Source organism: Pristiophorus japonicus, chromosome 16, assembly GCF_044704955.1.
Source record: "Pristiophorus japonicus isolate sPriJap1 chromosome 16, sPriJap1.hap1, whole genome shotgun sequence".
Taxonomy (NCBI): Eukaryota; Metazoa; Chordata; class Chondrichthyes; family Pristiophoridae; genus Pristiophorus; species Pristiophorus japonicus.
Genome location: NC_091992.1, coordinates 63,280,382 through 63,352,470, shown reverse-complemented (window position 1 = coordinate 63,352,470; position 72,089 = coordinate 63,280,382). Strand labels below are relative to the sequence as shown.

General features: G+C 46.1%; 2 protein-coding genes and 1 pseudogene across 2 annotated transcripts; 1 reads left to right on the top strand and 2 right to left on the bottom strand.

Moving 5' to 3' along the window:
* Positions 1-14,140: 14,140 nt before the first annotated feature.
* On the bottom strand, positions 14,141-14,474 carry LOC139227058 (small nuclear ribonucleoprotein E-like). The gene has a single exon (XM_070858137.1). The coding sequence runs from the start codon at positions 14,440-14,442 to the stop codon at positions 14,164-14,166; it is 279 nt and encodes a 92-aa protein (XP_070714238.1). The 5' UTR covers positions 14,443-14,474; the 3' UTR covers positions 14,141-14,163.
* A 5,064-nt stretch (positions 14,475-19,538) lies between these two features.
* On the top strand, positions 19,539-41,916 carry LOC139226174 (cholinesterase-like). The gene is given in 7 exon segments (XM_070856811.1): positions 19,539-19,674; positions 22,066-22,115; positions 22,452-23,986; positions 26,407-26,542; positions 26,544-26,574; positions 31,139-31,251; positions 41,725-41,916. Coding segments are annotated over 7 exon segments (2,193 nt in total).
* A 20,094-nt stretch (positions 41,917-62,010) lies between these two features.
* Positions 62,011-62,248, bottom strand: LOC139227261 (U2 spliceosomal RNA; annotated as a pseudogene).
* Positions 62,249-72,089: the final 9,841 nt, after the last annotated feature.

Sequence of the window (72,089 nt, the reverse complement as noted above, 5' to 3'; positions counted from 1 at the left end):
GGGACACCGCCCACTCCGACCCCAGGAAGAACACGGCCTTCCCAGACATCTTGGAGGCTGCGACAATGGCCGAGGGGCCGACTACCCCAGCCATCACCCGCACGCACTCCTCAATGCTCATTGTGGGGTGAGTGTAGCTCTTGACTCCGTGTTTCTTTGTTATTAATGTAAAAGGTGGCAGGGCAGCGGGTGGCGCAGGAGGTGCCGTGGAAGCGGTTGCCACCTGCGCATATGTCTTCGCTGGCCCTGCCACCGGCGTGGATGGGGTCGCCATCACGGGGTCCCTTTAAGGGCTACACCCACCCCAAAGTCACAGGCCTTAATGGTCTTAATGAGGCCTCGTTTGATAAGACTGAGCAGAGGAGCTCTTAACGAGGCACACCTCTCCCCTAGTTGGCAATTGGGGAGGGGCCTTGCTCCCTCTGCTCAGTTGTCTTAATTGTTTTATAGTTTTTTAAATTAGGAGGAAGGGGTCTCAGAGAGGGAGGGGAGAAACAGAGAAAGAGAGAGGGGGGTGGGAAGGGGGGTGAACTGCGAGGGCAGGTCTCCCCTCGCAGCTGTGGGTGGGTGCAATCCCCAGATGGCAAAACACAAAATAGTCTTTGGGGTGGTCTTCGGGTGGGGGGAGAAGATGTCTTCACCTGGGGCAGCTAGAGCCAACCAGGCACACACTCCCGACGATGTTTAAAGGATACTTAAAGAATCTTCAGCCTGGTAGCTCCAGCTATCCCAGGCTAGGCAATGGGGGGGGGGGGCGGTGCTTCAATTGTGTGTGGGGCCTAGTTGTAAGCAAGGCCCCCACACACACTTCCACACACACACACCCCCTGCGATGTTCCGGCCCTCGAGTAGTCTTCTTTCCTCCCCCCACCAATACAACAAAGTCTTTTAGGGGGAATGCACCAAAACACACACACCTTTGGTTGTTGAAATTTCTCCCTCCTTCCACACTGGATGGTGTTCTTTTTCCTCTCTCTCCAACTCTCTGTCGCAGTAATAAGATGGTTGAATTTGCAGCTCTCCTCCTCTCTCTCTGGATGGATTATAATTGTAGAAAGCCCCTTCCTTCCTTCTCTTCCTGGGCTGTTCTCAGGGCTCTCCAGGCCTTCCTAGGCAGGAGCTAAAGTTGATAGCTGCTCCTCTCTCAGCAGCTCAGCTCCAACTGTGCAGGACACGCCTCCACTGCTCCACAATTGGTCCTTGTGCATGAAACTCTTTTTGATCCTCAATTTAAGTTCCCCAGCTGCGGTGGTGGAATTTGAACCTGGGTCGCTGGATCATGTCCAGGCCTCCGGATTACTAGTAACATAACCACTAGGCTACTGTAGTTAGTTTGCAGGTGCAGCAGGTAATCGGGAAGGCGAATGGAATGTTGGCCTTCATTGCGAGAGGGATGGAGTACAAAAGCAGGGAGGTCCTACTGCAACTGTATAGGGTATTGGTAAGGCCGCACCTAGAGTACTGCGTGCAGTTTTGGTCACCTTAAGGAAGGATATACTGGCTTTGGAGGGGGTACAGAGACGATTCACTAGGCTGATTCCAGAGATGAGGGGGTTACCTTATGATGATAGATTGAGTAGACTGGGTCTTTACTCGTTGGAGTTCAGAAGGATGAGGAGTGATCTTATAGAAACATTTAAAATCATGAAAGGGATAGACAAGATAGAGGCAGAGAGCTTGTTTCCACTGGTAGGGGAGACTAGAACTAGGGGGCACAGCCTCAAAATATGGGGGAGCCAATTTAAAACCGAGTTGAGAAGGAATTTCTTCTCCCAGAGGGTTGTGAATCTGTGGAATTCTCTGCCCGAGGAAGCAGTTGAGGCTAGCTCATTGAATGTATTCAAGTCACAGATAGATAGATTTTTAACCAATAAGGGAATTAAGGGTTACGGGGAGCGGGCGGGTAAGTGGAGCTGAGTCCACGGCCAGATCAGCCATGATTTTATTGAATGGCGGAGCAGGCTCGAGGGGCTAGATGGCCTACTCCTGTTCCTAATTCTTATGTTCTTATGTTCTTATGAGATGCAAATGCTTTCCTTCTCTTTAAAACTAAGAAAACAAAACATACTCTCTTTTTCTCCTCAGACAGAAACCGTCTTCTTATTTCGTATGGTAGTAGCAAAGCAAATCAAATGTCAATATCTAAGTCAGATATCCAGACAAAAGCTTCCGGTGTAACAGCGTGGCTATCTTGTAGGCTGCCTGCGAACTTGCTCGGAGGGCAGTGGTCAATGATGTGCTCCTGGGTCTGATTAGGAGCTTCACAGTCGCATGATGGGGATGCTTTAATCTTCCATCTATAGAGAAGGCGGTAGCACCTACTATGACAAGTTCTGAGGTAGTTGATGGTTGTCCACTGTTTGGGAGGAAGGTTTGATCCTACAGGTTGTACTATGTGGTCCTCGAAAAGGAATCCACATTGCGGTTCTTCCAAGCATTTTGCCGTTGATCATCAAAGCTGAAGGGAGATCGCTGAAGGGCTTCGGCAATGGGTCAAAATAGCCTTTTAGATTTGAGATGGTCGTAGATTGCTGGTGTAGTAATTGTATTCTCTGGAGACTGAATATTCGTGGCGTAGGTGTGGTGGTCTGATGTTTGCAAGCACGACCAGTCAAGCTGTTGATATTGATGAAAGCATGCCGGTGATAATTCTCATAGTAGAATTTATTTAGCTGGACATCAACAGATTTGACATGTGGACTTGATAGCCATGCCAGACAGTCTTACTCCGCTGTAGAGTACACCAGGGCGAGTGCTGCCATATGGAGAGTTTGAGTGTCTGCTCCCCATGTGGATCCAGTGAGTTTCTGGATCAAGTTGACCATACTCTTCCCAAGATTCTGGAGATGTTGGCTATATGACGGGTTGCGATGAAACGTGACTCCTAAAATAGGGTTTTTTGGCATGGTTTACCTCTGCGCTGCAAAAGGAGACTTTCAAAGCTCGGTTTGCTTGATGGGTGTTGAGGTGGAATTGCTTCTCCATTATAGTTGGCATCTGCATAGCCCCACATTGTGTGGTGGCTGTTAAAGTCTCCAAGATTAATGGGCTGATGTTAACTAGGAGGGAGCGATGGGTCAGGCCGCTGTACGAGTGGCGGTGTGTAGACATTGGAGATCGTTAGCTCTCCAACGTGTATTGCTGTAGTGAAAACTCCGGCAATTATCATCATAGGCTGTCCCTTGAACGAGGATGACTTGCTTCCACATGAGTTCACAGATGTTTCAATGAAGGAAACATCTCCGGCAATACTAGTATGCTCAAGTTCAGTGCAGCCTTCAATGCCTTGTTTGACATAACTTGCCAGGCCATATTTGGGATGGTTATTGCAAGCGATTAGGTCAAAACCAGTGATACGTCTTGTGTTGAACTGGTTGATGCGTTCGATGTGTGTTTCTTCAAGAACCAGGACATCGACTTGAGTAACCTTTCGAGGTACTTGCATTTTGAATGAGAGATGCCTTCGATGTTAAGTTGGCATTTTCGGATGGCTGGGCCTAAATATATTTTTCTTTGACCCTGGACAGGACCGTTGGATTTGTTTGGTTTGCTACTGTCACCGGGCGGTCGATTTAATGACAAGTTCGGTGTCCTTTGAAACCACATTAGTTGTGATCTAAGATAACATAACTGGGTGGGCCGCGAGAAGGCTGTCATCATCCACCCACAGAAACAGTAATCTAAGTGGGTTGGAAATTCGAGTATCTATGTGAAGAACACAGTACCGTTTCCATTTGCAACACTCCATATATGTTTGCACTTCAGCTCATTGCATCTGGATACTTTCCAGCTCAACTAAAAATCCATCTAACTGTAAAAAAGTGTTAGCAAGTTGCCTTTTTCTTTGAGTACTGCTTCTTCATTTAGTGCTCTATAAGAATGATGTTGAAATGAATGGGGAGAGCCCCATTATACAATATAACTCCTCTCTTTTGTTCCCCCCCCCCCTCCCCAGCATGTATTTTAAGAACTGTGTTCATACCATAGTGAATATGCAACAATAAAATCAAATTTAAAAATTGCTTGTGCTGAGAGTTAAATAAAGCTAGTCTTAAAACTGAGCTAGAACACTAAGTATAAGAGCTGTATGTTCTCCAGGGACTTGAGCACATAAATCTAGGCTGACACTCCAGTGCAGCACTGAGGGACTGCTGCATTGTCAGAGATGCCGTCTTTCGGATGAGACGTTAAACCGAGGCCCCATCTGCGCTGTCAGATGGGATGTAAAAGATCACATGGCATTATTTTTAAGAAGAGCATGGGAGTTACCGCCGGTGTCCTGCGCAAATTGGCTGCCGCGTTTCCCACATTACAACAGTGACTACACTCCAAAAGTATTTAATTGGCTGTAAAGTGCTTTGAGACGTCCGGAAGTCGTAAAAGGTGCTATAGAAATGCAAGTCTTGTATATTTCATGTTCTAGTAGCTCATGTACTTCACTATCTGTAACTAATATAATGCTATAGCTGCGTACTTACTGTATTCTGAAATAGTAAATTAATTCCTGTTATAATAGAGTGGAATCCTCTTGTATTAAACCCTTCTACACTAAAGTTCTTATCGAGGAAAAAGACAAATTCTCGCATGTGATGCAACTGTCAGTGAAATTACTAACCGATGACGGTGAAAAAGGCAAAGGAACTCAGAAATTACCTTAACATTAATCTATTTATAAGTCGTCTAGCAAATAGCAGCTTATGGGGCACAGAATTTGTGTTCAGATGCTAGAACAGCATGAAACCATCACTGGTTTAATTTCTGTTGGCTCCAAGCTTCAAACAACTAGTGACTGTTAGACTGCACTTTTGGGACTGTATTTCACAAGATGCTTGGACACCACTGCTTCCAAAATGAATATAATGAATAACAGGAGTCCATTATCATTCTTGCACTTTTATGGTTGGCTGTTCCACGATCATTATCTTCGAAGTGGTGAGTCAGTAATGCTCATTTGGCTGAAGTTAAAACATGACATTCTTTGAATCCATATTAAGAATTCAGCAGCTTCAGGTTGAATGGACTCTTTACTGTAACCAAACTTGCTGATTTCGCTTTAGTGTGCAATGCTTAATCAGCCAACTTCTGATATAGCAAAGATTTTTTTTTGTTGAGGGGAGGGGAAACAAAAGGCCTGATATTGGTGGCCTTACCACCCACTGCCGCTTGCTGCCGGCGAGTTTTGCCTCCGGTTTCCTCTCTCTCGCCCAGTTTCCACTTGGCCTGGAGCGGGCGGGAGGGGAATACCGCCGGGAACCACCCGCTGATGTCCTCTGGCGGCCAAGTAGCGCACATAGCCTCCCCCCCCCCGCTGAGCTGCCAGATTGGTGCAGGCGGGAGTCTGCACAGCTGAGTGGAGGCTGTTCTAACCCCGACGGTAGGTACGAAGAAGGGGGAAAAAAAGTTTTGTGCACATATTTAAATGTTTTTTTTGCAGCTTACCTGGATGAGGTCCCCTGAAGGTGTTCAGGTGTTTTTTTTGTTTCCTATGATTTTTATTTGCAGGTCTTCCACCCTCCCTGGGTCCGACTCCATCCTCAGCAGCACTTGGGTGGCCAGACTGAAGGCGTAAGCCATTGTTTGTCCGCTGGGCGGTACTGCCACCTCTTTTAGAGGAATCTTCCAGGCAATGCACCGCCCAGTCTCTCGGCGGCCGTCAGTGGTCCTTTAGGTGGGCCTTGGCCCTCATCAATTTTGGCCCCAAAGACTTTAAAATAATTTCACTATCCAGTTCTGGTTACAATATGGGGGTTTTCCCTGGTCCTAATACATTGCATAAAACAGAATGTTACTGTAGATGCAATTCTGCAAAAGCTAATGTAAGTACATAACAAATCACTCATCGTTAGAGCTCTAATTTTTTTCTGAGATTTGGAATGTTGCTTGTAAGTTATTCCTGCAACAGTTGACACTATTTAACATCAAGCTGTTTCCCTGTATAAAGGTGAAATAAACTCTTTCTGTATCACCTGACCAACACTATTGTGCAGGACCAACTGTTAGGCCAAGACTGTAGCATGTTCCTCAGAGTTGTGAAGGCTAGGTTTGGACTTGTTAGCTTTACAAGATTAATGTTTTTACTTTGTCTCTGTCTATGTTGCAATTTAACCAAATATATAATTTGTTTAGTACATTCGATTTATTTGTAAAGTTATGCTTATGTTGGATTTGAGGAGTTGTGTTGTGTCATTTCTTTTGCTTGGTTACATTGGTGAAATGCTTTAATTTTTCTAACATAGTAATTCCAAAATGCAAATTTAAATTACATGTGAAACTTTTATGGAATGGCTATGATAGCAATTATCATATGGAAAGTGCTTCAATTTGCATTGGAAAGTGTTCAAAATCCAGATTAAAGGATCTTTGCACACCAAATGCCAATAACCCATCTCCCCTATCCTCACTGACCTACATTGGCTCCGAGTTAAGCAATGCCTCAATTTGAAAATTATCATCCTTGTTTTCAAATCCCTCCAATGACCCGCCCCTCCTTCTCTCTGTAATCCCTTCCAGCCCTATAATCTCCCTAGACCTCTGCGCTCTGCCTATTCTGGTTTTTGAACATCCCCGATTTTAAATGTTGCACCATTGACGGTCCTGCCTTCAGCTGCCGAGGTCCTTAGCTCTCTAAATTCCCTCTCTAAATCACTCCGTCTCTCCACATCTATTTCTTCCTTTTAAGACGCTCCTTAAAACTTATCTCTTTGACCAAGCTTTTAGAAACAGTAATCAGGGACAAAATTATCAATCACTTGGATAGGGGTGGATTAATTAGTGAAAGCCAGCATGGATTTGTTAAAGGCAAATCATGTTTAACCAACTTGATCGAGTTCTTTGATGTAACAGAGAGGGTTGATGAGTGTAATGTGGTTGACGTAGTGTATTTGAATTTCCAAAAGACGTTCGACAAAGTGCCACATAATAGGCTTGCCAGAAAAATTGAAGCCCATGGAATAAAAGGGACAATGGAAGCATGGAAAAGAAATTGGCCAAGTGACAGGAAACAGAGAGTAGTGGTGAACAATTGTTTTTCAGACTGGAGGGAGGTTTACAGTGGTGTTTGCCAGGGGTCAGTTCTAAGTCCACTGCTTTTCTTAATATATTAATAATTTGGATTAACACCTGTCATTGGGAAAATGCTGGATTCCATCATTAAGGAAGTAGTAGCAGGACATTTAGAAAATAAAAATGCAGTCAAGCAGAATCAGCATGATTTTATGAAAGGGAAATCATGTTTGACAAATTTGCTAGATTTCTTTGAGGATGTAACGAGCAGAGTGGATAAAGGGGAACCAGTAGGTCGTTTATTTGGATTTCCAGAAAGCATTCAGTAAGGTGCCACATAAAAGGTTACTGCACAAGATAAGATCTCACGGGGTTGGGGGTAATATATTAGCATGGATAGAAGATTGGCTAACTAACAGTCAGGATAAATGGGTCACTTTCAGGTTGGCAAACTGTGCCACAGGGATCAGTGCTGAGGCCTCAACTATTTCCAATTTATATTAATGACTTGGATGATGGGACCGAGTGTAATGTAGCCAAGTTTGCTGATACAAAGATAGGTGGGAAAGCAAATTGTGAGGAGGATGCAAAGAATCTACAAAGGATATAGATAGGCTCAGTGAGTGGGCAAAAATTTGGCACTTGGAGTTATAATGTGGGAAAATCCACTTTGGTAGGAAAAATAAAAAAGCAAATGACTATTAAAATTGGGAGAGATTACAAAATGCCGCAATACAGCAGGACCTGGGGGTCCTTGTATATGAAACACCAAAGTTAGTATGCAGGTGCAGCAAGTAATCAGGAAGGCAAATGGAATATTGGCCTTTATTGCAAAGGGGATAGTGTATAAAAGCAGAGAAGTCCTGCTACAGCTGTTCAGGGTATTGGTGAGGCCACACCTAGAGTACTGTGTAGAGTTTTGGTCTCCTTATTTGAGGAAGGATATACTTGCATTGGAGGCAGTTCCGAGAAGGTACACGAGATTGATTCCTGAGTTGAAGGGGTTGTTATATGAAGTGAGGTTGAGCAAGTTGGGCCTATATTCATTGGAGTTTAGAAGAATGAGAGGTGATCTTATTGAATCATAAGATTCTGAGGGGCCTTGACAGGGTAGATGCAGAGAGGATGTTTCCCCTCATGAGGGAATCTAGAACTAGGGCGCATAGTTTCAGAATAAGGGGTCGCCCATTTAAAATGGAAATGAGGAAGAATTTCTTCTCTCGGGTAGAGTGAATCAAATTTTTTAAAAGACTGGCTTCTGTGACGGTGAGGACCTTAGGAGAAGGCCGAGGTGGATCATCCAATTGGCACTTCTGGCTGAAGATGGTTGCAAACACTTCAGCCTTGTCTTTTGCACTCGAGTGCTGGGCTCCGCCATCATTGAGGATAGGGATATTCATGGAGCCTCCTCCTGTTAGTTGTCCACCAGCTTTCATGACTGGATGTGGCAGGACTGCAGAGCTTTGATTTGATCCAATGATAGAGCTAAGCGATCGCGCAGTCTATAGCATGCTATTTCTGCTGTTTAGCATGCATATAGTCCCATGTTCCAGCTTCCCCAGGTTGGCACCTCATTTTTAGGTATGCCTGGTGCTGCTTCTGGCATACTCTTCTGCACTTCTCATTGAACCAGGGTTGGTCCCCTAGCTTGATGGTAATGGTAGAGTGAGGAATATGCCGGGCCATGAGATTACAGATTGTGGTGGAACGGTTCTGCTGTTGCTGATGGCCCATAATGCCTCATGGATGCTCAGTTTTGAGCTGCTAAATCTGTCTGAATCTATCCCATTTAACACAGTGGTAGTGCCACACAACATGATGGAGGATGTCTTTAGTTTGAAGATGGGACTTTGTTTCCACAAGGACTGTGCGGTGTTCACTTCAACCAATACTTTCATGGACAGATGCATCTGCGACAGGTAGATTGGTAAGGACAAGGTCACTTAGGTTTTTTCCCTTGTATTGGTCCTCTGTCAACATGTCGCAGGCCCAGTCTGGCAGCTATGTCCTTCAGGACTCCGCCAGCTCAGTCAGTATTGCTACTGAACCACCCAGACTACGCTCTGTGCCCTTATTTCCCTCGGTGCTTCTTCCAAGAGGTGTTCAACATGGAATACTGATTCTTCAGCTGAGTGAGGGCAGTAGGTGATAATCAGCAGGAGGTTCTTTGCCCACGAGTGACCTGAAACTATGAGACTTCATGGGGTCCAGAGTCAACGTTGAGGACTCCCAGGGCCACTCCCTCCCAACTATATACCAATTTGCTACCACCTCTGGTTTGTCTTTCCTTCCGGTAGGACAGGACGTACTCAGGGATGGTGATGGAGAACTCTGAAAGGTATGACGATGTCAGGTTGTTTCTTGACTATTCTGTGGGACAGTTTTAGCTAGCTTTTATTCCATATTTATTTAATTAACAATTTAAATTCCCCAGCTGCCGTAGTGGGATTTGAACTCTGGATTACTAGTCCAGTAATATAGCCACTATGCTACCAATCTGCTTCCACAAGGCACCCTCAAATTTCATGTGCAGCCCACCACCCTCACGGCTTGTTCATTCAAAGGCATCTCTGTGAACCCCCTAGATTAAAGGCTAAACTTACGAATATTATTTTCCTGAGCTTGCCAACTAGAGTATCATATTATATCTGCCCCACACTAGCCTCCTTAAAGTGTGTCTCCTTAAACAATCCCACCATGTGAGCAACAGTGTCACTCCGCACACTTCTACCAACCTCCCTGCCACCAGCCACTGACCAAAAATGTGACTTCCCTTCCACTGCCTGATGTGAGCAATATAGCGACTCTGCATTTACCCCCCCCACACACACACAACCCCATTGAACAACATTGCAGCCCCCTTGCTCCCTGACCCCATACTTAGCCAGCAATATTGATGCTCCCCAATATTTCCATCTGTTCCCTGACTCAGCAGCAATCCAGATCTTTCCCTTTCCTTCTAATCCTGAGTAGCAATATCCTCCGGCCCCAATGATCAACATTTGGATTTGCCTTCCTTCACTGAGCACTTGTAAGGCTCCTTTGCCCCGACTCCAGAGGAGAAAAGTGGCCTCAGCTCGTCTTATCTATGACCCGTGCTTGCATTTATCTCAGCTCCATGTCGGCAGACTGCCTTCACATGATTTGATTAGAGATATCTTGGCCTGGAACTGGCAACATTGACCATCTTTTTGCCTTTGAAACTGACCATAACCAGGATTTAGCTCATGTGCAGCCTAACGCGGAAATCCCAAAGTTGCGGTCTGTCATTCACCGTTCCTCCACAGGCTGCGCTGTGCGCCACCCCTCCCCCACAGAGCTGGCACCAGTGTCATTGGTCAAATCCTGGAACCTGCAAACCTTTCGGCTCTTCCACGCTTTAAATAGCCAATTAAAAGTTGGACCTTTTTGGATTAGGTGCAGCTGGGATTTTAACAGCGTATTTTTTTAACATTTGTTCATCTTTATTTCAGGTTTGCCTTTTCCCCATGTGAGATCCTCTCTCAACATTTTTAAAAGTTAGAAGCAAAGGAGCTTACCCACTTCCTGGTTTGCTGTCTGAGAATTCTGCAGTTTGATTGGCTGCTTAGGCAGCTTGTTGAAGTCACAGAAGCTCGTGTTAAGGATTTCCCATTAACTTGCTTTGATTTCAATTAAGCGTCGGAAAATCCAAACTTCTCAGGACAGAGATTTTGAGATCTTTGTCGGAAGCTTACTTCAGGGCCAGTGGCGAACAGCTTTGCTTCTATGGGCCGTAGTGTTCATAATTCCTGAAAATGCATTGAAAAGTTATGTAACAAATATAAAAGAGAAGGATAACAATATTTACATTAGTTCCCAAGATCTTGTTTGCTGCTGAGCATGCTGATCAACAATTTGTCAAAACAGACTTTTGTTTACATTTTGCACTACCCTGTACTTGTAACCCTTTGATAACTCTGTCAAATATAAGGTGGCATTTTTATTGGCTAAAATTAAGGCACTTAAACCTGATTATCCTGTTGTCCTTGATTTGATTTACCACATAGTGCTTGAGGCAGTGAGGGAGATTGTTAGTCACGGACTTATCTATTCAATAACTCCGAGCTCTTGGCTGGCTGCCATTAAATGTGGGGAGGCTCCTATGCTTCCATTAATTAAGAATTGGAAAAATTATACCCGGAGAATTTAAAGTGTATCAGTCATAGAAAAGCTACTGTAAATGATTAACTTAACATAAGAACATAAGAAATAGGAAAAGGAGTGGCCCCTTGAGCCTGCTCTGCCATTCAATAAGATCATGGCTGATCTGATCATGGACTCAGCTCCACTTCCCCGCCCGCTCCCCATAACCCCTTATCCCCTTATTGTTTAAGAAACTATATTTCTGTCTTAAATTTATTCAATGTCCCAGTTTCCACAGCTCTCTGAGGCAGCGAATTCCACAGATTTACAACCCTAAGAGGAAATTTCTCCATCTCTGTTTTAAATGAGCGGCCCCTTATTCTAAGATCGTACCCTCTAGTTCTAGTCTCCCCCCATCAGTGGAAACATCCTCTCTGCATCCACCTTGTCAAGCCCCCTCATAATCTTATACATTTCGATAAGATCACCTCTCATTCTTCTGAATTCCAATGAATAGAGGCCCAACCTACTCAAACTTTCCTCATAAGTCAATCCCCTCATCCCCGGAATCAACCTAGTGACACTTCTCTGAACTGCCTCCAAAGCAAGTATATCCTTTCGTAAATATGGAAACCAAAACTGCACGTAGTATTCCAGGTGTGGCCTCACCAATAACTTATATAGCTGTAGTAAGCCTTCCCTGCTTTTATACGCCATCCCCTTTGCAATAAAGGCCAAGATACCATTGGCCTTCCTGATCACTTGCTGTACCTTCATATTATCCTTTTGTGTTTCATGCACAAGTACCCCAAGGTCCAGCTGCACTGCAGCATTTTGCAATCTTTCTCCATTTAAATAATAGCTTGCTCTTTGATTTTTTTTTCTGCCAAAGTGCATGACTTCACATTTTCCAACATTATACTCCATCTGCCAAATTTTTGCCCACTCACTTAACCTGTCTATGTCCTTTTGCATATTTATTGTGTCCTCCTCACACATTGCTTTTCCTCCCATCTTTGTACCGTCAGCAAACTTGGCTACGTTACACTCGGTCCCTTCTTCCAAGTCGTTAATATAGCTTGTAAATAGTTGGGGTCCCAGCACTGATCCCTGCGGCACCCCACTAGTTACTGGTTACCAACCAGAGAATGAACCATTTATCCCGACTCTCTGTTCTGTTAATTAGCCAATCCTCTATCCACGCTAATATACTACCCCCCAACCCCGTGAACTTTATCTTGTGCAGTAATCTTTTATGTGGCACCTTGTCAAATGCCTTCTGGAAGTCCAAAACTAATTAAGTTTTTTGAGGAAGTGAAACAGAATTGTGAATGATGGTAGTTTTCTTGGTGCTCTGAAATTTGATTTCCAAAAATCCTTTGATCAAGTTCTGCATCGAAGGTTGGAAAGATTAGATCAAATGATAATGAAACAGATGGGTATTTGGTTGAACTCTCATAAGTAGACAGTTGCCATTAATGGGAATGGATCTGATTGGAACCTGGTCATGAGCAAAGTTCCATATGGCTCTATATTGGGACCATTGCTGTTCATCATTTTTATTAAAGAATTGGATGAGGGCTGTTAGATCTCTTAATTTCGAATGAAATACGAACTCCTTTAATGTCACTTTATTTTTGGCAGACAGCAACAAGCTCTTGGCTTTAAGCCAGGTCTTTGTCCTTCTGAGACCACATGGTCAAAATGGCTGTACTTATACCTGGATCAATTTACAGAAAAGAACTCGCCTTCTTTGACCTTATTGGCTCAATTAATAGTCTTTTAACCTTTTAATTGGCTCGCTACCCAAGGTCCTAAAATGTCAAGTTGATTGATGACTTAATGCAACATGCTCCCACTCACGTAGCATCTCTGACTTGTTGTCTGTGAATTTTCACAGCCTGTCTAAATGCAGCCTGTTTGAATTCTCTATCAAGGGCATTAAAAGAACCATTAGTAAATTAACAGATTACACAAAATTAAAAGGTTGCATGCCAATTTAGATACATAGAAACAGAAAATAGGTGCAGGAGTAGGCCATTCGGCCCTTCGAGCCTGCACCACCATTCAATAAGATCATGGCTGATCATTCACCTCACTACCCCTTTCCTGCTTTCTCTCCATACCCCTTGATCCCTTTAGCCGTAAGGGCCATATCTAACTTCCTCTTGAATATAGCTGACAAACTGGCATCAACAACTCTCTGCGGTAGAGAATTCCACAGGTTAACAACTCTGAGTGAAGAAGTTTCTCTTCATCTCGGTCCTAAATAGCTTACCCCTTATCCGTAGACTGTGTTCCCTGGTTCTGGACTCCCCCAACATCAGGAACATTCTTGCTGCATCTAACCTGTCCAGTCAGGTCAGAATTTTATGTTTCTATGAGATCCCCTCTCATTCTTCTAAACTCCAGTGAATACAGGCCCAGTTGAACCAGTCTCTCCTCATATGACAGTCCCGGGAATCAGTCTGGTGAACCTTCGCTGTACTCCCTCAATAGCAAGAACGTCCTTCTTCAGATTAGGAGACCAAAACTGAACACAGTATTCCAGGTAAGGCCTAACCATGGCTCTGTACAGCTGCAGTAAGACCTCCCTGCTCCTACACTTAAATCCCCTAGCTAGGAAGGGCAACATGCCATTTGCCGCTTTCACTGCCTGCTGTACCTGCATGCCAACCTTCAATGACTGATGTACCATGACACCCAGGTCTCGTTGCACCTCCCCTTTTCCTAATCTGCCGCCATTCAGGTAATATTCTGCCTTCATGTTTTTGCCACCAAAGTGGATAACCTCACATTTATGCACTTTATACTGTATTTGCCCACTCATCTAACCTGCCCAAGTCACCCTGCAGCCTCTTTTTTTTTTCATCTTCAACTGTGACCAATACGAAAGGATTGTTGGTTATGATTTTATTTCAGAAAATCATTACTTAGGTACAAAAAGTCACAATGTAATATGTTTAGCCACGAGACCGACAACCAGTATTCAAAATGCTACCAAAACAGTTGGAAGTTATTTGCAATATAGAAAATGAAATTCCAGTGATGCCACTCCTAGGTGTGAACGCTCTGTAGTAAGGTGATGTTATCCCCTTTCAGCATAACGCGACCCAGCGGTTTTCTTGCTTTTGATTTCATGTGAATTTCCTCTGCATCATCCAATACAAGGTCCATATGTTCACCAAACCCAATTATACAGCCTTCTATCCTCATGCTGACTTGCTCATATAACCAGACTTGGATTCTGGATCGGTTCTGAAGGTATCTGAACATAAGATTGATAGGTTGCACCGTCACTTTCTGCACTTTCGGCGCCTGCCCGCGGTACGCCATGGCTGCTCCCCTCGGTGCCGCTCTCCACACGGGCAGCCTCTTAGCATCCTCCTCACACCGCCACCCAGCTTAGTGTCATCTGCAAATTTGGAGATATTACACTCAATCGCTTCATCTAAATCCTTGATGTATATTGTAAATAGCTGGGGTCCCAGCACTGAACCCTGCGGCACCCCGCTAGTCACTGCCTGCCATTCTGAAAAGGATCCGTTTATCCCGACTCTCTGCTTCCTGTCTGCCAACCAGTTCTCTATCCATGTCTGTACATTACCCCCAATACCATGTGCTTTGATTTTGCACACTAATCTCTTGTGCGGGACCCTGTCAAAAGCCTTTTGAAAGTCTAAATACACCACATCCACTGGTTCTCCCTTGTCCACTCTACTAGTTACATCCTCAAAAAATTCTAGAAGATTGTCGAACATGATTTCCCTTTCATAAATCCATGCTGACTTGGACCGATCCTGTCACTGCTTTCAAAATGCGCTGCTATTTCATCTTTAATAATTGATTCCAACATTTTCCCCACTACTGATGTCAGGCTAACCGGTCTATAATTCCCCGTTTTCTCTCTCCCTCCTTTCTTAAAAAGTGGTGTTACATTAGCTACCCTCCAGTCCATAGGAACTGATCCAGAGTCGATAGACTGTTGGAAAATGATCACCAATGCACCACTATTTCTAAGTCTGCATCCCAGAGTACTTAAGAAAGTGGCCCATCAGGCCCCAGGGATTTATCGGCTTTCAATCCTATCAATTTCCTGACGAATAAGGATTTCCTTCAGTTCCTCCTTCTCGCTAGACCCTCTGTCCCCTAGTATTTCTGGAAGGTTATTGGTTCTGTCTTCACGAAGGAAGACACAAAAGTATTTGTTCAATTAGTCTGCCATTTCTTTATTCCCCATTATAAATTCACCTGATTCCGACTGCAAGGGACCTACATTTGTCTTCACTAATCTTTTTCTCTTCACATATCTGTAGAAGTTTTTGGAGTCAGTTTTTATGTTCCTAGCAAGCTTCCTCTCATACTCTATTTTCCCTCTCCTAATAAAACCTTTTGTCCTCCTCTGCTGACTTCTAAATTTCTCCCAGTCCTCAGGTTTGCTGCTTTTTCTGGCCAATTTATATGCCTCTTCCTTGGATTTAACACTATCCCTAATTTCCCTTGTTAGCCATCGTTGAGCCACCTTCCCTGTTTTATTTTTACTCCAGACAGGGATGTACAATTGTTGAAGTTCATGCATGTGATCTTTAAATGTTTGCCATTGCCTATCCACCGTCAAGCCTTTAAGTATCATTCGCCAGTCTATTCTAGCCAATTCATGTCTCATACCATCGAAGTTACCTTTCCTTAATTCAGAGACTAGGGACCTGAACTTAACTGTCACTCTCCATTTTAATAAAGAATTCTACCATATTATGGTCACTCTTCCCCAAGGTGCCTGGCACAACAAGATTGCTAATTAGTCCTCTCTCGTTACACATCACTCAGTCTAGAATAGCCAGCCCTTTAGTTGGTTCCTCGACATATTGGTCTAGAAAACCATCCCAAACCCACTCCAGGAAATCCTTCTCCACCGCATTGCTACCAGTTAGGTTAGCTTAATCTATATGTAGATTAAAGTTGCCCATGATAACTGCTGTACCTTTATTGCACGCATCCCTAATTTCTTGTTTGATGCTGTCCCCAACCTCACTACTACTGTTTGGTGGTCTGTACACAACTAGCGTTTTCTACCCTTTGGTATTCCGCAGCTCTACCCATACAGATTTCACATCATCCAAGCTAATGTCCTTCCTTACTATTGTGTTAATCACCTCTTTAACCAGCAATGCTACCGCACCTCCATTTCCTTTCTGTCTATCCTTCCTGAATATTGAATATCCCTGGATGTTGAGTTCCCAGCCTTGGTCCCCCTGGAGCCATGTCTCCATAATCCCCATTATACCATATCCGTTAATAGCTGCCTGCACAGTTAATTTGTCCACCTTATTACGAATACTCCTCGCATTGAAGCACAGCGCCTTCAGGCTTGTCTTTTTAACACACTTTGTCCCTTTAGACATTTGCTGTAATGTGGCCCTTTTTGATTTTTGCCTTGGGTTTCTCTGCCCTCCACTTTTACTTTTCTTCTTTCTATCTTTTGCTTCTGCCCCCATTTTACTTCCCTCTGTCTCCCTGAATAGGTTCCCATCCCCCTGCCTTATTAGTTTAACCCCTCCCCAACAGCACTACCAAACGCTCCCCCTAGGACATCGGTTCTGGTCCTGCCCAGCTGCCGACTGTCCAGTTTGCACTGGTCCCACCTTCCCAGAACCGGTTCCAATGTCCTGGGAATTTGAATCCCTCCCTCCTGCACCACTCCTCAAGCCACGTATTTATCTTAGCTATCCTGCAATTCCTACTCTGACGAGCACATGACACTGGTAGCAATCCTGAGTTTACTAACTTTTGAGTTCCTGCTTTTTAATTTAACTCCTAGCTCCCTAAATTCAGCTAATAGGACCTCATCCCGTTTTTTACCTATATTGTTGGTACCTGTATGCACCACGACAACTGGCTGTTCACCCTCCCCCTCCAAAATGTCCTGCAGCCACTCCGAGACATCCTTCACCCTTGCACCCGTCCTGGAATCTCGATTGCGGCTGCAGAAACATCTATCTATTCCCCTTACAATAGAATCCCCTATCACTATTGCTCTCCCACTCTTTTTCCTATCCTCCTGTGCAGCAGAGCCACCCATGGTGCCATGAACTTGGCGGCTGCTGCTGCCATCCCCTGATGAGTCATCCCACCCCCCCCAACAGCACCCAAGGCAGTGTATCTGTTTTGGAGGGGGATGACCACAGGGGACCCCTGCACTACCTTCCTTCCACTGCTCTGCCTGATGGTCACCCATTCCTTATCTGCCTGAGTAACCTTTACCTGCAGTGTGACCAACTCACTAAACGTGCTATTCACGACATCCTCAGCATCGTGAATGCTCCAGAGTGAATCCATGCGCAGCTCCAGTGCCGCAATGTAGTCTGTCAGGAGCTGCAGCAGGATGCACTAACTGCACATGTAGTCGTCAGGGACACTGGAAGCGTCCCTGGCTTCCCACATAGTATAGGAGAAGCATGACATGGGTCTGGGCTCTCCTGCCATGACTTAACCCTTAGATTAACTTAATTTGGCAACACTGTCGAAGGTTAGCGACTGATAAGGAAATTTAAAAAAAGAAAAAATTAAATACTCACCAATCCACCGGCCAATCATTTATCCACTTGGCTGTGACGTCACCCTTCGATTTCTTTCTACTTCTTTGTTTTACCTTCGGCCCCTGCACCTGAACCATTCTGCCGCTACTCCCAGTCGCTGCCGCTGCCCTGTGTGCTCCCGCATCGCTCCTCTCGCGATGCTAGCCTCCGATGTTCTGCCGCTGCTCCCAGTCACTGCCGCCACCCTGTGCACTCCCATGCCGCTCCTCTCGCGATGTTAGCCTCTGATGTTCATTAGGAGAATGGGCCTATGTGGCAGATGTCCTTCAAACTGGACAAGTGCAGTGTAATACATTTAGGTTTGGGAAACTCCAAGCATATTTATACTCTGCAGAAGTGTCTGTTAAAGGTAAAGGAATAAGAAAGAGACCTGTAGGCAATAGCTCATTGAAAGAACAAAAGCAGCATTAGGTGGCTGCAGGGAAGGGGAATGGCACATTAGATCGTATTGCTAGGACCATTAAGTATAAAACACAGAGTACTATATTTAAGCTATTTGAGGTTTGGTATGTCTATACTTGGAATTTTTGCGCACTGGGCTCAAGTTTCGGCCTGCGTTGCTCCTATTTTTTTGGAGCAACTAGTTTAGAATGGAGCATCTTAGAAATTGCAATTCTCGGCATTTAGTTTGCTCTAGTTTTAGTCAGTTAGAATAGTTTCATTTTAGAACAGTTTCCAGCCACTTGCGCCTGTTTTGCAAGTTTAGACAGTGAAAACTTACTCCAAACTAACTTTGAATGGAGTAAGTGTAGATTTTTGTATGCTCAGAAAAACCTTGCCTACACTTATAAATCAGGCGTAGGGAATCTAGAGATGGGGGGAAAGAGGGAAGTTTACAAACATTAAACATTTCACTTTTACAAATAAAGAGCCATCATCAATAATAAATTATAAATAAATCAATCAAAAAAATTAAAAGGTAAAAAATCAATCAATAAATAAAAAATTAAGTTTCTACTCACCTACTACAGCACTAGGAGCCCTCCAATACCCCCCCCCCCCCCCACCCCCCAGTGTCTCTCTCTCTCTCCTTTTTCTTTCTCTCTCTCTCTCTCTCTGGCTCTGCCGGTATCTCTCTCTCTCTCTGTCAGTGTCAGTATCTCTGTTTCTGACAGCGAGAGTGAGGGGGAGGAGAGGAGAGAAGGGAGGGGGAGAGGATCAGAGAAGGAGGGGGAGAAGAGAAGGAGGGGGGGAGGAGAGAAGGGTAGAGGAGGGGAAGAGAGGAGGGTGGGGGGCGAGGAGTGAGGGGGGTGGAGGGTGTGGGGGGTAGGAGGGTAGAGGGAGGGGAATGGGGGCGAGGAACGGGGCGGGGGGGAGGGGAAGGTGGGGGAGAGGAAGGGGGGCAGAGGGAGAGGAGGGGGGAGGCTGAGTGGGCCCCGCCGCCGCCGCCGACAACGCAGATGCTGCCGAAGACTTTGGGCGGGGCCCGACCCCTGCAAGATGCCGGGCAAGTGGGCCCCGCCGATATTGTGGAGGGAGGGCAGGAGAGGAGAGGAGCGGGAACGGCTGAACGGGAGGGGGAAGGGGAGCGGGAGCTGAACTGGAGCGGGGCGGGGGGAGGAGTTGAGCGGGAAGGAGGGTGGGGGGGGCGGGAGCTGACCGGGAGGGAGGGGTAGCGGGAGCTGAATGGGAGGGGGGAGGGGCAGGAGCTGACCGGGAGGGAGGGGTAGCGGGAGCTGAATGGGAGGGGGGAGTGGGGGGGGGCGGGAGCTGAACGGGAGGAAGTGTGCGAGGCCCGAGTCCCGATCTTCACCCGAGGACCTCATTCAGCCAGGGCTAGGGCCGGCGTGCTTTGGGCACCTCCCACGCAGCCTCGGGGGCGAGGAGCTACTGCACATGCGCGCGCACTCTAGCGCGCACGTGCAGAGGTCCCGGTACTGTTTTCAGTGCCGGGACCTGGCTCCGCCCACGACCCCTTGTGTTGCGCCACGCCGAGCACGAAGACGTCCTGAGGAGCTCACAGAATCACAAGGTAAGTTTTCGGAGCTGTTTTTATTCTCGAAAGTCATCGCACCTTTATGGAGGTGTACTGTTCTTATAGAGGGTGGAAACTTGGGCCCATGATTTCTGCACATCATGATGAATATTGAGGGTCTGCAGAAGGTGCAGAAGAGGTTAAGCAGAATGATAGCCTCGCCTTAGGGCTCGAGCCCTATCAGGATAGACTCCAACAAGGTCCCAATATTAACACGGGTGTGGGGGAGCGTGGTAGCATGGGGAAAACCCAGCAAGGCCAGGGTCGTGGAGGCTTAATGGCAGTGCCTCATCTGGTGGGGTGGGTAGAGTGAGGACATAAGTGCTGGGTGAGGCCAAAGGCTTTCTTGTGAGGCCTGGATGGAGCACTCTTGCTCCTCTTGGCCCACAAAGAATGCTAAAAGGAGCTGATCTCCAGCACTTACCTTGACCAGTCGGCAACTCCCATCGAGGATCTGCGGCTGGGAATTCCACATCTTGGGCCTCCCCCTTCACTTACTGTTAAATATAATTCGGAGTGCTGATGATGTCACTGGGCCGCAACTTTTGAATGTTAATTAGGGCTTATCCTGATTTGTGTTTGTTAAATTTTAAACAGGAGTAAATGGGCTTGGGTTACTCAATCCTGATATTTTAAACACGATCCTCTCCCACCCAAGAGTTAAGGTTATTTCGAGAAATGCAGGTTTTGTGGGCATATGATTGAGCTTTTTTAAATGGTGAGAGATTTTAATACAGTCGATTGGATAGGTTTTGAGAGATGGAAAAGGATGGTAGGACAGGGAGGTATGTATATAAAATTATTAGGCGTACAGTTAGGTTAGATTCCAGGAAGTCTTGTAGAGAATCATTGCCTTCTGGAACAGACAGTATCTTGAAAAGGAGCAAGAATGTTCCTGGGAGAAGAGGGCATTTCCAGTTATGGAGGGTAAATTGCTACTTTGTTGGTATAAGGAGTTATGGGAGTCTGAGAGGTTTCTCTTGAGTAGGTTTTTTTTCTCTCCCAGGAGATTGCATGGTTAGGGACTGGGCCAATGATTTACGTGATTGCACTGTGGGTGGATGGAGCCAGGCCTGATGGTCTTTGCCCACCTCTCCATTAGCTACAGATGGTGCAGGATTTAAAACATGTTTTTATAATGTTTTGAGAATACAATATTATGAGCATACTATCATGAATTGGGAAATTTGTGTTCTACTTTTAAGTTGTTAAAAATAAAGCCACCATCAGTCACCATTATGGCTGACTTCCGGTCCGCTGAAAAAAAAAGCCAAAAAGCGGAATTTTGCTCACGAGGCCACCGCATTCACCATGCCGGTAAAAACAACAAACACGGTAGGTGCACCCCGTTTCCAGCAGTGGGCAATTTCGGCCTCAGAGTATAAAAGTGTAGAAATGATGATGAACCTGTATAAAACACTGGTTCAGCCCCAACTGGAGTACTTTGTCCAATTCTGGGCACCACATTTTAGGAAGGATGTGAAGCCCTTAGAGAAAGTGCAGAAAAGATTTACGAGAATGGTTCCAGGAATGAGGGACTTCAGTTACGTTGATAGACTGGAGAAGCTGGGATTGTTCTATTTACCCTCCATAACTGGAAATGCCCTCTTGGCCAAGGAACATTCTTGCTCTCTTGGAGTAGAGAAGATTGAGAGGAGATTTGAGAGAGATGCTCAAAATCATGAGGGGTCTGGACAGAGAAACTGTTCCCATTGGCAGAAGAGTCGGGAACCAGAGGTCACAGATTTAAGGTGATTGGCAAAAGAACCAAATGCGACATGAGGGAAAACATTTTCACGCAGCGAGTGTTTAAGATCTCGAATGCGCTGCCTGAAAGGCAGTGGAGGGCAGACTCAATTTTATCTTGCAACAGGGAATTGGATAAGTATCTGAAGGGAAAAAAAATGCAGTGTTACGGGGAAAGGGCAGGGGAGTGGGATTAGCTGAGAGTCGGCATGGGCCAAATGGCCGCCTTCCATGCAGTAACCATTCTATGATTCTAAGGTTTTGGTCATCTGCCCTCACATTTCTTTATGGCTTGGTGTTAAATTTTTTTTCTGATAACACGTTAAAGGGGCTGTTTAGATATAAGTAGTATTATGTTATGTGAATAATTATAGCGATTGACTGAATGGCCTTCCGTGCTGTGACCATTCTATGATATAAAGATGTCAGTGAGTTTGTTGCACATTCGCATAATCACCTTCTCAGTTGCGTTTTGTCCTGCCCCACCATGGTATTTGACCCCAATTTTAACGCCAGGTGGATTCACCGCTCGGACCGGAGTTAAAATTAAAGTTTGGTCTCAATTATATCATTGGGCCACAATGTGCATATGTAAAGAAGGACCCTGTTGGCTTTAGGTGCATGTTCTTGCTGCCTGTTCAGGACAGCAGGTTAAAATTGCAGAGGTTGCAATCATGGTGGCTTTCAGACAGGTAAGAGCTGGGGCGATTTTAACTTTCGACCTGCCACATTTTTGCTGAGCAAGTAGGGTTAAAATCACCCCTGATATAATGTATTTATTGCATTAAAACCACTAAAATCCAATTTACAAATGATCAGATTTGCTGACAAGTTGATCTGTTACATGCTGCAAGTAGGCTCCTCTGGAACTAAGATTTATACATGGTGAATTACTAACATTAGGCAATAATGAATAGATCCACTTATTTTATAGTATATTATGCAGCAACAAAATGTATATTTTGGATTCTATTTGCAATAAAATGAATGTGATCTTGTCATTTTCACTTTTTTAAAATTCTTTTTAGATCTGTATAGTCATGATGCTCAAGATGCAACCAAGTTTTTTAACATGGCACATATCAGTACTGTGGCTTCTTCTGACTTTTGAGCCTGTCAGTGCACAAAGCGAAGATGAGCTGATGGTTACAACCAGACAAGGAAAAGTAAAAGGAACTCGGTTAAACGTCCTTTCAGGATCAGTCACTGCATTCCTGGGCATACCATATGCAGAACCGCCCATTGGTGACCTTCGATTTAAGAAGCCAGAATCTCGCAAACCCTGGTCTGAGCTGTGGAATGCAAACAAATATCCAAATACATGTTACCAGTATGTAAGCAGCTCTTCCTCTGGTTTGTCCTGGGAGGACATGTGGAATCCTAACACAAAAGTTAGTGAGGATTGTCTGTACGTTAACTTGTGGGTTCCATCACCAAGACCAAGCAAAGCAGCTGTTATGATATGGATCTTTGGTGGAGGCTTTTCGTATGGCACCTCTTCCCTAGCAGTATATGATGGCAAATATCTAGCTTACATTGAGAATGTAATTGTAGTTTCTATGAATTACAGATTAGGTGCTTTAGGTTTCCTAGCTTTGCCTGGTAACCATGAGGTTCCTGGAAATATGGGATTATTTGACCAACGTTTAGCACTTGAGTGGGTTCAGGATAATATAAAAGCATTTGGAGGGAATCCCAAAAGTGTGACCTTGTTTGGAGAGAGTGCTGGAGCAGCTTCAATACATATGCATATTCTTTCACCGAAAAAACATTCTCTCTTTAAGAGAGCCATAATGCAAAGTGGCTCCTCCAATGCTCCCTGGTCTGTTATACAAGGTGGTGAGGCAAAACGTAGGGCTACAATTTTGGCCCAACACCTTAAATGTCCTTACAGTGATGATACAGAGCTACTCAGTTGTCTTCGTGATAAGCATCCCCACGAAATAATAGAGAAGAGTCTAGAAATCTTAACAGATCGTTTTTTGTCTGATTGTGTTTTTCTACCTGTAGTTGATGGGGATTTTCTCACTGACCTGCCGGAAAAATTAATTAAAATAAAAAACATTAAAAAAATTAATATCTTAGCAGGTGTGAATAAAGATGAGGGGAGCTACTTTTTGTTGTATTACGTTCCTGGTTTCGACAAAGAGACAGAAAGTCTTATTACTCGTGAACAATTCCAACAAGGTGTAAGGATAGTTTATCCTGACACTGGTGATAACGGAGCGGAGGCTATTGCTTTCCAATATACAGATTGGACAGATGAGAACAATGCAACAAAGAATCGTGATGCTTTGAATGATGTAGCTGGAGACAGCAATTTTATATGTCCACTTACGAATTTTGCTAATCATTTTGTTGAATATGGAAATACTGTTTACTTCTATTTGTTTGATCATCTTGCCTCCAATGCAAATTGGCCAGGTTGGATGGGAGTTATGCATGGTTATGAGATTGAATTCGTGTTTGGAATGCCTCTTGACGGATTGCTCAATTACACTATGGTAGAGCAAACACTCAGCAGAAACATGATGCACTACTGGGCAAACTTTGCAAAAACTGGGTAAGCACTAGCTAAATGCACATTGCTTCATGTAAATACAATGTTGCTTTAATTGTTGCATTTTCCCTCTTTAATTGTGCTTTAGTGATAATCTCAGTGCTGATCTCTAACACAGAAGTTTATACTAACTTTATAAAGAAAGGAAATCAGCTGTGCCTAATACAAACTATTCATTATTCAACCTGCATATAAATTCATAGACATTGCCGGCACAGGAGGCCATTTGGTCCATCATGTCTGTGCTGGCCGAAAATGAGCTATCCAGCCTAATCCCACTTTCCAACTCTTGATCCTGTAGGTTATTGCACTTCAAGTGCATACCCAAGTACTTTTTAAATACAATGAGGATTTCTGCCTCTACCACCTTTTTCAAACAGTGCATTCCAGACCCTCACTGTCCTCCGGGTAAAAACATTTCTCCGCAACTCTCCTCTAATCCTTCTACCAATTACTTTAAATATATGCCCCCGGTAAGGGAACTAGGTCCTTCCTATCCACTCTATCGAGGACCCTCATAATTTTATACACCTCAATTAAATCTCCCCTCAGCCTCCTGCTCCAGCCTATCCAATCTTGCTTCATAACTAAAGTTCTCCAGTCCTGGCAACATCATTGTAAATCTTCTCTGTACTCACTCTAGTGCATCTAAAATAGAATCATGGAATAGTTACAGCACAGGAGGCCATTTGGCCCATTGAGCCCATGCCAGCTCTCTGCAAAAGCACTTCAGCTAGTCCCATTCTCCGTAGCTGTGCAAATTTTTTTCTGTCAGGTACTTCTCTAATTCTCGTTTGAAAGCCATGATTGAATATGCCTCCACCACCTTTTCAGGCAGTGCATTCCAGATCCTAGCCAGTCGCTGCTTAAATAAATTGTTTTTCCTCATGTCGCCTTTCGTTCTTCAGCCAATCACTTTAAATATGTGTCCTCTGATCTCGAACCTTCTGCCAAAGGGAACAGTTTCTCTCTATCTACTCTGTCTAGACCCCTCAGAATTTTGAAGATCTCTATCAAATCTCTTCTCAACCTTCGTTGCTCTAAGGAGAACAATCCCAGCTTCTCCAGTCTATCCATGTAACTGAAGTCCCTCATCCCTGGAACCATTCTTGTAAATCTTTTCTGCACCCTCTCTAAGGCCTTCACATCCTTCCTAAAGTGCGATACCCAGAATTGGACACCAGTTGAGGCCGAACCAGTATTTTATAAAGGTTCATCATAGCTTCCTTGCTTTTGTACTCTATGCCTCCTATTTATGAGCCTCAAGATCCTGTCTTCTTTTTTTAACTGATTTCTCAGTAATGTCTTGTAATGTGGTGACCAGAACTGTTTATGGTACTCTAGCTGTGACTTGTATATATTAATAAATTGGGCAATCATCCAAACAAGAAAACTGCAGGATACTCTTTTTAATCACTTAATTTGCAGTAATCTTGTGAAAGTTGTATGATGCCTTTCCCTTCTCCACTGTCATGCTACACTTAAGACTTTAATTATGGATACCCTCTTTTTTTGTTTTTTTTCCTAGCAACAGTAAGATGCTGTTGTTGAAAACATCGAAGATTTATGTTTGCTCTCCCCATTTATTTCTCCTATTCTAAACCCTTTTTCATAGACATTTCTAATTCAGTTTGAAGGCATTTAAAAAATTTGTTTACTGAAGTTCAGCATTGATCTTCCATTCTGGAACAAGAATTATTTTTGTGAGAAAGTTCACCAATCTGTGATACTGCTTTGAACAGAAATGCCTTGATTACCTTAAAATCCACTTAGTTTAATATTGGCTCTGATTCAAATGTTGTACATCTGCCACTGGGCATTTACAGTGATGGATGATCAGAAATGATCGTGTTCTTCACTTCACCCCACTTGCAGGGGTGGGGGGTCAGATCAATTTCAATGTAAGAGGTTAATTTGCTCATTGTGCCAGCACTTACCAGCGCTATTTGCTGTAATACCATTTCTCTGCCTTTTCCCCATACTTTTGAATAATTTTATTGCCGCTGCAAGTTGACATTCCTGCTCTGATCAAGGCAGGTCTGGAAACACAGGCTGTCGTGATAATGCCATACTTTCTGTCATCGTGCAATCTGCAAATGTGTGTGAAACTTCAAAGTTCAGAATGTAAAGATTGATATTGTTGCATTGTACATGTAACCAGAACAATCCCTCGCACACGAAAGTGGATCCTATAGCAATGGGCTCTGCTAACAAATAAACTCACTGGCAACTCTGGAAGGGATAAGCATTTGATGCCTCTGCTTTTCGAAACTTTAGCAAAACATGCTATCCTTCCAACTATTTTGCTAATGTTTAATCAATTATCAGCTCCAATTAAAGTATTGTGGTTGCGCTGAGGTATATTCTTCTTATGTTACTGTTTTTCTCAACTTAAATATTAAATTGTTCATATTCTTTCAAAGTAACCCAAATGAACCCAAAACGGAAGGATTGAAGTGGCCTGAATATACACCATTAGAACAACAGTATATAACTTTAAACACCGAAGCACCAACAATTTGTACGAAACACCGTGGTCCACAATGTGCCTTCTGGAATGACGTTCTTCCCAATTCTCTTTGAGAGCTCAGGTATGAACGATATATTCCAGAACATAACCTGATATTTTCACTACTTTTGATGTACAAAATATTTCTCTCTGTTTGTTTATAATATAATATCATATTAATGCTTTGTTTTTCCATCTCGTCAGTACCACTGAACACCATAAATGTATATGCCTATTAATTTTATTACTATTATCGACCAGGATAGACCGCAGAAGCACAGTTAGAGATTACAAAGGGCTTTAGACAAGATTCCGAGAAACAATTGCAATAAAAATAAAGTATAGAATATTTGCCTAATAACATTAGGAGCCCAAGTTTCCACAGGATAAAAAATGAGCGCCCCTCCGAGCTGGGCGCCCGTTTTTCGCGCCTAAAACGGCGGCAGAAAAAAACCGCGCGATTCTCGAGCGCTTTGCAGCTCCTTGTCTGTTTGGCGCAGCGCCCAGGGGGGCGGAGCCTACACTCGCGCCGATTTTGTAAGTGGGAGGGGGCGGGTACTATTTAAATTAGTTTTTTTCCTGCCGGCAACGCTCCGCGTGCGCGTTGGAGCGTTCGCGCATGCTCAGTGTGAAAAAAAACATTGGCACTCGGCCATTTTTGTAGTTCTTTGTAGCTGTTTAATTTTTGAACATTTTTTAATAAAATCACATTGCCATCAGCACTGAGGCTTCCCTTCTCACTGTCTCCTTCCCCTCCCTCCCCGGCAACAAACGGCTGTCTCCTTCCCCTCCCTCCCCTCCCCTGCGCGGCAACAAGCCGCTGTCTCCTTCCCCTCCCTCCTCTCCCTCCATGGCAACAAGCCGCTGTCTCCTTCCCCTCCCTCCCCTGCGCGGCAACAAGCCGCTGTCTCCTTCCCCTCCCTCCTCTCCCTCCATGGCAACAAGCCGCTGTCTCCTTCACCTCCCTCCTCTGCGCGGCAACAAGCCGCTGTCTCCTTCCCCTCCCTCCTCTCCCTCCATGGCAACAAGCCGCTGTCTCCTTCCCCTCCCTCCCCTGCACGGCAACAAGCCGCTGTCTCCTTCCCCTCCCCTCCCTCCACGGCAACAAGCCGCTGTCTCGGTTTCCTTCGCACGATGGCTGAAGCACTTTCACACAGGTAGGAAGATGGTTTATTTAATCTTTGCTTATAAATGTTTATTCAGGTTGGATTTAGAAACATAGAAAATAGGTGCAGGAGTAGGCCATTCGGCCCTTCTAACCTGCACCGCCATTCAATGAGTTCATGGCTGAACATTCAACTTCAGTACCCCATTCCTGCTTTCTCGCCATACCCCTTGATCCCCCTAGTAGTAAGGACCTCATCTAACTCCTTTTTGAATATATTTAGTGAATTGGCCTCAACAACTTTCTGTGGTAGAGAATTCCACAGGTTCACCACTCTCTGGGTGAAGAAGTTCCTCCGCATCTCGGTCCTAAATGGCTTACCCCTTATCCTTAGACTGTGACCTCTGGTTCTTGTTTGTATATTTGTATAATATTTGTAGAAGTATAAATAAGGATTGATTGTCGAATTTAATGAGTTCCCTTCCCCCCCCCCCTCCCCCCCCACCTTGTTCTGGACGCCTAATTTGTAACCTGCGCCTGATTTTTTAATGTGTAGAACAGGTTTTTTCAGTTCTACAAAAATCTTCACTTGCTCCATTCTACTTTAGTTTGGAGTACGTTTTCACTGTGGAAACTTTGAAATCAGGTGTCAGTGGCCGGACATGCCCCCTTTTGAAGAAAAAATTCTGTTCTAAAGTAGAACTGTTCTACCTCACTAGAACTGCAGAAACAAAAATGTGGAGAATTGCGATTTCTAAGATAGTCCGTTCTCCATCAGTTGCTCCTAAAAATCAGGCGCAAATCATGTGGAAACTTGGGCCCTAGGTACTTAATTCATAATTATAGTGCATAAAATTGAACATATTGCACTGTTTACCAATATTAAAGAAGAAGACAAACTAGTTTAGTTCCATTTAATAAGTAATTTATAACACTGCTATATTTTGCTATTTTCATGAATCAAGGACTAATTATTTAGAAATTAACAAATCAAATTCAAGGTGGTGAGTTCAAAGTCTTAATCCCTTGGTGCTAAATGCATGCCAGCTAATCGAGAACCATCTAAATTATTGCTTTCACACAGTTTCTACTGTACCTAAATTTGCATGTAACTGGGAAAACCTGAAGTATTTTAATCCAGCTATGGTCTTTTGGAAAACTGAAGAAAAGGGGCTTGTTGTGACTCTTCATCCCCCTACATATCTTCTCTGTTGGCCTCAGTTTCTGCCAAGGGCAACCAGAATGCGAATCTTTCCATTTTGGGAGCACTTAACTGCCTAGCCACCTCCCCTGGTATTGCAACAGCTAATTTCTGGGAAATAGTGGGCTTTATCTTGTTGGCAGGAATCCAACTGTGAGCCTGCAGTGCATAGGGGAGGAACTGCAACTCCGTTTCTTGGGTCAGGATTCCAGCGGTATCCCAGCATGGGGGACGAAGTCCCGTCCCGCTAGAAGGATAATCTTAGCCCATGTCTCATCACCTCAGCTCAGTTAGATCCCAAAACAATGTGCTTGTCAGCTTCCACTACTCTTTCTGCATTTATATTTAGTATAGCAGAACCTTGCAAGTCGACCACTTCTCTGACTCAACCATCCCACTAATTCAACCATTATTTTTCAGGTACCAATTTGATATTGTGTCCCCACTGACTTCTTCACACTGCTATCCAGGAAATCGATCACTTTTTTGGGGTTCTAAGCAAACCAATCTAAGTCCAGTGGTCCAAAACACAAGCAAAATACTGCGGATGTTGGAATCTGAAATAAAAACAGATAATGCTGGGAATGTCAGTGGGTCGGGCAGCATCTGTGGAGAGAAACAGAGTTAACATTTCAGGTCGACAACCCTTCATCAGATTTCCAGCATTCTCTGCCTCTTGGCTCAGTTGACTGTGTGCACTCATCTCTTGAGTTTGAATGATTCAAACCCTGCGAGTATTTAGTAATATTCATTCTAAGTGAAACCGAAGAAAAACTAAGTGAACAACTTTCTTTATCCTCTATTTGCACACTAGTTTGTCTTTAACATTGGTAAACAGTGCAATATATTCCAATTTTATGCACTATAATTATGAATTAAGTAGCTAATGTTATTAGGCAAATATTCTATACTTTTGTTTTTATTGCAATTGTGTCTCAGAATCTTGTCTAAAGCCCTTTGTAATCTCTAATTGAGCGTCTATGGTCTATCCTGGACTAGACTAGACTAGCACTTCATTAGCATTGTCCTGTAGATGGCATGTTAAATTTAGATCCTATCTACCTGATCCTCGGGTGGGTGTTAAAGATCCCATGGTACTATTTAAAAATGATTGGAAAAAAAGCAGCAAAGTATCTCTCCCTCAAGCAGTACCATCAAAATCTAATTAACTGGTCAATAAAATAATTGCTGTTTGTAAGATCTTGCTGTAAGTCTGCCTGCATAACAATCACTGCACTTTAAAGTAATTAATTGTCTATATAAAGTGTTTTAAAACAATTCTGGGAAATGATGAGGTGTGTGAGTGTAAGCACAAATCTTTGTTTCTTAACCACACAAAGTTAACTGCACACGAAAACTCGTAGATAAATGGATAACTGTTACCATAATTCACCCTTATACAATAACATTTATATTTACAAAATATTGTAGCACTTATATTTTTAGTTAAAAAATTAGGACATTCTAAACAACAATTTTTGTTATCCTCCACTTACATGCAGGATCAGGAAATACCCTAGGAGGATCAGCACACCATGCTGATTATTACAACGCACTGCAATTGATCCCAGTGTGCAAATGGAGGATAAAGAAAGTTGTTCACTGAGTTTTTCTTCTGTTTCAATTCGAATGAATGTTATTAAATATTCGCACATGAAAAAACATTGTGTGGAAAGATTTATAATGGATCTTAAATTGATCAAACATATGACCACACCAATAAGTTGACCACTTTTGGCCACTTGTTTTCGAGGTTCTACTGTACTGAGGCTCTGTATTTGCTGCAGTCTACACTGCAACAGCTTTATGCGGCTCGTTTTAGCTCTCAGCTGATTTGAAGTGGAGAATCAACTTATGATGAATAATGGTTAAGTAGCAAATAAAGCTAATATTTGTTCAGTTTTGTTTTTATTGCTTTTTTCCATTAGAATAGTAATGGGATATGTGCCAGGAATCTTGTGCTCTACTTGCTGTGCATTAACATCAGCCCCAAGCTGGTGGTATTTACGTAAGTCATTTGACGCAGCCAAAAAAGGATAAATACCGCATGGAACATTGTTTGCAGTGGCATACCGCTTTGCTATTTGTGTTTGGAAACAAAATTAGTACACAGAGCTTTATGCCTAGGTAAAGACACCAGTGGAAAATGCAGTAGAGTTTTAAAAACCAGCAGTGTGGTTTGTGCAACAAAAGCTTGAGTTTCATAATTTTTGTCCAATGTTGTAAATGTTTTAAACTTTGATTATTAATCTCTGTGTTTGCAGGACTAGTGTTGTATATTAAATTAAGTTCCATACTGCCACTTAAAAGTACTAATTATGAATTGCAACTATTTTTCAGCACCAATGGATGAAGAACAGACGTGGAAGTCGGAATTCCATCGATGGAACACTTACATGTCAGACTGGAAAAATAACTTCAGAGCTTATATCAGCAAAAAAATAGTTGTACCAGTAATTAAACAATATGGTTTAATTCTTCAAAATGACTTGTGTAATTTTAATGGAATACATGCTATATAACAGACAGAAAAAACTCCATATGGCTTAAAAGCTTGCCATCTCTTCAGTGGATGCAGAGAGGATGTTTCCCCTCGTGGGGAAATCTAGAACTGGGGTGGGAGACATAGTTTCAGAATAAGAGGTTGCACATTTAAAATGGAGATGAGGAGGAATTTCTTCTCAGAGGGTTGTGAATCTTTGGAATTCCCTGCCCCAGAGAGCTGTGGAGGCTGGGTCATTGAATATATTTAAGGTAGAATATGGGGAGCGGCGAGTTGAGGACAAGGTCAGATCAGCCATGCTCTTATTGAATGGCAGAGCAGGCTCGAGGGGCCACATGGCCTACTCCTGCTCTTATTTCTTATGTTAAATAGTGCAGAGAGCCTAGGCCAAACTTTATTGGCCAATAGACTACCCTGATATTGCCCCCTCCTTTCAGCCCTAAGCTCAGTGCTCCAGTCATTATTATGAGCAGGCAGCACGAATTTTGTGTGCTGCCTGCATCACTTTGGGCGCAGGCAAATAGCGCTGGCCCGTGACACCTCCTGTTTTTGGGCCATATCAATTTTTTTTAGGCCTTTAAGCCCTAAGGTTTAATATTAGCATCATTCTGCCACTTTTGAAGAGCAAGGAGGATCCTTTGGTGGCATGTGATCGAACTGGTGTAATCCAAATGCACAGTTCTCTATCTGGTGCCCTGGGTAGGCCAGAATATTGTTACCCAGATATCATGGCAGGTGGAAACAGTCTTGAGGTTGTAGGAAGTGAGGGCTGACCTACATTGCTGACTATTAATGCCCTCAAGTGGCCCAGTGCACCACTCATTAGTTCAGGGCAACTGGGAACAGACAATAAACATATGCTTGCCATTTTTGCCTGCAGTCCGAAAACAAATTAATAAAAAGTTTTTGTGCTGGAGAGATGATCTCCCTAATTTCATCCAGACACTGGGGCTCTGATATTTGTGGGGAGGTGGGGAGGGTGCGAGGGAACGGGATAACACGGGGAAAACCCAGCAAGACCGGGGATGCAGAAGTCCTGCCGCATTTAACAGCAGGACCTCATTTATAATTTTTTCTCTTTCATTTCTGCCCGCCAAATTGACAAGCTAGCCGGCTGCTGGGCGGGAAAACCAGTGGCAGGAGGCCACAGCCTTTAGTATGGTCCCCAGCAAACAGGAGTGGGGAGGGAGCGAGAGACTGGTGGTTGGGGGGTGGGGGCGGGGAGTCGCCAATTGCGGGAGGGAGGGAGAGATCGAGACTTGGGGTGGGGAGGTCTAGGATTGGGGCAGTCGGAAAAGTGAGGCTGCAATCGACCAAGAGGAGGCCGAAGGTTTCCTTGTCACTCTTGGGGGATTACTTGCATGACACAAAAGCCATCGCCATTAAAAACGGGTTGGGGAGGGGTTCCCAGTTTTAAAATGTTTGACCTCCTCCGACCCTCTCCTGTTTGTCGGGTGGGGTGGTAAATATTGAGGTGGTAGTAATGATAGTTCCACATAAAATCAACTTCTTTCTTCACTGAGAAGAATTGTTTCTGATAACCTTAGCCCAAACAGCTGTAGATATTTAATCATTTCAGGAATGTACTCGGTACCTTAGTTGTCAGTATTCCTTCAACTTTAGCAGGATCTACTGTTAGTTCATTTTAAGAGAGTCAGTAATCGAAATATTTCTCTTTTAACTTTATTTGATCCGTGTTTAATTTGATAACTTTTTTGTTAGGGAAATTGATGAGATTGAAGGCCAATTAATCCCCGGGGCTTGATAGTCTGCATCCCAGAGTACTTAAAGAAGCGGCCCTAGAAATAGTGGATGCATTGGTGATCATTTTCCAACAGTCTATCGACTCTGGATCAGTTCCTATGGACTGGAGGGTAGCTAATGTAACACCACTTTTTAAAAAAGGAGTGAGAAAGAAAACGGGTAATTATAGACCGGTTAGCCTGACATCAGCAGTGGGGAAAATGTTGGAATTAGTTATTAAAGATGAAATAGCAGCGCATTTGGAAAGCAGTGATAGGATCGGTCCAAGTCAGCATGGATTTATGAAAGGGAAATCATGCTTGACAAATCTTCTGGAATTTTTTGAGGATGTTACTGGTAGAGTGGACAAGGGAGAACCAGTGGATGTGGTGTATTTGGACTTTCAAAAGGCTTTTGACAAGGTCCCACACAAGAGATTGGTGTGCAAAATTAAAGCACATGGTATTGGGGGTAATGTACTGACATGGAAAGAGAACTGGTTGGCAGACAATAAGCAGAGAGTCGGGATCAACTGGTCCTTTTCAGAATGGCAGGAAGTGACGAGTGTAAAGTCCTTACTCAATGGCACAAAACCCACACGAGGCACATTCTATGGACAAGGTCACTCTATGACCTGAACCATTATTCACAGGACCAAGAAGTGATGACCCAGCGTGGGACCTCCCTTTATATACCTGGATGACCAGGTAAGGAATGTCTCCCACAAGTTCACCCCTGTGGTCAAGGTGTGCATTACTTAAATATATATAATATTGCAGTGGTGTTACATAGAGGTTACATACATGACATCACCTCCCCCGCCAAAGTCTTATTGGGATCATCGGTTAAGTGTTTCAGGTGGTCTATGCTCCCTCGTGGAGTGCCGCAGTTGGGGCTCTGGTTGTTGAGCCTTGGTGTGAGTGTCTGTCACCTGTGGTGATTCCGGCCTGTCCGGGCTGACTGCCGGGACTCTGCATGCTGCTGAATGTTCTTGTTGCTCGTTCACTGGCGGTGGTGTGAGCACCATCTCACGTCTTCCTCGGATTCCTCAGTGTCTACGCGGAACTTTTTTTTTGTTTGGTCCAGATGCTTACGGCATATCTGCCCATTGTTAAGTTTAACCACGATGACCCTGTTCCCCTCTTTGCCTATTACAGTCCCCTCAAGCCATTTGGGCCCCATGTCGTGATTGAGGACAAATACGGGGTCATTTATTTCTATACACCTCCCCCTTGACTTTCGGTCCTGGTACTCGTTTTGGGACTGGCGCTTGCCCTCAACTATGTCAGTCAGGACTGGGTGAATGAGGGACAACCAAGTTTTGAATGTTCGTTTCATAAGTAGCTCAGGGACAGGACTCCCGTGAGTGAGTGCGGTCGGGACCTATAGGCCAGCAGGAGGTGCGATAGGTGACATTGAAGGGAGGGTCCTTGAATCCTGAGCATGCCTTGTTTAATGATTTGGACCGCACGTTTCGCCTGGCCATTGGAGGCCGGCTTGAACGGTGCTGTCCTGACATGGTTGATGCCATTGCCCAACATGAACTCCCGGAATTCGTAGCTCGTGAAACATGGGCCATTATTGCCAACAAGGATGTCCGGCAAGCCGTGGGTTGCAAAGACCGCACATAGACTCTTCAGAGTGGTGGTTGTCGTGCACGAATTCAAAATGATGCACTTGATCCATTTCGAGTACGCATCTACCACAATGAGAAACATTTTTCCCATGAACGGGCCCGCATAGTCTATGTGAATACATGACCATGGCCTGGTGGGCCAGGGCCACGGGCTGAGCGTGGCCTCCCTGGAGGCATTACCCAGCTGGGCACACATTGTCACCTGCGAACACAGTGTTCCAGGTCTGAATCAATTTCCAGCTACCAAACGTGACCGGGCAATGGCCTTCATCAGAACGATGCCCGGGTGCTCACTGTGGAGTTCCTTGATTAATGCCTCCCTGCCCCTCTGGTGCATGACTACCTGGCTGCCCCATAGTAGGCAGTCAGCTTGGATGGAGAGCTCGTCCATCCGCCTGTGAAACGGTCTGACCTCCTCAAGGCATGCTCCGTGTGCGGGCGCCCAATCCCCAGTCAGGATACATTTCTTAATCAGAGATAGGAGGGGATCTCTGTTTGTCCAGATTTTGATCTGGCAGGCTGTGATGGGGGAGCCTGCGCTGTCAAAGGCATCAACAGCCATGACCATCTCAGCGCTTTGTTCCGCTGCCCCCTCGGTGGTGGCCAGTGGAAGCCTGCTGAGCGCGACAGCGCAATTTTCGGTGCCAGGCCGGTGCCGAATGGAGTAGTCATAAGCAGCCAGCATGAGAGCCCATCGCTGTAAGCGGGCTGACGCGTTGGCATTGGCAGCCTTGCTGTCTGACAACAGGGATGTTAATGGCTTGTGGTCTGTTTCTAATTCAAACCTCCTGCCAAAAAGGTACTGATGCATTTTTTTTTACACCATAGACACATGCGAGTGCCTCCTTCTCAACCATCCCATATCCCCGTTCTGCTTAAGAGAGCGACCTGGAAGCATAAGCCACAGGTTGTAGTTGCAACACGCAGCCGACCCCATAGGACGTTGCATCACATGTCAGAACCAATTTCTTACAGGGGTCGTACAGGATCAATAACTTATTTGAACAAAGTAGGTTCCGCGCCTGATTGAAAGCCCGTTCTTGACAGTCCCTCCAAAACCAATCACAACGTGAAGCGGTTCCAACAACGTGCTTAAGTTTGGCAGAAAGTTCCCGAAATAGTTCAAGAGTCCCAGAAATGAACGCAACTCCGATGTGTTGCCGGGCCTGGGCGTTTGTTGAATCGCCTCTGTTTTGGATTCCTGCCCAAGAACTCAACCTCAGGTGCCAAAAACACACATTTAGACTTCTTGAGTCACAGGCCTACCTGGTCCAGTCAGCGTAGCACCCGCTCCAGGTTGTGGAGATGTTCCTCGGTGTCACGACCCATGATGAGGATGTCGTCCTGAAATATGATTGCTCCAGGAATGGATTTGAGCAGGCTTTCCATGTTTCTTTGAAAAATCACAGCCGCTGATCGAATGCCAAACGGGCACCTGTTGTAAACGAACAGTTCCTTGTGCGTAGTGATGGTGGTCGGTAGTTTAGGTTCGTTGGCTAGTTCTTGGGTCATGTAGGCTGAAGTGAGATCCAACTTGGTAAACAGCTTGCCGCCTGCCAGTGTGGCGAAAAGATCCTCCGCTCTCGGGAGCGGGTATTGGTCTTGTAGGGACAACCGATTGATAGTGGCCTTGTAGTCATCACAGATCCTGACAGAACCATCCGCTTTTAGGACGGGAATGATGGGGCTCGCCCAGTCGCTGAATTCAACGGGCGAGATGAGGCCCTCTCTCAGCAAAAGGTCCAATTCGCTCTCAATTTTCTCCCGCATCACATATGGCACCGCTCTGGCTTTCTGGTGCACTGGTCTGGTGTCCGGGGTGATGCATATCACTACTTTGGTACCTTTGAGTGTCCCGACGCCAGGTTGGAATAGTGACTCAAATTGTTGAAGGACTTGTGAGCACGAACTTCGCTCCACAGATGACATTGCGTGCACATCCCCTCATTTCCAGTTCATCTCAGCTAACCACCTCCTTCCCAACAGTGTGGGACCATTGCCTGGGACAATCCAGAGTGGCAGCCTGTTCACTGATCCATTGTGTGTGACTGCCAACATTGCACTGCCTCGTACTGGAATGATTTCTTTGGTATATATCCGTAGTTGTGTCTCAATGCGTTCTAGTTTGGGTCTACAGGCTTTGTGTGGCCATAGCTTTTCGAATTGTTGAATGCTCATGAGTAACTGGCTGGCCACCGTGTCTAGCTCCATGTGTACAGGGATGCCATTTAATAAAACCTTCATTATCTTTGGTGGCGTTTTGGTATATGAACTGTGAATATTTGCCATATGAACCCGCTGAACTTCAGCATCCATTGATTTGCCCCAAGAGTCATCCTGCATCACAGACCCCTCTTCTGGTCCATCCGCCTCGTAAATTAGCCTGGTTACAGACTTCCTGCACATTCGAGCTAAATGGCCACTGAGGTTGCAATTTCTGCAGACGAATTGTTGAAACCTGCAAGTCCTGGCAGAGTGTTTGCCCTCACACCTCCAGCATGAACTGAGATTCCCATTGTTGTGAACAAAGGAGCTATGATCCGGCATTCCTCGCTGATTGTCCCTTTGACTGCCCTTGAGTACTCTGTTAGTGGGTGTCAATGGCCCCATTCCGGACCTCATTGTCCACTGTGATGGCGTAAATGTCCGTTCAGCCTGCCATTGTCTCTGTTGAAAACCTGCTCTGGGGTCTATTGCTGCCTGGGGTGTGTCGAACTGCCCTTGCCTGACTGCGGGGCTCTGAGTCACGTTTATGATATTGACTCCCTGATCCCCTGCCACATTGGAGGCAGAATTGCATGCGTATATTATTTTGATTTCCTCCTACCCCGCCATGAAAGTCTGAGCCATCAACGCCGCCGCTTCCAAAGTCAAGTCCTTGGTCTCAATTAACTTTCGGAAAATTCCCGCATGACCGATACCCTCAATAAAGAAATCCCTTAACATCTCCCCCTTGCAGGCGTCTGTGAACTTACAGAGGCTGGCCAAATGCCGGAGGTCCGCAACGAAGTCCCGTATACTCTGTCCTTCACGACGTCGGTGGGTATAGAATCTGTGTCGGGCTACGTGTATGCTGCTCGCTGGTTTGAGGTGCTCACCGATTAGTTTGTTGAGCTCTTCAAAGGTTTTGTCCGCCGGCTTTTAGGGTGCTAGTAGGTCCTTCATGAGCACGTAAGTCTTAGGTCCGCAGCTGGGCCCTTCACTTGTCGGCCGCTGCATCTCCCAGCCAGTCCTTCGTGACAAAGCTTGGCTGGAGCATCTCAATGAAATCATCCCAGTCCTCACCAACACAGTACCATTCCTCTGTGCTACCGGTGGCCATTCTCGTGGGTCGTTGATTCCCGTTTCTCGTCGCCAATGTAAAGTCCTTACTCAGTGGCACAAAACCCACATGAGGCACATTCTATGGTCAAGGTCACTCTATGCTGTGAACCTTTATTCACAGGACCAAGAAGTGATGACCCTGCATGGGATCTCCCTTTGTATACCTGGATGACCAGGTAAGGAGTGTCTCCCACAAGTTCACCCCCTGTAGTCAAGGTGTGCATTGCTTAAGTATATACAGTATTGCAGTGGTGTTACATAGAGGTTACATATATGACAACTAGTGGGGTGCCGCAGGGCTTAGTGCTGGGACTCCAGCTCTTTACAATATACATTAATGATTTAGATGAAGGAATTGAGTGTAATATCTCCAAGTTTGCAAATGACACTAAGCTGGGTGGCGGTGTGAGCTGTGAGGAGTATGCTAAGAGGCTGCAGGGTGACTTGGACAGGTTAGGTGAGTAGGCAAATGCATGGCAGATGCAGTATAATGTGGATAAATGTGAGGTTATCTACTTTGGTGCAAAAACGTGAAGACAGAATATTATCTGAATGACGGCAGATTAGGAAAAGGGGCGATGCAATGAGACCTGGGTATCATGGTACATCAGTCATTGAAGAATGGCATGCCGGTACAGCAGGCGATGAAGAAGGCAAATGGCATGTTGGCCTTTATAGCTAGGAGATTTGAGTATAGGAGCAGGGAGGTCTTATTGCAGTTGTATAAGGCCTTAGTGAGGCCTCACCTGGAATATTGTATTCAGTTTTAGTCTCCTAATCTGAGGAAGGACATTCTTGCTATTGAGGGAGTGCAGCGAAGATTCACCAGACTGATTACCGAGATGGCAGGATTGACATATGAGGAGAGACTGGATCGACTGGGCCTCTATTCACTGGAGTTTAGAAGAATGAGAGGGGATCTCATAGAAACGTGTAAAATTCTGATGGGACTGGACAGGCTAGATGCAGGAAGAATGTTCCCAATGTTGGGGAAGTCCAGAACCAGGGGTCACAGTCTAAGGATAAGGGGTAAGCCATTTAGGACTGAGATGAGGAGAAACTCTTCACTCAGAGAGTTGTGAACCTGTGGAATTCTCTACCGCAGAGAGTTGTTGATGCCAGTTCATTAGATATATTCAAGAGGTAGTTAGATATGGCCCTTTTGGCTGAAGGGATCAAAGGGTATGGAGAGAAAGCAGGAAATGGGTACTGAGGTGAATGATCAGCCATGATCTCATTGAATGGTGGTGCAGGCTCGAAGGGCCGAATGGCCTACTCCTACACCTATTTTCTATGTTTCTATATGTCTATGTTGGCATCACTTCAATCGGCTTTGCCGTCCCTATTTGTCTGTACCAGACTAAAATATCAATATCAGATTTTCATGTGACTCAGGGAGTCATCTATGTAATTCTCAGGAGCTGAAGAGATTCTGAAAGGCATATGCAATTATCTCCATCAGCCAAATGGTACTCAATAGGTAGTCAGCTGACTTGATTCTTTACGTACTTCATCCACAAACTCAATTTTCAACTATGAATATTTTTTCTTTCACGAGTTGAGACAGAACGGAATCAATGATTTGAAGTGGGCATTAATTGCACTTGAGAGCTTTCAAAGACTTTGGATTGGTGCATAGGTGCACCTTTTCATTTCCTTGTGTTACCATCACCATTGAAAACGTCCAGGACACTGACCTGTGCAAGAATTTTCTGATCAACAAACTCATTAATATCCTTCTTGGCAAGTTATTTTACATCTGGAAGAAGGTTCCGGTTGTCAACAGTGTAGATGAATTCTTGGGATTAATTTGAACATACCTCGTGCCTTCGAAATTCCCTGTTCCTATGAATACTTGCCATTACATCTTTTCTTAGTTTTAATGAACCATCTATCATCATCATGATTCACTGTCACAAGTTGCATACCTGGAACAGCTTAACAGTCTCTTGGCACTGATTGAAATTTAGTACTGTAGATCTGTTTGTTCGTAAAATTTCTAACACTGATTCTTTTCACAAGACAAGGAGGGGCATTTTAATTTTCGTCAATGGTATAAAACAGACAATATCAGATTGGTCCTTTCATGTGACTTTGATGGAAAAGCGCAGGTTGGGGCTATAACATAGAGCTGGAGCGCGGGCCATGGAACATCGTGGGCGAAGGTGCGGCAAATGAGGGTACAGGGCCCAGAGGAGCCGATGGCCCAGGGTCAGCACGGGCCTGCCCACACTGCGATATGTGTGCACACTGGGTCCGTGCAGCAGAGCAGGTCTCCATCGTCCTGGTTCAACACTTGTCACTGGATCAAGGCCTAGCTCTGTCGAGCCCGTGCGGTAGCTGACGTGCAACGGTCACCACACGTTAAAAAAATACACGCACAGTCATCTTTCACCCACTCAATTGGCGTTCATGACTGGAACATTGGGTCTTTCATTGAAACATCTGTGAACTCTTGTGGAAGCAAGTCATCCTCGTTCAAGGGACCGCCGATAATAATAAAATAGCCTTAAATTTATTCCTGTGCAAAACATGTTATACAGTGTCTATATGGCAATTAGTGTTTGGAGCGAGGGTGTTGCCATGATGCCTTGTATTTGTCTCTCTGGCGGAACAGGATGTTGGTGATGAGGAGTTCATGTTCTAGACATTTTGTCAGGAGTAGGGTCGTTGGCTTTCTCTACCCCCTCTCTGCCAATCACGCCTCCCCAGTGGGCTGTGTCTTTGCCGATCCTGGCGTTGAAGTCACCCAGGAGGATCAATTTGTCGCCCACGGACACGTGGGACAGGGATGTTTCGAGGTTGGAATAAAAACCCTCTTTGGTCTCATCCATTGTATCAAGTGTTGGGGCATACGCAGTGATGACTGTGGCACATTGGTTCCGGGATAGGGTGAGTCGAAGAATCATGAGGCGTTCGTTAATCTGCAGGTGGAGTCTTTGAGGTGATCGACCAGCTCATTTTTGATGGTGAAGCCGACTCCGTGAAGGCAGCATTCTTCCTCTGGTTTTCCTTTCCAGACAAAGGTGCAACCTCCACCTTGTTCCTTGAGCTGGCCTTCCCCTGGCTGCCGGGTCTCGCTTAGGGTGGCAATGTCAAGGCATCTAAGTTCCCGGGCAACTATGGCAGTGCGGCGTTCCGGCTTGTCGCTGTTGGAGTTGTCCATGAGGGTCCTGACGTTCCAGGTCCCGAACTTCATGTTAACGAAGTGGAAGATGCCTGTGCATGAGTTCTTTTAACGTGGAGTGGCCGTTGCACACCGACAACCACACGGGCTTAACTGAGCAAGGTCTTGGTCCAGTGGCTAGGGGGTCCAAGACGACTGGAGACCAAGCACTGCTGTATGAACCTAATTGCCCACGGCGAGATGTTGGCCGCAAGCTCGGCACCGAGTAGCGCCCTTGATGGTAGGTGGCCTGAGGCTTGGTTGGGGGCAGGCATGAGGAAGGTCAGTTGTCTGCTGGAGTTCCGAGGGATGTTTTAAAAGTTGCTTCCAAAGTTTTAAAGAAGAAAAAAAAAATTCCAAAGTTATTTAAAAGTTTCTCCAGAGGTTTTTTAAAGTTTCTCTGGGTTGTTTAAAAGTTTAAAAGTTTTCCCAAATTGTTTAAAAAGTTTCTCAAGATGATTAAAATTTTAAAAGTTGCTTAAAAGTTTAAGATGTAAGTCAGAAGTCGGTTACTCGCTTGGCACTGCTCCATGGGCGCTGCCAGCCCTCTGCAGCTGCACAAAGCCCTGGCCAGGGCACACCCGGAGCACCGTGGGGAAGTAGAGGCCCAGACATCCCCGAAGGGGACCCGGACACCGCTGGGGAGAGGCCTGGACACCGCCGGGGGAGGCCTGGACGCCGCCGGGGGTCCAAACGCCTGGACGCCGCAGGAGGCCCGAGCGCAAGCTGGGTGTGTTGAGCAGTAGTTTCGGGTAGTATCCTGTGTTGTCCTGGGCCGGCCCAGGAGTCCCTTCGGCCGGTTAAACGCCAGCCCCAGACTCCTTTCGGCCAGCTGCATTCACCTCCCACCCGGTCCAGACCAGACAGCAGGTGCCAAGGGGGAAATGCATTAACAGGAAATGTTAACCTATGGTTAATTGACACATACTTAGCCGAGTTGTAGCCTATGAGAACACTTTTCTCCAGTTATTTCCCTGCTCTTGTTTCCCTACTTAGCACTCTTGTTGCTGAATTTGACAATCCTCGGCAGGCGACGTTGGTGTCGGGTTCTGAATCCGCTGCTGTCTCCACCCCGGCCTCTGAATTGAATTTTCCTTTGATGGGGCTATGTCATCATCCGAGTCAGGGATTGCAAGGATGTGCACATGACCTGCGCCATGACAGGAGCTGATGACTGTTGGACAGACCACCACCTAATCTGATCCATCATCATAGAATCATAGAAAATAGGTGCAGGAGTAGGCCATTCGGCCCTTCGGGCTTGCACCGCCATTCAATAAGATCATGGCTTATCATTCCTTCAGTACCCCTTTCCTGCGTTCTCTCCATACCCCTTGATCCCCTTAACCGTAAGGGCCATATCTAACTCCCTCTTGAATATATCCAATGAACTGGCATCAACAATTCTCTGTGGCAGGGAATTCCACAGGTTAACAACTCTCTGAGTGAAGAAGTTTCTCCTCATCTCAGTCCTAAATGGCCTACTCCTTATCCTAAGACTGTGTCCCCTCATTCTGGACTTCCCCAACATCGGGAACATTCTTCCCGCATCTAACTTGTCCAGTCCCGTCAGAATCTTATATGTTTCTATGAGATTCCCTCTCATCCTTCTAAACTCCAGTGAATAAAGGCCCAGTTGATCCAGTCTATCCTCATATGACAGTCCAGCCATCCCTGGAATCAGTCTGGTGAACCTTTGCTGCACTCCCTCAATAGCAAGAACGTCCTTCCTCAGATTAGGAGACCAAACCTGAATACAATATTCCAGGTGAGGCCTCACTAAGGCCCTGTACAACTGCATTAAGACCTCCCTGCTCCTATATTCAAATCCCCGAGCTATGAAGGCCAACATACTATTTACCTTCTTTACCGCCTGCTGTACCTGTGTGCCCACTTTCAGCGACTGATGAACCATGACACCCAGGTCTCGTTGCACCTCCCCTTTTCCTAATCTGCCGCCATTCAGATAATATTCTGCCTTTGTGTTTTTGCCCCCAAAATGGATAACCTCACATTTAACCACATTATACTGCATCTGCCATGCATTTGCCCACTCACCTAATCTGTCCAAGTCACCCTGCAGCCTCTTAGCGTCCTCCTCACAGCTCACACCGCCACCCAGTTTAGTGTCATCCGCAAACTTGGAGATATTACACACAATTCCTTCATCTAAATCGTTAATGTATATTGTAAATAGCTGGGGTCCCAGCACAGAGCCCTGCAGCACCCCACTAGTCACTGCCTGCCATTCTGAAAAGGACACGTTTATCCCAACTCTCTGCTTCCTGTCTGCCAAACAGTTCTCTATCCACGCCAGTACATTACCCTCAATACCATGTGCTTTGATTTTGTACACCAATCTCTTGTGCGGGACCTTGTCAAAAGCCTTTTGAAAGTCCAAATACACCACATCCACTGGTTCTCCCTTGTCCACTCTGCTAGCTACATCCTCAAAAAATTCCAGAAGATTCGTCAAGCATGATTTCCCTTTCATAAATCCATGCTGACTTGGTCCGATCCTGTCACTGCTTTCCGAATGCGCTGCTATTTCATCCTTAATGATTGATTTCAACATTTTCCCCACTACTGATGTCAGGCTAACCGGTCTATAATTACCCGTTTTCTCACTCCCTCCTTTTTTAAAAAGTGGTGTTACATTAGCTACCCTCCAATCCATAGGAACTGATCCAGAGTCGATAGACTTTTGGAAAATGATCACCAATACACCACTATTTCTAGGGCCACTTCCTTAAGTACTCTGGGATGCAGACCATCAGGGCCCGGGGATTTATCGGCCTTTAATCCCATCAATTTCCCTAACACAATTTCCCGCCTAATAAGGATATCTTTCAGTTTCTCCTTCTCACTAGACCCACTGTCCCTAGTACATTTGTAAGGTTATTTGTATCTTCCTTCGTGAAGACAGAACCGAAGTATTGGTTAAATTGGTCTGCCATTTCTTTGTTCCCCATTATAAATTTAGCTGAATCCGACTGCAAGGGACCTACTTTTGTCTTTAATAATCTTTTTCTCTTCACATATTTATAGAAGCTTTTGCAGTCAGTTGTTTGTTCCCTGCAAGCTTCCTCTCGTACTCTATTTTCCACCTCTTAATTAAACCCTTAGTCCTCCTCTGTTGAATTCTGAATTTCTCCCAGTCCTCAGATTTGTTGCTTTTTCTAGCCAATTTATATGCCTCTTTCTTGGCTTTAACACTATCCTTAATTTCCCTTGTTAGCCATGGTTGAGCCACCTTCCCAGTTTTATTTTTACTCCAGACAGGGATGTACAATTGCTGAAGTTCATCCATGTGATCTTTAAATGTTTGCCATTGCTTATCCACCGTCAACCCTTTAAGTATCCTCTGCCAGTCTATTCTAGCCAATTCACGCCTCATACCGTCGAAGTTACCTTTCCTTAAGTTCAGAACCCTAGTTTCCGAATTAACTTTGTCACTCTCCATCTTAATAAGGAATTCTACTATATTATGGTCATTTTTCCCCAAGGGGCCTCACACAACAAGATTGTTAATTAGTCCCTTCTCATTACACATCACCCAGTCTAGGATGGCCAGCTCTCTAGTTGGTTCCTCGACACATTGGTCGAGAAAACCATCCCTAATACACTCCAGAAAATCCTCCTCCACCACATTGCTACCAGTTAGGTTAGCCCAATCAATATGTGGATTAAAGTCGCCCATGATTACTGCTGTACCTTTATTGCACACATCCCTTATTTCTTGTTTGATGCTGTTCCCAACCTCACTACTACTATTTGGTGGCCTATACACAACACCCACTAGCATTTTCTGCCCTTTGGAATTCTGCAGCTCCACCCATACCGATTCCACATCATCCAGGCTAATGTCCTTCCTTACAATTGCACTGATTTCCTCTTTAACCAGCAACACCACCCTGCCTCCTTTTCCTTTCTGTCTATCCTTCCTAAATGCTGAATACCCTTAGATGTTGAGTTCCCAGCCTTGGTCACCCTGGAGCCATGTCTCTGTAATGCCAATCACATCATATCCGTTAACTGCTATCTACGCAGTTAATTAATTCACCTTATTCCGAATACTCCTCGCATTGAGGCACAGAGCCTTCAGGCTTGTCTTTTTAACACACTTTGCCCCTTTCGAATTTTGCTGTAATGTGGCCCTTTTTGCTTTTTGCCTTGGGTTTCTCTGCCCTCCACTTTTACTATTCTCCTTTCTATCTTTTGCTTCTGCCCTCATTCTATTTCCCTCTGTCTCCCTGCATAGGTTCCCATCCCCCTGCCATATTAGTTTAACTCCTCCCCAACAGCACTAGCAAACACTTCCCCTAAGACATTGGTTCCGATCCTGCCCAGGTGCAGACCGTCCAGTTTGTACTGGTCCCACCTCTACCAGAATGGGTTCCAATGTCCCAGAAATTTGAATCCCTCCCTTCCGCACCACTGCTCAAGCCACATATTCATCTGAGCTATCCTGCGATTCCTACTCTGACTAGCACGTGGCACTGGTAGCAATCCTGAGATTACTACTTTTGAGCTCCTACTTTTTAATTGAACTCCTAGCTCCCTAAATTCGTCTCGTAGGACCTCATCCCGTTTTTTACCTATGTCATTGATACCTATATGCACCACGACAACTGGCTGTTCACCCTCCTTTTTCAGAATGTCCTGCACCTGCTCCGAGAGATCCTTGACCCTTGCACCAAGGAGGCAACATACCATCCTGGAGTCTCGGTTGCGGCCGCAGAAACGCCTATCTATTCCCCTTACAATTGAATCCCTTATCACTATCGCTCTCCCACTCTTTTTCCTGCCCTCCTGTGCAGCAGAACCAGCCACGGTGCCATGAACTTGGCTGCTGCTGCTCTCCCCTGATGAGTCATCTCCCTCAACAGTACTCAAAGCAGTGTATCTATTTTGCAGGGGGATGACCGCAGGGGATCCCTGCACTACCTTCCTTGCACTGCTCTTCCTGTTGGTCTTCCATTCCCTATCTGGCTGTTGACCCTTTACCTGTGGTAAGACCAACTCGCTAAACGTGCTATTCACATCATTCTCAGCATCGTGCATGCTCCAGAGTGAATCCACCTGCAGCTCCAGTTCCATAACGCGGTCCATCAGGAGCTGCAGGCGGATACACTTCCCACACACGTAGTCGTCAGGGACACCGGAAGCGTCCCTGACTTCCCACATAGTACAGGAGGAGCATAACACGTGACCGAGCTCTCCTGCCATGACTTAACCCTTAGATTAACTTAAATTGTTGACAACAATGCTAAAATTTACTTACTGATATAAAAAAGAAAAAGAAAAACTACTTACCAATCACGAGCCAATCACTTACCACCTTGGCTGTGACACCACCTTTTGATTTCTCTCTACTTCTTTTTTGCCCTCTGCCCCTGCTGCTGCTGCTGCACCGGCTAGTCTCACAGACCGCGGACTGTCACTGCTCGACTGCCCGAACTCCTCCTCCGACCAACCCTTATAGGTCTCACAGACCCCGGACTGTCACTGCTCGACTGCCCGAACTCCTCCTCCGACCAGCCTTTATAGGCCTCACAGACCCCGGACTGTCACTGCTCGACTGCCCGAACTCCTCCTCCGACCAACCCTTATAGGCCTCACAGACCGCGGACTGTCACTGCTCGACTGCCCGAACTCCTCCTCCGACCAGCCTTTATAGGCCTCACAGACCCCGGACTGTCACTGCTCGACTGCCCGAACTCCTCCTCCGACCAGCCTTTATAGGCCTCACAGACCGCGGACTGTCACTGCTCGACTGCCCGAACTCCTCCTCCGACCAGCCCTGATAGGTCTCACAGACCACGGACTGTCACTGCTCGACTGCCCGAACTCCTCCTCCGACCAGCCCTTATAGGTCTCACAGACCGCGGACTGTCACTGCTCGACTGCCCGAACTCCTCCTCCGACCAGCCCTGATAGGTCTCACAGACCGCGGACTGTCACTGCTCGACTGCCCGAACTCCTCCTCCGACCAACCCTTATCGGTCTCACAGACCGCGGACTGTCGCTGCTCGACTGCCCGAACTCCTCCTCCGACCAGCCCTTATAGGCCTCACAGACCGCGGACTGTCACTGCTCGACTGCCCGAACTCCTCCTCCGACCAACCCTTATAGGTCTCACAGACCCCGGACTGTCGCTGCTCGACTGCCCGAACTCCTCCTCCGACCAACCCTTATAGGACTCACAGACCCCGGATTCTCACTGCTCGACTGCCCGAACTCCTCCTCCGACCAGCCTTTATAGGCCTCACAGACCCCGGACTGTCGCTGCTCAACTGCCCGAACTCCTCCTCCGACCAACCCTTATAGGCCTCACAGACCCCGGACTGTCTCTGCTCGACTGCCCGAACTCCTCCTCCGACCAGCCTTTATAGGCCTCACAGACCCCGGATTCTCACTGCTCAACTGCCCGAACTCCTCCTCCGACGAGCCTTTATAGGCCTCTCTGTTAAGTATGGAAGAATTCCACAAGACTGAGTACTGTGAGTTAAAACTGATGTGACATTAGTCTCTTTAATACAACTCCAGAGTGCCTAAGCAGTATGGCAGACAACCTTTTAGACTCGCTTGCAAGTGACCCTTAGGCCTCCAAAAGTTGCGCCCTCTGGTGGCAAGTCTTACACAGTTACAATGTTTACATGCAAAACATCACTCCCCCCGGCCCCCGAAAGTCTTTGATACAAATTATTTACAAGTTGAGACGATCCAGGGCCCTACGCTTTCTGGTTGATTGTCTGAGTTCAAACTCTGGCATGGGTGAGTTGGTCGGACCATTGCTGCACTGCGGTGTGGCTGGTCTGACAGGACTATTGGTAATAGTGGGTTCATCCTCTTGAGTGACAGCGAGGTCGATTGCTGGTTGGGTGTGTGTTGGTGGATCGATGATGGTGATGTACTCTTCAGGTTGTTCCTGGTTGCCGGTGAACTGCAGTTTGGTCTGATCCAAATGCTTTCTGCACATTTGTCCATTCAATAGTTTGACTATAAACACTCTATTCCCCTCCTTGGCCAAGACAGTGCCAGCGACCCATTTAGGACCATGACCGTAATTAAGGACAAACACAGGGTCGTTAACATTAATGTCATGCGATACAGCTGCGCGATCGTGGTACATGTTTTGCCGGTGACGCCGGGTTTCCACATGATCATTTAGATCCAGGCGGACTAGGGAAAGCCTGGTTTTGAGTGCTCTCTTCATTAACAATTCTGCAGGGGGAACCCCAGTGAGCTAGTGGGATTGTGTCCAGCAGCTGAGCAGAACCCGAGATAAGCGAGTCCGCAAGGAGTCTGAAGTGGCATACAAATTGGCCAGAAATAGCAACGAACCTGGGGACTGGGTGAAATTTAGAACTCAGCAGAGGGTTTGATTAGGGCAGGGAAAATGGAGTACGAGAAGAAGCTTTCAGGGAACATTAAGGCGGATTGCAAAAGTTTCTATAGGTATGTAAAGAGAAAAAGGTTAGTAAAGACAAACGTAGGTCCCCTGCAGTCAGAATCAGGGGAAGTCATAACGGGGAACAAAGAAATGGCAGACCAATTGAACAAGTACTTTGGTTCAGTATTCACTAAGGAGGACACAAACAACCTTCCGGATATAAAAGTGGTCAGAGGGTCTAGTAAGGAGGAGGAACTGAGGGAAATCTTTATTAGTCGGGAAATTGTGTTGGGGAAATTGATGGGATTGAAGGCCGATAAATCCCCAGGGCCTGATGGACTGCATCCCAGAGTACTTAAGGAGGTGGCCTTGGAAATAGCGGATGCATTGACAGTCATTTTCCAACATTCCATTGACTCTGGATCAGTTCCTATCGAGTGGAGGGTAGCCAATGTAACCCCACTTTTTAAAAAAGGAGGGAGAGAGAAAACAGGGAATTATAGACCGGTCAGCCTGACCTCAGTAGTGGGTAAAATGATGGAATCAATTATTAAGGATGTCATAGCAGCGCATTTGAAAAATGGTGACATGATAGGTCCAAGTCAGCATGGATTTGTGAAAGGGAGATCATGCTTGACAAATCTTCTGGAATTTTTTGAGGATGTTTCCAGTAAAGTGGACAAAGGAGAACCAGTTGATGTGGTATATTTGGACTTTCAGAAGGCTTTCGACAAGGTCCCACACAGGAGATTAATGTGCAAAGTTAAAGCACATGGGATTGGGGGTAGTGTGCTGACGTGGATTGAGAACTGGTTGTCAGACAGGAAGCAAAGAGTAGGAGTAAATGGGTACTTTTCAGAATGGCAGGCAGTGACTAGTGGGGTACCGCAAGGTTCTGTGCCGGGGCCCCAGCTGTTTACATTGTATATTAATGATTTAGACGAGGGGATTAAATGTAGTATCTCCAAATTTGCGGATGACACTAAGTTGGGTGGCAGTGTGAGCTGCGAGGAGGATGCTATGAGGCTGCAGAGTGACTTGGACAGGTTAGGTGAGTGGGCAAATGCGTGGCAGATGAAGTATAATGTGGATAAATGTGAGGTTATCCACTTTGGTGGTAAAAATAGAGAGACAGACTATTATCTGAATGGTGACAGATTAGGAAAAGGGAAGGTGCAACGAGACCTGGGTGTCATGGTGCATCAGTCATTGAAGGTTGGCATGCAGGTACAGCAGGCGGTTAAGAAAGCAAATGGCATGTTGGCCTTCATAGCGAGGGGATTTGAGTACAGGGGCAGGGAGGTGTTGCTACAGTTGTACAGGGCCTTGGTGAGGCCACACCTGGAGTATTGTGTACAGTTTTGGTCTCCTAACTTGAGGAAGGACATTCTTGCTATTGAGGGAGTGCAGCGAAGATTCACCAGATTGATTCCCGGGATGGTGGGACTGACCTATCAAGAAAGACTGGATCAACTGGGCTTGTATTCACTGGAGTTCAGAAGAGTGAGAGGGGCCCTCATAGAAACGTTTAAAATTCTGACGGGTTTGGACAGGTTGGCTGCAGGAAGAATGTTCCCAATGTTGGGGAAGTCCAGAACCAGGGGTCACAGTCTAAGGATAAGGGGTAAGCCATTTAGGACCGCGATGAGGAGAAACTTCTTCACCCAGAGAGTGGTGAACCTGTGGAATTCTCTACCACAGAAAGTAGTTGAGGCCAATTCACTAAATATATTCAAAAGGGAGTTAGATGAAGTCCTTACTACTCGGGGGATCAAGGGGTATGGCGTGAAAGCAGGAATGGGGTACTGAAGTTTCATGTTCAGCCATGAACTCATTGAATGGCGGTGCAGGCTAGAAGGACTGAATGGCCTGCTCCTGCACCTATTTTCTATGTTTCTATGTTTCTATGTCACGGGTTTCAAGCTCTGCTTGATAGTTTGGACTGACCGTTCCGTTTGACTGTTCGATGCGGGCTTAAACGGGGCAGACCTGACATGCTTGATGCCATTGCGGGTCATAAACTCGTTGAATTCCGAGCTGGTGAAACACGGTCCATTATCACTGACAAGGATGTCGGGCAAGCCATGGGTGGCGAACATAGCCCGGAGGCTTTCAATGGTGGCAGTGGATGTGCTGGATGACATGATTACGCATTCAATCCATTTAGAGTAAGCGTCCACTACAACTAAAAACAACTTTCCGAGAAAAGGGCCAGCAAAATCTACGTGGATCCTGGATCACGATTTGGAGGGCCATGGGCACAGACTCAATGGAGCCTCCCTTGGTGCATTGCTCAATTGTGAGCACATGTTGCACTGGTGTACGCATGACTCTAAGTCCAAGTCAATGCTGGGCCACAAACATGTGACCTGGCTATAGCCTTCATCATGACCATGCCTGGGTGGGTATTGTGTAGGTTGAGTATGAAAGTTTCCCTGCCGTTTTTTGGCAAAATCACACAATTATCCCATAAGAGACAATCCGATTGAATGGACATTTCATCTTTGCGTCGGTGAAACGGCTTAATTTCATCTTGCATTTCCCCGGGAATGGCCGACCAGCTCCCATTGAGGACGAAACTTTTTACAAGTGATAGCACAGGATCCTGGCTGGCCCAGGTCCTGATCTGGCGAGCAGTGACGGGCGACCCTTCGCTCTCAAAAGCATCCATGACCAGAAGTAAGTCTGCGGGCTGCGCCATTTCCACCCCAGTAGTGGGCAATGGTAGCTGACTGAGGGCATAAGCATAGTTCTCCGTGCCTGATCTGTGGCAGATAACATAGTCATAGGTGGACAATGTTAGTGCCCATCTTTGGATGCGGGATGAAGCATTGGTGTTTATACCTTTGCTTTCTGAAAACAGCGAAATGAGTGGTTTGTGGTCGGTTTCACAGCTCAAACCGAAGTCCAAATAGGTATTGGTGCATTTTCTTAACCCCATGTACACATGCTAACGCATCTTTCTCAACCATACTGTAGGCTCTTTCAGCCTTAGACAGACTTCTAGACGTGTATGTAACTGGTTGAAGTTTGCCTGATACATTGGTTTGCTGTAACACACAGCCGACCCCGTACAAAGATGCATCACAAGCTAGTACTAATCGTTTACATGGGTCATACAGTACAAGTAACTTATTAGAACAAAGTAAGTTTCTGGCCTTCTCAAAGGCTATCTCTTCAGATTTACCCCAAACCCAGTCGTCACCCTTACGTAGCAACATGTGCAACGGTTCCAGCAAAGTGCTTAACCTGGGTAGAAAGTTACCAAAATAGTTGAGGAGTCCCAGGAACAAATGCAGCTCCATCACATTCTGTGGTCTGGGTGCATTCTTGATGGTCTCTGTCTTTTGAGTCCGTGGGTCTGATGCCATCTGCCACAATCCTTCTCTCAAACAATTCGACCTCAGGCGCCAGGAAAAACACTTGGAGCATTTCAGCCTGAGTCCCACTCTATCTAGTCGACTTAGAACCTCTTCCAGGTTGTGCAGATGTTCGGTAGTGTCACGACCAGTGATCAGGTTGTTGTCTTGAGACACAACGGTGCGCGGAACCGATTTCAGCAGACTCTCCATGTTCCTCTGAAAGATGGCAGCAGCTGAACGAATCCCAAAAGGGACGTTGTGGTATATAAACAGTCCTTTGTGCGTGTTGATGCACGTCAATCTTTTCGAAGATTCAGCCAGCTCCTGTTTCATGGAGGCGGAGGTTAGGTCCAACTTGGTGAACGACTTCCCCCCTGCTAATGTTGCGAACAGGTCATCCACCTTGGGTAGCGGGTACTGGTCTTGTAATGAGACTCGGTTGATCGTTACCTTGTAGTCTCCGCAGATTCTGACCGTGCCAACAAAGGAACAATTGGACTGGCCCACTCGTTGAACTCGACTGCCGATATGATTCCCTCTCGTTGAAGTCTGTCCAGTTCGATCTCGACGTTCACCCTCATCATATATGGAACCGCTCGAGCATTGTAATGAACAGGCCTTGCATCGGGAACTAGATGGATCTCCACCTTGGCACCTGTGAAGTTGCCGATGCCTGGTTTAAATAGCGACGGAAACTTGCTCAGCACTTGGGCGCATGCGGCATCATCCACTTAAGATAGTGACTTGATGTCGTCCCAGTTCCATCGAATCTTTCCCAGCCAGCTTCTGCTGAATAGTGTTGGGCCATCGTCTGGTACAATCCACAAAGATAAATCATGCACAGATCCATCGTACGATACCTTAACTGCCGCACTGCTAATGACTGGTATGAGCTCTTTGGTGTAGATGCACAGCTTTGTCTGAATCAGGCTCAGTTTGGGCCTTTGTGCCTTGTTGCCCCACAGTTTCTCAAAAGCCTTCTGGCTCATAATTGACTGACTCGCCCCCATGTCCAACTCCATTGATACCGGAATACCATTCCATTTGACAATCAGCATGATAGGAGGACTCTTGGTTATGAAGGTGTGTACCTTGTTGAGTTGCTTCTCTTGTTTGTTCTGTGTGATCTGTGCCGGATCGATCATCCTCTGCCGACTTTGCCACGTGGTGAATCGCAGCACTCTTGCACGTTCGCTGGAGGTGCCCCATTGTTTCGCAGCCTTTGCACACGTAGTGCTTGAATCGACATTGATGGGCTCGATGATTACCCCCGCAGCGCCAACATGGTGCTAATGGATTTACATTCACGCCCAATGGCGGACTCTGAGTCATTCCAGGTCTTGTAGCTGCAGATTTGTAGGCCCTGCCATCTGCAGTTCTGCTTTTATGCACGTTATTTTATGCACATTACTTGCCGGTGAGCTTTGATGCTGGGAAGCTATCTGTCTGGTATTATCGCTCGTGGATATGAATGCCTGGGCTATCGTGATGGCCTTGCTCAGGTCTAGGGATTCGACAGACAGCAGCTTGCGAAGAATGACCTTGTAGCCGATGCCAAGCACAAAAAAGTCCTGCAGCATTTCTCCCAAAATCCAACAAATTCGCAAGTTCCCGCAAGGCATCTCAGGTTGGCGACATAACTCGCCACGTCCTGGCCCTCGGAGCAGTGTTGCGTGCAGAAGCGATACCTGGCCGTTAAAACGCTCTCCTTCGACTTGAGGTGATTTTGAACCAGTATACACAACTCTGTATATGTCTTCTCCACTGGTTTCTCCGGTGCTAGCAGATTCTTGATGAGGCTGTATATTGTGGACCCACACATGGTGAGGAGAATCACCCTGCGCTTGATCGCTTTATTGTCTCCATCCAACTCATTGGTCACGAAGTACTGGTTGAGATGCTCAACGAAGGCTTCCCAATCATCACCCTCCACAAATCTCTCTAAAATACCAACAGCAGCGATGACCGCGTGAAAGTTCGTAATCTGTTACTCATCGCCAATTGTTATGTATGAAAGAACTCCACAAGACTGAGTACTGTGAGCTAAAACTGATGTGACCTTAGTCTCTTTAATACAACTCCAGAGTGCCTATGCAGCATGGCAGACAACCTTTTATACTCCCTTGCACGAGGTCTGCAGGTGATCTTTGGGCCTCCAAAAGTTGCGCCATCTGGTGGCAAGGCTTACACAGTTACAATGTTTACAAACATAGCATCATCGACATTAACATAGCCCCAAAGCAGAGTGGACAGCAGAAACAGTTCCGCATAAAAATCAATGCGGGGGCACTTAAGACCCAGCTAACAGAGTCCTATACAGCCAGTGTCTCACAACTAACCTGGCATGCCTTGATGACCCCGAGATGCTGAATTCCCACAGCGCTTGATCTGCGTCCAGGCCTCCTTAACCAGTGCCTGTGAAGAGACATTTGGTCACTCAATCAAAAAACACCAGGACTGGTTTGATGAGAATGATCAGGAGATCCAAGAACTAATAGATCGCAAGCGCAGAGCATTTTTGAATCTCAAGCTACAACTCTGGAGCAGCAAAGCAACATTACAGGCAGCTCAAGGCTCAGGTCCAACAAAAACCCAGGACCTAAAGAACAGGTGGTGGATGGAGAAAGCACAGGAGATACAACAACTGGCCAACAGCCATGATGTGCGAGGATTCTTCATCGCAGTCAAGGCCACCTATGGTCCAACCTCCCAAGGCCCCACCTCATTGCTGGCCAAGAACGGGGAAACACTCATCAAGGACACCAAGGCTGTCAGGGCCCGCTGGAAGGAACACTTCGAAGATCTCCTCAATCGAGACTCTGCCTTTGACTCGAATGTTCTCGACTCCGTCCCGCAGCATGCTACCCGCCACCACCTCAGTGAAACCCCCAACGTTGCAAGAGATAGGAAAAGCCATAAAACAGCTCAAGAACAACAAGGCTACGGGAATGGATGGAATCCCTGCTGAGGCGCTAAAGTATGGCGGAGAGGCGCTGTTGGCGCAGATACATGACCTCATCCCTCTCATCTGGAGGGTGGAGAGCAAGCCGAGAGATCTTAGAAATGCAGTGATCGTGACCATCTTTAAAAAAGGGGACAAGTCTGACTGCGGCACCTACAGAGGAATCTCCCTGCTATCAGCCACTGGGAAAGTTGTTGCTAGAGTTCTCCTCAACTGTCTTCTCTCTGTGATGTGGAGCTCCTCCCGGAGTCACAGTGCGGATTTTGTCCCCTACGGGACACAACGGATATGATGTTTGTAGCGTGACAGCTGCAGGAAAAATGCAGGGAGCAGCGTAGCCCTTATACATGGCCTTTCTCGACCTTACAAAGGCCTTTGACACTTTCAACCGCGAGGGTCTATGGAGCGTCCTCCTCCGTTTCGGATGCCCCCAAAAGTTTGTCAACATCCTTCGCCTGCTCCACAACGACATGCAGGCCGTGATCTTTACCAACAGACCCAATCCACGTTTGGACCGAGGTCAAACAGGGCTGCATCATCGCCCCAACCCTTTTCTCAATCTTCCTCGCTGCCACGCTCCAGGTCACAGTCAACAAGCTCCCCACTGGAGTGGAACTAACTACAGAACCAGTGGGAAGCTTTTCGACCTTCGCCATCTCCAGGCCAGGTTCAAGACCACCCCAACCCCTGTCGTTGAGCTACAGTACGTGGACGGCGCCTGTGTCTGCACACATTCAGAGGCTGAACTCCAGGATATAGTTGACGTATTTACTGAGGCATACGAAAGCATGGGCCTTACGCTAAACATCCATCAGACAAAGTTCCTCCACCAGCCTGTCCTCGCCGCAAAGCACTGCCCCCCAGTCATCGGGATCCACGACACGGCCCTCGACAATGTGGACCATTTCCCATACCTCGGGAGCCTCTTATCAACAAAAGCAGACACTGACGACGAGATTCAACACCGCCTCCAGTGCGTCCGCCTGAGAAAAAGAGTAGTCGAAGACCAGGCCCTCAGATCGACCACCTGATCTACAGTAGAAAAGGTAAAGTTAGGTTGTCACAGGGGAATAAGGATTTCTGTAATCATGACTTTTTTACTGCCAATCTGCAAGAATTAATGGCAAGTTTCAACTCTGAGATCCTGCAGTAACAGACTACTTTCTTGCGCTGGATGGTCTGCAGCTAGTTTCTCATCTTCTTGAGCCTTATCTGCCATGGTTCCTTCATGCTCCTCATCATCTTCCATGATGAGGCATCACTGAAGAGTGAAATTGTGCAGCATGCAGTCTGAAGGACTTTGGAGGCCCTGTTGTGGTTACAGTTTAATGTATCCTCCCCATAATTGATTCAAATATCTGAAGCATCCCAATCAGATAAGCCTCATTATACTTATTATGTTGCTGCTCATGGGTCATATGCACGTATCATTAGACATGGTTGCAGTGGGATCCCAATGTCTCCAAGAAGCTAACCTTCCAGTCTTCTTTCACTTTCAAACAATTCCAGCATGTATTGACTTAAAGCAGAGCAAAGTGTATGACCTCTCAGGACAACACACATCGAGCTGCATTAATCAACGCTGTGAATCCTATACCAGGTGAATGCTGATGGAGTAAATCCTCTTTTATTCACAGCTCACATGACTATGACATAAATCTCATCTGGGCCAGAGGAAGAAATTGGGAAAAACTGCAGAACATAGGGAGAAAGGGGCTGATTTAAAAAGGGGTTCGGGGGAAGTGGGATGCAGGGGGACAACTGAACAGCTGGTTTTGATTTTTAAAAAGAAATCCTTGAACTCTTCACAATGAGTATCAGAAATGAGGATGGATGGTACAAGGGAGTTAGATTGGAGGAAGTGGTTAGTAGTGGAGGAGAGCAACTTGGAATCGTCCTTACAAACAATGATAATCCTGGATTAATATGAGGATTTTGTCATAGATTTAAAGCAATTCCTAATATCCTTGAATATGCATTCTCAGATATAGGGAGAATGACATCAGACATAAGGGAGCCAAGAGTTATAGGGAGCGGGCAGAGAAGTGGAGTTGAGGCCAAGATCAGACCATCCATGGTCGTATTGAATGGCAGAGCAGGCTCGAGGGGCCAAATGGCCTCCCCTGCTCCTATTTTTTATGTTCTTATAAGCAACATTTACCAAGAAGTAATATTTTTCAGTAAGATATTGCTACATCTGGGATGCAGATTTAAGGAAATCAAAATATCTGTTATAGATGCAGATAAGGATCAAATTCTGATAATCTTTATGCTTATATCTGCCCTATATCTGAGAATGCATATTCAAGGATATTAGGAACTATTGTAAATCTATGACCAAATCCCCATATTAATCCAGGATTATCATTGTTTGTAAGACAATTCCAAGCTGCTCTCCTCCACCACTAAGCACTTCCTCCAATCTAATTTAGTTTATTGTTTGTACAATAATCTTTTCTGACAGATAGCACTAGAACACAATCTGAAATGTTTCCTCCCCCACAAACTATGGAATCTGGATCGGATATTGAGAATTAAATTCCAGGGCTGTGAAATTCAGCCATTAGAGCCAGCGGATAAAGCTGGTTTTGGTGAAGAAATGGCTTCCTCCTCAAATCCGCCCACTTTAGGCGCAGAACACAGTGGCAACCATTTTGGGCAGTTGGCAGCGTTGCCGTTGCCTGCGCTCGCTGCAGATATGGTAATTAGTCAGATCACAGGATTACATATGATATACTGCACAGGATCAGGCCATTAGGACCAACCAGACCATGCCGGCATTTATACTCCACTCGAGCAACCTCCCGTCTTTCTTCATCTAACTTTATCAACATAATCCTCTATTCCACTCTCCCTCATACGTTTATCTAGCCTCCCCTTAAATGCATCTATAATATTTGCCTCAACTACTTCCTGTAGTAGCAAGTGCCACATTCTCACCACCCTCTGGGTAAAGAATTTTCTTCTGAATTCCTTATTTGATTTCTTGGTGACTATCTTATATTAATGGCCTCTAGTTATGCTCTTCCCCACAAGTGGAAACACTCTCTGTGTATCTACTCTATCAAAATCTCTCAACATTTTAAAGACCCCTATTCGGTCACCCCTCAGCCTTCTTTTTTCAAATGAAAAGAGACCCAGCCTGTTCCTGCTTTCCAGATATGTATACCCTCTTATTTCTGGTATCATCCTTGTGAATCTTCTCTGCACCCTCTCCAGTGCCTCTGTATCCTGTCTATAATATGGCGATCAGAATTGTACACAATACTCCAAGTGTGGTCTAACTAAGGTTCAATACAAGTTTAGCATAACTTCACTACTGTTTAATTCTATCCCTCTAGAAATAAACCCCAGTGCTTGGTTTGCTTTTTATGGCCTTGCTAACCTGTGTCGCTACTTTTAGTGATGTGTGTATTTGTATCCGAGATCCCTTTGTTCCCATACCCCACCCAGACTCACACCCTCCCAGTAATAAGTGACCTCCCTATTCTTCCTACCAAAATGTAATACCTCACAGTTATCTGTGTTGTACTTCACTTGCCAATTATATGCCCATTCTGCAAGTTTATTCATGTCCTCCTAAAATTTGTTGCATTCCTCCTCAGTATTGACTATCCCTCAATTTGGGGTCATGCACAAATTTAGAATATAAACAAAAAATGCTGGAAATACTCAGCGGGTCAGGCAGCATCTGTAGAGTGAGAAACAGAGATTATGGGCTAGAAATTCGACAGGTTTGCGCCTGTTTCACCGCCAGGGCGAAGCGATATTTTTTTTTTGCGATAAACGAGTCGCACAACATTTTGCACCCTGGCAGAAAATTCGGCAGTGGTTTAGCGCCGGCACTATAAGTTATTGCCCGCCCAATTTTTAAAGTGTTTTTATGATGTCAATCAGCGTGCAACACTGCGCTATCACCACAGATGGTAAATTTGAAGATATAGCCCGTTTTATTGCCCGCCTGAAAACCCGCCCAGAAAAAAAGTCGAACCCAGGTCAGACTCAGGGGGCACCCAGCGTTAACGGGGCCATCGTGAAAACGGAGCACAAGTTCAGTTCAGGAAAGGATTTGGAGAAGGAAGGCTGTGTTTTATACAGTAAAGTTTTATGTGAGTTAAGTTTGTTTTAAAGGACATTTAAGGATGTTTACAAGAATGGGGGCTGTCATGTATGTAACCTTCATGTAACTGTAACCTTCATGTAACAACACTGCATACTGTATACACCTAAGAAATGCACAACTTGACCACAGGGGGTGAACTTGTGGGAGACACTCCTCACCTGGTCATCCAGGTATATAAAGGGAGGTCCCACGCAGGGTGTTCACTTCTTGGTCGTGAATAAAGGTTCAGGTCACAGGGTGACCTTGTCTGCAGAATGTGCCTCATGTGAATTTCTAGTAGTGTGTAAGGACATTACATTTGGCGATGAGAAACAGGAATCAACGACTCACGAGAATGGCCACCGGTAGCACAGAGGAACGGTACTGTGTTGGTGAGGACTTGGACGATTTTGTTGAGAGGCTCCAGCAGAGCTTTGTCACGAAGGACTGACTGGGAGATGCAGCGGCTGACAAGCGAAGGGCGCATCTACTGACCAGCTGTAGACCTAAGATGTACGCGCTGACGAAAGACCTGCTCGCACCCGAGAAGCCTGCAGACAAAACCTTTGAAGAGCTCAGCAAACTGATCGGTGAGCACCTCAAACCGGCGAGCAGTATACACATGGCCCGACACCGATTCTATACACACCGACGTCGGGAAGGACAGAGCATATCGGACTTCGTTGCGGACCTTCGGTGCTTGGCCAGCCTTTGTAAGTTCACAGACGCCTGCAGGGGGGAGATGTTACGGGATTTCTTTATTGAGGGCATTGGTCATGCCGGGATTTTCAGAAAGCTAATTGAGACCAAGGACTTGACCTTGGAAGCAGTGGCGTTGATGGCTCAGACCTTCATGGCGGGGGAGGAGGAAACCAAGATAATATACGCGCGCAACTCTGCTTCCAACGTGGCGATGGATCAGGGAGTTAACATTGTAAACGCGACTCAGAACCCCGCAGGCAGGCAAGGGCAATTCGACACCACCCAGGCAGCAACAGACTCTAGAGTGGGTCCTCAACAGAGACAATTGCAGGTTGAACGGACATTTACGCCATCACGGTGGACAAGGCGTCCCGGGATGGGGCCACTGTCACCCATTAACAGAGTGCTCAAGAGTAATCAAAGAGACAATCAGAGAGGAATGCCTGGTAACAGGCCTTTTGTTCACAACGATCGCAGCTCATGCTGGAGGTGCGGGGGCAGACATGCTGCAAAAACCTGTAGGTTTCTGTAATGTCCTTACACACTACTATAAATTCACACGAGGCACATTCTGCAGACAAGGTCACTCTGTGACCTGAACCTTTATTCACAGGACCAAGAAGTGATGATCCTGCGTGGGACCTCCATTTATACACCTGGATGACCAGGTGAGGAATGTCTCTCACAAGTTCACCCCCTGTGGTCAAGGTGTGCATTTTTTAGGTGAATATGGTATGCAGTGTTGTTATGAAGGTTACAGTTACATGAAGGTTACATACATGACATCACCTCCCTCCCAACGTCTTATGGGGGTCAAAGATTAAGTCTTTCAGGCGGTCGACCCTCTCTCGTGGGGCTCTGGTTGTTGAGCCTTGGCATGCGTCTTTGTCACCTGTGGTGATTCCGGCTTGTCCGGGCTGGCCGCAGGGACTGTGAATGCTGTTGAATGTTCTTGTTGCTCGTTAACTGGCGGTGGTGTGGGCAACATCTCATGATCTTCCTCAGCTGAACCTTTTTTTTACTTGGTGCAGATGCTTGCGGCATATCTGTCCATTGTTAAGTCTGACCACTATGACCCTATTCCCCTCTTTGACAATTACAGTACCCTCAAGCCACTTGGGCCCCAAAGCGTGATTAAGAACAAATACAGGGTCATCGATTTCTATACATCTCCCTTTTGAGTTACAGTCATGGCACTCATTTTGGGACTGGCGCTTGCCCTCAACAATGTCTGACAGGACAGGATGAATGAGGGGCAGCCTTCATAACAACACTGCATACTGTATAGTAGTGTGTAAGGACATTACAGGGGCTATACTATGTCAGCCATTACTCCTGGCTGATTTTTGTGTGCAGCATCAAGCTAGATGAATGCTTATGGATGAGCATTTTGAGCATAATCGAAGAGCTCACAGATGTATGGGTAGGAGGCCTTAATTCCCACGAGGTTACAGGGACCAGCGCTCACACCTGCAGCTCTCTGAGGCACAGTGCATTCAAAGATTGCGCTTCCGAAAAGAGGTGGTCACAGAGATATGCCAGCTCATAAAGACAGACCTACAGCCTACCAGCAGCAACAGGACTGCACAACCTGTTGAGGTGAAGGTGACTGCAGCACTTGTCTTCTATGCCTCTGGCTCCTTTCAGGTATCAGCAGGGGACATCTGCTCCATCTTGCAGTTTGCTACACATGGCTGCATTCACCAGTTGACTACTGCACTGTACGCACGGAGGATGGATTTTATAATGTTCCCAATGAACAAGAAGGCACAGAATGAGAGGGCTTTAGGTTTTGGACGAATTGCTGGATTCCCCAAGGTTCAGGCTGCCATTGACTGTACAAGCATCGCTCTGCGAGCACCTTTACTCAATCCAGAAGTTTACCGAATCCAAAAGGGATTCCACTCCCTGAATGATACAAATCATCTGCGACCAAACTCAGCGCATCATGGCAGAAAATGCCCAATTTCCTGGGAGCACCCATAATGCTTTCATCTTGCATGAGAGCAGTGTCTCAGGCCTGTTTGAGCATCAGCCACAAGGCCAGAGCTGGATGCTGGGGGACAAAGATTACGGTCTCGCCACCTGGCTCATGACCCCCTCTGGTACCCTCGGAAACAAGCCAAGCATTGCTATAATGACAGCCATATAGCCACATGCAACATTGTAAAGCAGGGCTTCTGATTTTTTTTTATAAATTCGTTGCCAATCTTTCCAATTCTTTGTCAGATCATCTTGTCAGATTCCAAACGCCAGAGGTCACCTTGCACACATCAAGGATCACTCTGCGCCAATGCTCTTAGCCAAAAGGCCGAGAGCCACTGCACCATTCCTGGAAGTACTGCAATACCAGGTTCGTGCCATGGAGGTGGATGGGTCAGGCCCCCCACACACCTCCGTGGAGGTGGATGGGTCAAACCACCCCACCCACCTCCTATTTCCAAAAAGCATAGGAGAATCACCTTCCTGATCCAGGGAGAACCACGTTGGGGTCATGGTTACTCCCCTGTCAGGTCAGTTACGCATGATCTTAGCCAAAAGGCCGAGAAGCAGGGCTTCTGATTTTTTTTTTTTTTTTTTTTGAAATTCGTAGCCAATCGTTCCAATTCTTTGTCAAATCACAAACGCCAGAGGTCACCTTGCACACGCCAAGGATCACTCTGCGCCAATGCTCTTAGCCAAAAGGCCTAGAGCCACTGCACCGTTCCTGGAAGTACTGCAATACCAGGTTCGTGCCATGGAGGTGGATGGGTCAGGTCCTGATGCCTGGAGCACTCTGGAGGTTCCCTGCAATACTCCCCTCAGCAGGTCTCTGAGTTCATTGTGTAGTGCTGCATGCTACACAACTTAGTCATCATGAGGGAACAGGATTTGCCATTGGGGATTGCAGGACCACCTCAGGAGAGAGGGTAGGAGGACAAGAAAGAGAAGGATGAAGAGCCTGGCGATGAACCCATGCCACCACCACCACCACAGAGGGGGCCTTATACAACGCTTTGCTTGTAGGCTGAATGGCACGTTTGACCATTGCCTGGCCATTCTATCCCACCATGTTGACTATTCCCCCTCTTATTCTGCAAATGAGACACTACACAGGAATGGTTAAGGTGAACAAAATAATGTATTAAAGATACAGTAACCTGAATAAGATTTATTAAACATTGCAACTTGAATAAGATTTAACTTGACTAAAATTTAAACGTCTCAAAAGTGGAACAAAATTTATTAAACATTATTGTGAATTGGCAAACTTTTATAAAATTTTAACAACAACAGCAAAACAGTAAAACAACAATAAAACAAAACGAAAGAACAACCCCTGTACCAAATGTCTTTTACCTGTGTCCCCTCCTCCCCCCAACTCATCCTAAACCCCTCCCTTGCGTCATGACCGTACCCAAGGTGGTACTAAGACGTCATGCAGCAACGCAGCCAGAATCCTGCTGTAAAAGGGGGATAGACAATGGAGATGCCATATGTGGATCCGCTGGAGAAGCTTGGGGTATGGAAGGCCTGGCTTCTGAGTGGCAAGGCTGTTGCTTGACCTCACCACTCACAGGTGATGTTAGTCTGGATGTGACACTGGGGACTGTAGTATCAAAGATTGAGGCCATCAATTGCGCATGGGCATTGACAGTTCGGCGTTTTCATACTCGCACAGACAATCTGAGACATGGCCTCTCTTATGTCCGCAGATAGTGTTGCAATGTTTACGGGACTACGACCCAAGACCTCCAGCAGTTCCAGGTGTGCGCCTGCCTGTCTGTCAGCAGACCGGCTTTGCCGACTCACCCTCTGGAGAGATGGCACATGGGATTCAACCCCAGTGGTGCGTTGCTGCACGCCACTTGTTCCCGGGGCCTCGGATTGGTCAAAGCCCGAGAATGTTTCTTCTTCGATAGAGCTAGTGGCCGCAGCAAAAAGAGGTGTCGATTGCATCAGCCCCCCCACCCCCACCCAACCCCCCTGCCCGGAATAGGTTCTTGAGTTTGGTCCTCCAGTGGAGGTTCCTCGGCGTCACCCTCACCCCCCTCCTCCACCCCCACACGATGAACTCAGGAGGAGGCTTCCATTGGAGGATGTGGCAGATGCAACTCCTCATCTGGAATTGGAAAACAACAGATGAGTAGTTAGCAGCAGGGGAGGGGGCAGGGTGACATGAATCAGGTCACATAACACAGGCTCATTTGAAGGACCGCCACTACTGCATTATGTGTAGTCGAGAGACACTGCATCACATTGCCTGAACCCTACTCCACAGACACTACATCACATTGCCTAACCCTAGTCTAGAGACACTACATCACATTGCCCCAACCTAGCCTGGGGATTTTGCAGGACTTACCCTCATTTTCGAATGGGGGCTCCACAGCCCCACGGGTAGTTGACCTACCTGAGGCATTGATCAGCCCTGCCACACGCTCCTCCAGGTCTGTCAGAAGCATTGTTCTGGGTGGATCGCCGCATGTCCATCGCTGCTCTTGGCGGTTGTGGCACACCTTTGCCTGCAAAGATGACAATGGGAATGGTTACCAGAGGGCCCTTCTGCTCTTGTTGCACACACAGATAGCCAATTAAGCACTTATACCATATTTTGTGTATTTAATATTGTCCTCTGTTTAATCGCCCTGGAAGTTGCACATGGTTCATGAGGAAGACATCGAAGTGCAGAAATATCTTTTAAGATCTCAGAAAGCAGTCTTAATAAAGTGTAACGATCATTCATGGCAAATAAGGTGCAACACAAAGCCTACCTATACCAACAAGTCAAATTTATAATTTAAGTAATGAAGGAGTGCATCAATAAAAATATTACTTACTCTGATGAACCTGCAATGGTCATTAAACTTCTTGCAGCACTGGGTGTGGGTCCTTTGGATGTCATCCACGGAAAACATCTCCTGAGATATGCTGGTCCATGCATCCCTCCTATTTAATTCACCCCATTCCCTCTGCACAGCTGCGATAAGAGCCTTGTTTGCCTCATTACTGAACATCCTGACTCTCTGCCTGCTCCCCTCTCCTTATTCCATCATGCCTGCTATCTGCAAATGGCTGATTCAGCCCTGAATGTACTGTGCATGCGTGGGGGCTCCCTGACAGCTGAACAGAAATGCGGGAAGAAACAAAAATGGCACATAAAAATAGAAAAATAAAAATTTGCACATGTGCAGAAAGTCTGTTTTTTTAAATAAATTTTGAAGGCAAATTTCAGCTCTGGTGCATAAGTTTAGTCCTGCAATGCCGGATTTATCACTATCGCTATCGCCGATCATCATTTGGTGGATTTTGCTAGGTCTGACAATAACGGTACCCCAGCGTTAAAAAGAAATTCCGCTGCGATTATCGTCCAGAAAATGGCCGAAATCGCTAAAACCCGAATTTCTAACCCAATGTTTCAGGTTGATGAACCTTCATCAGAGCTGGAAAAAGTTAGAGATGTAACATGTTTTTAAGCAAATGTAGGGGCAGGGAAAAGGGGGAGGGAATGAAAGAGCAAAAGGGAAGGATGGAAGGCAGAAGAGATTAAGGGGCCAAGATTGTCCCTTTTGATAAGGCCTCTGAACGCCGGAAAGCACCAGCCACTGGGCAGCGCGGAATGGCCGCTGACTCTCTGTGGAGGGACCGTCATTTTACAAATTGCCCTTCCTCCAGAGCGGAGCGCTGTCCGGGGACCATTCCACCCATGTGTGCACACCAACTCCTTACTGTCTGGCGTGGCCACCTTGCAAAATTGCACTACCCCAGTGGCTGCAGCATGGCTGGTGGAAGGCTGCTGATTTTCAGTGGGGGACACTGCAGATGGCAGTGCAAACTGACCGTGAGGAGCTAGTGGCTGGGAGTGTAAAATCAAGTGATGGTGTTTCTTCTTCTTCTCCTTCATTCTCCTCTCACTCTTCTTGGTCAACCATTGGCTGGGCAGGCTGGATTTCTTGTGTATCTGCAATGTGGAAGGCACAAGGGTAGGGTTGTGGTGATGGGGGTAAAAAGCAAGAGGTGCATGCTTACACCATGTGCAGTAATTCAGAAGATATTGTGCGATGAGTGGGAAGTGGGATGTGAGAAGGAGGATAATGTTTGAGGATACTGGCATCTTGTATTCTTTCAGTATCACTGCTGGCCAAAGGCTCAGCCATGCCCCTGCCAAGAATGGCTAGCACCGCCTCCTCCAAGGTGTGAGGTGAAGGTAGGAATGTGAGGTGTACCTTGTGTTTGGTAGAGATTGTTGGTAGGTGAGTGATGGGGGAGAGGGGTCGTGCATCGAACAGTGTGTGAGGCTGGTAGTGCTGTTGGTAGGAGACGGCTTTTGGAAATGCATTCACTGACCTTGACTATTCATCAGAGGTCATGAAACTTTTTAGGCACCGGAGCCAGGTCCTGGGGTGACACTGCTGGCAGTGACAGCCTTGGCTATCTGGTTCCACAAAGTTCTTTCTGGAGGGCCTCTTGGCCCCCTGTGGGTAGAGGTCCTCTCTTCCGGTGTTCACACCCTGCACAATGCTAGAGTGCTGCATGTGAGACCCTATGTTCCCTTTCCCTTGCCTGTTGAGCCATTTGTGTTAATATTGAAGCACTTTTACCATTTTTAATGAACAGTAGGCAGTTCATCTTTAAAGAGGTGCAGAATACTTTTAAGAGGCACAGAGTGCATTTAATAGGTGCAGGCTAGCTTTAAGCAAAAGGTTTAAGTAAAGCTAGCCTTGCGCGAACATCGAGAATTTGAGCCTCCTGCTGAGCACACAGCCTGTCAGCAGCGTGTTCAGCGCTCGGCTGTGTGCTGCAATCATTATAATAAGCAGGCAACACGAATTTGACATACTGCTTGAACTCCTAGAATGGGCGTGTGTATATCCTGCATCGCGGTGCCCTCGCCTGATTTTCAGCGCAATTGAATTTCATCCCCCTTGGGCTAGAAATGAGCCAGCCTAACGCGCGTTTTTTCGCCATTTTTTTGCGTTAAAATATTTTTTTTGTCATTAAAAAAATTTAAGGATATTTTCAAATTTGGCCAGTGGATTTATGCCGTTCTTAAAAAATAACTACCGCCATTTTTACAAATCGGCATTTTTGTGAATTTTGCCAATAACTACATTTTTAAGGACGGCAATCAATACCGAACTGAAAAAGCTTGTCTTACCGAGTTGAGTTGGATCGAAATAAACGATAACATCACCATCTTGGAAAAGGGAGCTGAGTTAAAGATTATGCAGGGAAGGCTGCATTTAGAGATTGAGTTTATAATTCATTTTTAAGGGCATTTAAGGACATTTTAAGAATAGGCCCTATACTATCTGTACCATACTTGGTGACTGCTTATGCTATCCAGGATAATCATAGAAGGCGGCTTATTCGACAGCATTATCAAAGAGGTTGCAGACTTATGGGGAGGAGGCTTTACCCCCAACGAGCTTACAGGGAATATCATTCATACCGCCACCGGACTGATGCACAGTGTGTTTAGAAGGCTGCACTTTCGAGAAGAGGTGGTCACATAGATATGCCAGCTCATAAAGGCAGATATACAGCCTATAAGTGTGACCGTCGAGGTCAAGGTGACTGCAGCACTTGCCTTCTATGCCTCCGGCTCCTTTCAGGTATCAGCAGGGGACATATGCTGCATCTCGCAGCATGCTACACATCGCTGCATTCGCCAGGTGACTACTGCACTGTTTGCATGTAGGAAGGACTTCATCAACTTACCAATGACCGTGGAGGCACAGAATGAGAGGGCTATAGACTTTGCATGAATTGCTGGCTTCCCCAAGTTACAGGCTGCTATTGACTGTAAGCACATAGCCCTGCGAGCACCTTTTGAGGATCCGGAGGTTTACCGAAACCGAAAGGAATTCCACTCGCTGAACGTACAGATCGTCTGTGACCATACTCAGAGTATCATGTCAGTAAATGCAAAATTTCCAGGGAGCACCCATGATGCTTTCATCTTGCATGAGAGCACTGTCCCACAGCGGTTTGAGGAGCAGCAAGAAGGCCAGAGCGGGATGCTGGGGGACCAAGGTTACAGGCTCGACACTAGGCTCATGACCCCCATCCGCAAAACGCAGACAGAAGGCGAGTGTTGCTGTAAAATCTGCCACACGCAACATTATCGAGAAGACAATTGGGCTACTAAAGCAGGGCTTCTGATGTCTGGACCACTCTGGAGGCTCCCTGCAATACTCCCCTCAGCTGGTCGGTGAGTTCACTGTGGTGTGCTGCATGCTACACAACTTAGCTATCATGAGGGGACAGGATTTGCCATTGGGGACTGCAGGTCCACCGCAGGAGAGAGGGGAGGAGGAGGAGGAGGAAGAGGAGGAGCACGAGGAGGAGGAGGAGGACAAAGATGAGGAGCCTGGCAATTAACCCATGCCACCACCTCCACACCATCACCACCACAGAGGAGACCTCATGGAGCTTTCGCAATTGCAAAAGCCTTACGTCAGCAGCTCATAATACAACACTTTGCTTGCAGAGTGAATGGCACATTTGACCATTGCCTGCTCACTCTATCCCACCAAGTTGACTATTCCCATTCTTATTCTGCAAATGAGACACTACACATGAATGGTTAAGGTGAACAAAAGAATTTAATAAACATACAGTAACTTGAGTAAGTTTTAACTTGACTAAAATTTAGACATCTCAAAAGTGAAACAACATTTATTAAACATTATTGTGAATTGGCAAGCTTTTATAAAATGTAGCACTATGTGGTTACCCCACAACAGGCAGTCTGCCTGAATGGACAGTTCGTCCTTTCGCCGCTTGAACGGCTTGATTAGCTCTTGCATTTCAACGGGGATGCTGGCCCAGCTCCCATGCAGTACACAGTTTTTTACTCGGGACAGCAGGGGATCTTGGTTGATCCAAGTCCTAATCTGGCGGGCCGTGACAGGTGATTTATCATTTTCAAACGCTTCCATGACCATCAACAAGTCTGCGGGCTGCACCACCATCAACAAGTTTGCAGGCTGCGCCATTTCCACCCCCGTGGTGGGCAATGGTAGCCGACTGAGAGCATCCGTACAGTTCTCGGTGCCTGGCCTGTGGCGGATGGTATAGTTATACGCTGATAGCGCGAGTGCCCACCCTTGTATGCGGGCCGAGGCATTAGTATTTATCCCCTTGTTTTCAGCGAACAGAGATATGAGGGGCTTGTGATCGGTTTCCAGCTCAAATTTGAGGCCAAACAGGTACTGATGCATTTTCTTTACCCCGAACACACACGCTAATGCCTCTTTCTCAATCATGCTGTCGGCCCTCTCGGCCTTAGACAAGCTCCTGGAGGCATAGGCGACAGGTTGCAACTTCCCCGCAACATTAACTTGTTGTAATACACACCCGACTCCGTACGACGATGCGTCACATGCTAGCACAAGTCTTTTACACGGGTTATACAATACAAGCAGCTTGTTGGAGCATAAAATGTTTCTGGCTTTCTCAAAAGCAATTACTTGTTTTTTTCCCCAGACCCAGTTCTCACCTTTACGCAATAACACCTGAAGGGGCTCTAAGAGGGTGCTTAACCCCGGTAGGAAGTAAGCAAAATAGTTGAGGAGTCCCAGGAATGACCGCAGCTCCGTGATGTTCTGTAGCCTGGGCGTGTTCCTAATAGCCTCTGTCTTGGCGTCTGTGGGCCGAATGCCGTCCACCACGATCTTTCTCCCCAAAAACTCCACTTCTGTTTCCATGAAGACACATTTTGACCTCTTCAGCCGCAGCACTACGCGATCCAGTCGCTGGAGGACCTCCTGCAGGTTTTGTAGGTGCTCGACAGTGTCCCGACCCGTGACCAATATGTCGTCCTGAAAAACCACCGTGCATGGTACCGACTTGAGTAGGCTCTCCATGTTTCTCTGGATGATCGCTGCAGCCGACCGAATTCCAAACGGGCATTTGTTGTAGATGAACAGTCCCTTGTGCGTATTGATGCAGGTGAGGCCCTTCGAAGACTCCTCCAGCTCCTGCATCATGTAGGCCGAAGTCAGTTCGAGCTTGGTGAACGTCTTGCCTCTTGCCAGCGTCGCAAATAGGTCGTCTGCCTTAGGTAGCGGGTATTGGTCCTGTAGCGAGAAACGATTAATAGTTACTTTATATTCGCCGCAAATCCTGACCGTGCCATCACTTTTGAGTACTGGAACAATCGGGCTGGCCCACTCGCTGAATTCCACTGGGGAGATGATGCCCTCGCATTGCAGCCTGTCCAGCTCGATTTCCACTCTCTCCCTCATCATGTGAGGTACTGCTCGCGCCTTGTGGTGAACAGGTCGTGCCTCTGGGACCAAGTGGATCCGCACCTTCGCCCCGGAAAAGTTTCCAATGCCTGGCTCAAAAAGGGAAGGAAATTTGTTCAGAACCTGGGTACATGAGGCCTCATTGACATGTGATAGCGCTCGGATGTCATCCCAGTTCCAGTGGATTTTGCCCAGCCAGCTCCTTCCAAACAGTGTGGGGCCATCGCCCGGGACAATCTAGAGTGGCAGTTCGTGCACCATACCCTTGTAGGTGACCTTGACCATGGCGCTGCCCAGGACAGTGATAAGCTCTTTGGTGTACGTTCTCAGTTTTGTGTGGATGGGGCTCAGGGCTGTCTGAGTGTCTGAAACATCTTTTTACTCATGATGGATTGGCTAGCGCGAGTGTCCAGTTCCATGGCTACGGGTAAGCCATTCAATTTTACATTTAGCATTATAGGTGGACATTTTGGCGAAAATGTGTGCACCCCGTGTACTTCAGCATCTGCCTCCTCTCTCTGAAGCTCCAAATTGCTTTGATCCACCATGGACCGATCTTCCTCTGCCATGTGATGGTTAGCAGATTTTGCAGAGCTTGCAGCTCGTCTGCAAGCTCGTTGGAGATGCCCCATTGTTCCACAGTTCTTGCAAACATACCCTTTGAAGCGGCATGAATTGGCTGAATGGGAGCCTCCACAACGCCAACAAGTTGTGAATTGCCTTGCATTCATCCTTTGTTGCAGACTCTGAGTTATCTGGGTCACCTGAGGCCTGCTGGCAGTTGTAGACTCGTGGTTTCTGCCCTGTACATTTCTGCTCGCAAACACAGTTCCAGTTAATTTATGAACATTGCTAGCACTTGTGCGCTGAAAGATTTGTTTGGTGTTATCACTGGTGGACATAAACGCCTGTGCTATCGCAATGGCCATACAGAGGGTTGGTGTCTCTACAGTCAGAAGTTTTCGTAGGATGGTCTCGTGGCCAATGCCCAGTACAAAAAAGTCTCTGAGCATTTGCTCCAGGTAGCTACCAAACTCACATTGTCCTGCAAGTCGCCTTAGCTCGGCGACGTAGCTCGCCACTTCCTGACCTTCAGATCGCTGGCACGTGTAGAACCGATACCTCGCCATCAGCACGCTCTCCCTCGGGTTAAGATGCTCCAGAACCAGTGTACACAGATCCTCTAATGACTTAACTGTGGGTTTCACCGGAGCCAGAAGATTCTTCATGAGGCTGTAGGTCGGACCCTCTCCTTTTTGCAGCACTTCCTTCTCCATCCAGCTCATTGGCTACAAAGTACTGGTCTAGCTGTTCGACATAGGCTTCCCAGTCCTCACCCTCCGAGAACTTCTCCAGGATGCCCACATTTTGCTGCATCTTTGCGTTGGATTTGTATAGCATTCACCAGTGATTGTGTTCCGAACACAGATGAGACTGCACACAGGGAGGTTAAAGTAACATTGACCTCATTCTTTATTAAGACACTCCAGAGTGAGGAACAGGCCTTAGGGGCCAGCTTATATACAGTGCTCCCAAGGGATGCTGGGATCCCTTGGGACTTCAGGGGATGCACTCCCTGGTGGCGGAACATGGGAATGCATGCTTTACAGATACACAACAAATTGAATTTCATAGTTCCTCTTTGCCTTTTGAATTGTTTTTTTGACTTCTCTCCTAATCTCTTCATATTCTCCTTGATCGTGCTCTCCCCTGCTGTCTATGTACTTAATGTATTTTTCTTTCCTTACCCTCAGTTGTTCTTTTATGGCTTTCTTCATCAATGGCATTCATTGGTATTCATTTTGTTCTTTTTTTCTGGCTGAATATGTTTATCCTGGACTCTGTTGTGAACACCATTTTAAATCTTTCACATTGCTGTTTCACATCATTGTTTGCCAATATTGATGTCCATTTTATTTTCCCAAGTTCAATTCTCAGCCCTTCTAAATCAGCTTCTCTCCAATCTATTACCCTGGTCTTCATCATACTTATGTCCTTCCCAATTATTGTCTTAAAGCATATTATATTATGGTCACTATTGCCTAGATGTTCCCCTACTTTTACTTTTCTTATCTGCTCTGATTCATTCCCCATTGCTAGATCCAATAGTGAATCTTCCCTTGTTGGGCTTTTGAAATATTGGGTTAGAAAGGAGTCCTG

What these genes read in the sequence shown, in the direction of transcription:
- LOC139227058 (XM_070858137.1), bottom strand. Translation starts at nt 14,442, where the DNA reads ATGGCGTACCGCGGGCAGGCGCCGAAAGTGCAGAAAGTGACGGTGCAA.